Here is a 72,089-nt window from a genome sequence, read left to right on the forward strand (position 1 = left end):
GTCTTAATATTTTAGTCGACGAAATGAACACTGCATCAGGCTTTATTGTGGCGGAAGTGAGGGGTGTATTTTAAAGCAGTCAGTCTGTAACAGGACAATGTGGATGTTAGGTCTAGGTTACCACACGTAAAGGTAAATAATAAATGAATACTTAAAAGTGATTATCTGTACAATGCTAATACCCTGAAAGGATGATGATAAGGTACTAAATAATAACACATAAAACAGTTCTCAATGACAGTAAAACACTCACAGTGGGGGCAAAATAATACATGGAGTAATGGTGCCATCTAGAGGCGAAAAGAGATACAGCTCCAACGGCAACTGAAGTTCCATAAACACTGGCTGGCCCATATAAAGTTCATAGTCTATAGCGCACAAATATTAAAAAGACACATTAATATCCAGTTGGATCACAGCAGGGACAACATTAACCAGAGGAAGCTGCTGCTGCTGCTGCTGGGTTATCAGGATCTGACCTACGGTAAGATTTGTAACAGAAACAAACACAGATCTCACAAATCATCTGTTCATCAGTGACTCATAAATATCATCAGCGGCTGGAATCGTCTTAAAAGGTTGTTGGACTCAACAAAGAAATGAGACTTGGCAGCACAAAACGATAACTTGCTTCCCTCGTTGCTATAGTAACCACAGCAGCACAGGCCAGAAAGTAACGCAGCAGCGAGTAGCAACTCATGGGCTTCACAGTGATCGTGGTAGTTCTCTTTCTGCCACAGCTGCCCTGGGCAGGCTGCTGAACTGTGTAATGTGAGTGAAGTGTCTTGCTCAAGGACACACCGACGTCAGGCACTTGACTGAGGAGGGACTGGAACCGGCTTTACTCTGGGCCACTGGCTTAGGAAAATACCACAAGTTACACCACACAAACTATATTTCATGTGTTTGTTTTTGAAATAAACTATTATGAAGTTATTCCATTATTGTCTGTAGTGGCAGGAAACACCACGCACACTGACACTGTGGCTGCTAAACTGAAAGGTTCAGACACGTGTTCCACTTTTATAAACGTATTTATTTGGCTCATAAAAGCAGCACCTGGTTACATCAGACCACACCTTATACAGGCCCAGGGAGGAAAAAGAGACACAGTGCCATTTAGAGGCAGGGGGTAAAATAACAGCGACAAATCATAAATGACTCCTACAATGTCTGAATTTATTACATTTGTGAACGATTTTCATCTTGTCAGAACAATAGCGTAATAATTATGACATTATTGATCAGTAAATCATTCACTGAATCCTACAAGGCTTTGGCTCAGGCCTGTGATCTGCAGAGACTGTTTATCTCCAGAGCTCAGGAGACTCTGTTCCACCTGATGATGTCATGAGGGGGTGAAAAATAAAATACTTCATCATTGTTGACTGACTAAATTAAAAGTTGTTTATGAAAGTAAAACTGTGACTAAAATGTCCTTTTGTGGACAAAAATGTGAGCAAATAAAAATGAAAAGATGAAACTGAACAGGTCGACAGAGCTGCCAAAGGAACTCCCTCTCCTTCTGGGAATTTCCAACAGACCAGACAGAGGCAAAACCAGCAAAAACCAACAGCAGAATGTGAGACTTATTGTTTGCTACTTCTAAGTCTTGTATCTCAGTTAGGATCTGATCATTTCTTTGAAATGTAGAGTATTTTAGTTGCATAAGCTTGTTTTCTACATTCATTCCCAGGGTTAAGTGGCCTGGCTAAAGCCTGACTAAATATCAGGGAACCACTAACCACATTTTCTCATAGGGTGTGGTTTATAATGTCTGGTCCATAATGTCTATCATATCACATAGTCCATAGCCGATCGTATCAATTATACCTGATGACGTATGTCAGCCTAACACAAATAAATGATTGAGAACACCGTCTAAAGCTTGATGGAAAGATGGCATCGTCTGGCCGTCCCTCCCCGTTCTGTGATTGGTCCCAAATCCATACGAAGATTTGGGCCATGAGCTGTTGAAAATGATTCAGCATCATGGCAGCAGCATGGGGATTCCCAGGTTAGCACTCACTGTATCACTGTCCCATGTTCAATAAATATCGGTCATGTGGTGTTAAAAAGTACAGAAACACTGTTTTAAAGGAGGAAACAAATGTTATATTTGATATAAACAAAAGTAAATGATGTGAATTGTTTGACAGAGGAAAATCCATGAACAAATGGAGCTAAAGTCTGAGCCTCCAATAAAACTGGAATAACATGAGACAAAACAGATCTAGCATAAGATCAGTCACAATTATCAAAGAGTCATGAAATGACTAAAATAGATCAAAAACAGTATCAAGGAAATAAGTGATGACTTCACACCGGAGGGCCAGTCACAATATGGCCGCCAGAAATCCCATTTGTTCCAAGGTATTACTATGGGCACATCTGATCTAGAGTTTTATTCAGCATCTTTGGTCAGAGTGAAAACCTGACCAGAGTGACGCTTCATTTGAAAGCTAAGACCTAGAAAAATGATCTCAACTGATCTTTTTCCTTTGCATTGTGGCCGTGTTGCGTTTTCTTCTCACTTTTGTCACTCTTTTGATGCTTTTTTTCAAGGCGCTTCTAGATTTGGGTAAAGCCAAACTGGAGAAAATGTGCTCAGTTCAGGAAAATAAAGAGCCATTTGGAAGCCAAAAGAGAAGGCTGATCCAAATGATCTGGTTCAAATTAAAATTTCATCACTATGAGAAACATAATCACAAAGACAAATCCTCCTTAAACAGTTCGGCGCAAAGAGAGAGAGTGAGTGAGACAGAAGGAGAGAGAGAGAGAGAGAGAGAGAGAGAGGGAGAGAGAGAGACAGAGGGAGAGAGAGAGAGAGAGAGAGAGAGAGGGAGAGAGAGAGACAGAGGGAGAGAGAGAGAGGAGAGAGCGAGACAGAGGGAGAGAGGGAGAGAGAGAGAGAGAGAGAGAGAGAGAGAGAGAGAGGGAGAGAGGGAGAGAGAGAGAGGAGAGAGAGAGAGGAAGGAGAAAGAAAGGAAAGAGAGAACTCAATTCCCCTGTCAGGAAGTTTAAAGACTTTTTCACTTCCTCCATAGCCTCTGCCAACTTCTCTCTGTTTTCTTTCTGTTGCTGGGTATGTAGACTTTGTCGGCTCTAAAGTACATCATACAACATAAGTACACACAGTAGACTCACCATTTTCAAGAAATAGTCCCCAAAATGGAAACAAAACTTCACCTTAACTTGCTCAGTTAAGGACTTGGATGGCAGTTTGACTGGGAGATTTTGAATGGATTGTTAGAGCTGAATGACCAGCTTCTCAGCAAATGGAAGGAAGTCTTCATCATTAAATGTACCTGTGTTCAGTTTGCACAAACTCTGGCTGGACATGAAATGCTTAAAACGATAAGAGGTCAAACGCCAAACCGGATGTGCACCAGCGTCTGCCATGGTAAGAAGCCTCCGAATAGAGCTGTCAGTTAGGAAGGACTTAGGGAAAAGGAGCCTCAATGCTAACTATCATAGCCACTGTAACATAGGGACCTCTGATGCTAACTATCATAGCCACTTTAGCATAGGGACCTCTGATGCTAACTATCCTAGCCATTGTAGCATAGGGACCTCTGATGCTAACTATCATAGCCACTTTAGCATAGGGACCTCTGATGCTAACTATCATAGCCACTGTAGCATAGGGACCTCTGATGCTAACTATCGTAGCCACTTTAGCATAGGGACCTCTGATGCTAACTATCATAGCCACTTTAGGATAGGGACCTCTGATGCTAACTATCATAGCCACTTTAGCATAGGGACCTCTGATGCTAACTATCATAGCCACTTTAGCATAGGGACCTCTGATGCTAACTATCATAGCCACTTTAGGATAGGGACCTCTGATGCTAACTATCATAGCCACTTTAGCATAGGGACCTCTGATGCTAACTATCATAGCTACTTTAGCATAGGGACCTCTGATGCTAACTATCATAGCCACTTTAGGATAGGGACCTCTGATGCTAACTATCATAGCCACTTTAGCATAGGGACCTCTGATGCTAACTATCATAGCCACTTTAGGATAGGGACCTCTGATGCTAACTATCATAGCCACTTTAGCATAGGGATCTCTGATGCTAACTATCATAGCCACTTTAGGATAGGGACCTCTGATGCTAACTATCATAGCCACTTCAGCATAGGGACCTCTGATGCTAACTATCATAGCCACTTTAGCATAGGGACCTCTGATGCTAACTATCATAGCCACTTTAGCATAGGGACCTCTGATGCTAACTATCATAGCCACTTTAGCATAGGGACCTCTGATGCTAACTATCATAGCCACTGTAGCATAGGGATCTCTGATGCTAACTATCATAGCCACTTTAGCATAGTGACCTCTGATGCTAACTATCATAGCCACTTCAGCATAGGGACCTCTGATGCTAACTATCATAGCCACTTTAGCATAGGGACCTCTGATGCTAACTATCATAGCCACTTTAGCATAGGGACCTCTGATGCTAACTATCATAGCCACTTTAGGATAGGGACCTCTGATGCTAACTATCATAGCCACTCTAGCATAGGGACCTCTGATGCTAACTATCATAGCCACTTTAGCATAGGGACCTCTGATGCTAACTATCATAGCCACTTCAGCATAGGGACCTCTGATGCTAACTATCATAGCCACTTTAGCATAGGGACCTCTGATGCTAACTATCATAGCCACTTTAGCATAGGGACCTCTGATGCTAACTATCATAGCCACTTTAGGATAGGGACCTCTGATGCTAACTATCATAGCCACTCTAGCATAGGGACCTCTGATGCTAACTATCATAGCCACTTTAGCATAGGGACCTCTGATGCTAACTATCATAGCCACTTTAGCATAGGGACCTCTGATGCTAACTATCATAGCCACTGTAGCATAGGGATCTCTGATGCTAACTATCATAGCCACTTTAGCATAGGGACCTCTGATGCTAACTATCATAGCCACTTTAGCATAGGGACCTCTGGTGCTAACTATCATAGCCACTCTAGCATAGGGACCTCTGGTGCTAACTATCATAGCCAATTTAGGATAGGGACCTCTGATGCTAACTATCATAGCCACTTTAGCATAGGGACCTCTGATGCTAACTATCATAGCCACTCTAGCATAGGGACCTCTGGTGCTAACTATCATAGCCACTCTAGCATAGGGACCTCTGGTGCTAACTATCATAGCCAATTTAGGATAGGGACCTCTGATGCTAACTATCATAGCCACTTTAGCATAGGGACCTCTGATGCTAACTATCATAGCCACTTTAGGATAGGGACCTCTGATGCTAACTATCATAGCCACTTTAGCATAGGGACCTCTGATGCTAACTATCATAGCCACTTTAGCATAGGGACCTCTGATGCTAACTATCATAGCCACTTTAGCATAGGGACCTCTGATGCTAACTATCATAGCTACTTTAGCATAGGGACCTCTGATGCTAACTATCATAGCCACTTTAGGATAGGGACCTATGATGCTAACTATCATAGCCACTTTAGCATAGGGACCTCTGATGCTAACTATCATAGCTACTTTAGGATAGGGACCTCTGATGCTAACTATCATAGCCACTTTAGGATAGGGACCTCTGATGCTAACTATCATAGCCACTTCAGCATAGGGACCTCTGATGCTAACTATCATAGCCACTTTAGCATAGGGACCTCTGATGCTAACTATCATAGCCACTTTAGGATAGGGACCTCTGATGCTAACTATCATAGCCACTTTAGCATAGGGATCTCTGATGCTAACTATCATAGCCACTTTAGCATAGGGACCTTTGATGCTAACTATCATAGCCACTTTAGCATAGGGACCTCTGATGCTAACTATCATAGCCACTTTAGGATAGGGACCTCTGATGCTAACTATCATAGCCACTTTAGCATAGGGATCTCTGATGCTAACTATCATAGCCACTTTAGGATAGGGACCTCTGATGCTAACTATCATAGCCACTTTAGCATAGGGACCTCTGATGCTAAGTATCATAGCCACTTTAGGATAGGGACCTCTGATGCTAACTATCATAGCCACTTTAGCATAGGGACCTCTGATGCTAACTATCATAGCCACTTTAGCATAGGGACCTCTGATGCTAACTATCATAGCCACTTTAGCATAGGGACCTCTGATGCTAACTATCATCGCCACTTTAGGATAGGGACCTCTGATGCTAACTATCATAGCCACTGTAGCATAGGGACCTCTGATGCTAACTATCATAGCCACTTTAGCATAGGGACCTCTGATGCTAACTATCATAGCCACTTTAGCATAGGGACCTCTGATGCTAACTATCATAGCCACTTTAGCATAGGGACCTCTGATGCTAACTATCATAGCCACTTTAGCATAGGGACCTCTGATGCTAACTATCATAGCCACTTCAGCATAGGGACCTCTGATGCTAACTATCATAGCCACTTTAGGATAGGGACCTCTGATGCTAACTATCATAGCCACTTCAGCATAGGGACCTCTGATGCTAACTATCATAGCCACTTCAGCATAGGGACCTCTGATGCTAACTATCATAGCCACTTTAGCATAGGGACCTCTGATGCTAACTATCATAGCCACTTCAGCATAGGGACCTCTGATGCTAACTATCATAGCCACTTTAGGATAGGGACCTCTGATGCTAAGTATCATAGCCACTTCAGCATAGGGACCTCTGGTGCTAACTATCATAGCCACTTTAGCATAGGGACCTCTGGTGGTCCCTCACCGGCTATTAGGAGCTGTGTGCCATCCCATAGGCCACCGTGCTGCCAATCACCCCACCCCCCTCGCCCCCACCCTCGTGTGATCATGTACTTTTGTTTGGCCTGCTGTCCGCCAACAACCTTAAAGAAGAAGAAGCAAAGAAACAGCTGTTGGTGATGTCACTTCCCCTGTGATGGACGGATTGGGCAAACAGCCCTGAAGCTTTGGTTCACCCCATGAGGATCAGGACAGAGGCTATAATTTGAGGGTTTCGAGGGAGTCGGTCGATCTGCTCCTCCCCTCAGCGTTACCATAGAGACATTACTCACACCGCATTTGACGTTTTTTTTTATCCTTTGTACTCACTTTTGAGCTCAAGTTTCCGACTTTTCATTCTTATAGAACTGGTCTCCCGACTTCTGGTACTCTTTTCAACAAGTAAAACTGCTTGTTTTTTTCTTTGTCCTCATTAGTAAACAGAATAATATGGAATATCAAAGAAACAATTTTTCCAGCACAAGTTTCCTTCTTCGGGTAAATACAAAGTAAAAATGACATCAACAATTACACACACACCTGGCACGATACACAGATGAGAAAAAAATCTATATCTTTCACAACCCAACCCAGCTGCTCTGTGATTGGCTGAACATGTCACATGTCTAACAGGAATCTGCCGTTCCCTCTTACTGTTCCAAGGCTCCAGGTAAACTCTCCTCAGAGCTGTCTGTGTTTGCGAGCCTCAGATCCAGGTGAGTCTTTAGGATTGATTTATTCACTGTGTTTTCAACATGACGACATTTTCCAAAAGCACATTCTGTATCAAAGATGATGAACATAGATTCAGTGGAAACATGAGCTGACTTCTCCTTTTGGAAATCCTGACACTTTCAGTCTGAGTGACCTGTGCGGTCATGCTTCTGTCCCAAACTTTTCCTACAGATTCCTCTAGAGGAGTGAAGCCTCTAGGATTGTGCAACGATTGTTTATGTAAAATCCGCGGAGATTTTTTAAACAAAGCAGCAGTGCAGAGCTCACCCCAGTTTCCTGTTTCTTTGACCATGTCATGGGGAAACTACTGCTCCGGTCTGCAGATTCATGAGTGAATCCAGTCACAGGAAGAAACTGCAGCGTTCACATAAATGAGCTTTAATCTGTGTTTGTGGCTCTGATTTACCCCCAGGCTGAGACTCGGAGGAAATGGACCAAAGGGAAACCAAGTCCTGTGGCTCTCAGCCTCCAGGGGGCAGCACTGAGCCACAGCTCTATGGGACAAAGTGAGTTCAGTTTCTCATTGACTTTAAATGATCTGTATCATGCTATTTTAGCCATTCCAAAGTAAACTATAGGCATTTATATGATATATTGTACCACTACCACTATGGAGTACTCATTTTTGTGATGAATATAAGTATTTTCTGGAGGTAACCCGGAAGACACAACGCTTCAATTCAGTTAACTCCGCCCCTTCTCTCCGCGCATACAACTTTACCGTAATATAAAAAAACAGCAATAAGTGAAGTTACTTCACGATGCAGTTAAAAGGAGTAACACACACGCTAACACACACGCTAACACACAAGCTAACACACACGCTAACACATAAGCTAACACACAAGCTAACACACACGCTAACACACAAGCTAACACACGTTTTGACTCACCGCTCTGGTCCATCGCTGTTTACATTATGGGACTTGCGTTGGTTATAAAAGTTAATCCACTTTGATTCTGGCGAAGGTTCACCAAACATCCATCTGAGACAGTCTCAGAAAAACACTGTTTTGGTGAAAGTTGCTGAATCCCGGAAATAAATTCCAACTCTGGCGAGTGGCCTCTTCTTTAGGAAGGTTGAATAAAGTCCCGTCCTTGTAGCCAAACATTATCGTTAAGTAAGAAAAAAGAACAGGCCTGTCCAGAATGAAAGAGCTCCATCTTCACAGCTTCCAGTGCAAACATGACATCTGTTCAGACGCTCAGGGGGTGCGTTTGTTTTGTCTGCAGGGGCAACTCTCTTTGTTTGATTTTTCCCCCTTTATTTCTTTCTTGCAACAGAAATAATGAAAAATCTGTTTTACAAATTAAAATCGGGCCGGAAGCATAGAATTAAGACATTACATTACAGACGTCGAGCACTTCCGTTCCGCTGTGACGACACAACTGAACACTCAGTCGTTCACCAGCAGAGGGCAGAGCAGCTGCTCAGAGAGCAGGATTTAGGAGGATTACTGAGAGCTGCGTGACTGAAGCCACAAACCTCTCTGGGGGTGTTTTTGATAAGGAAATAGCATTACAACATGGGTGAAACTTCTGCTGCAGATTATAGGCATCACTATGAAAATGTGTTGAAAGTTTTTTTGTAATTTCATGTTTTCATGTAAAAAAATAAAACAACAATAATTTCCCATATCTTTTTAAAGTAAAGGATTGTGCCAGGTTTGAATTAATCTGTTATTAGTGGAAAAAACTGTTAAATAGTTGTGTCTCTTCTTAACCTCCTTCAAAGATCAGTGTGTTTTTAGACAGAGCAAAACATATTATTTTCTCTCCACAGAAGCAGATCTACAGCCTCAGTGTCCACTCTGTCCATGAAGAGTGACCGGTCTAAAGACTATCCTCCAATCTTCAGTCCTGAACCTGCCCCAGACTCACGGTGAGACAGTCTTTTATGTCTCATGATCGGAAGGTCGGGGGTTCGAATCCCACCTCCTGAAAGTCTGATGCTAACTGTCATTGTCATTGTGTCCTTGGGTAAGACACTTCACCCACATTAGTGTCTGAGTACATTGGTGTATGAATGAGAGTGTGAATGGATACCTGCTTTGAGTGCCTAAAAGCGCTAAATAAAATGAGACCATTTACCACGAGACCATTTACATCACAGTGACAATGACCGTTGCAAGTTCATTTGTCTATTTTATGTGTTTCATGTTGCAGACTTGTGCTTGTAATCTCAGAACCATAAGGGGCAGGGACTGATTTTTGTCTTTCAAACGAGCTTCGTCTGAAGAACTGACTAAACATGAATGTCCTGAATAAATCAGCCCTATGTCCCTCAAACAGCGCCCCCTGCTGTCACAGTTCAACACATTTCACAGTTCAGAAGCTTCATACACAGGATTGTAACACACATCAAGCGACCTCTAAAAAATTGTCAATTTCTTCACCAGAATATTAGAGAAAATGCTAGTTTTAGCTCTGTCCTTATTATCCATCTCCGTTCTTATCCATCTCTGTTCTTATTATCCATCTCTGTCCTTATCCATCTCTGTCCTTATCCATCTCTGTCCTTATCCATCTCTGTCCTCATCCATCTCTGTCCTCATCCATCTCTGTCCTTATCCATCTCTGTCCTTATTGTCCATCTCTGTCCTTATCCATCTCTGTTCTTATTGTCCATCTCTGTCCTTATCCATCTCTGTCCTTTTCCATCTCTGTTCTTATTATCCATCTCTGTCCTTATTCATCTCTGTCCTTATCCATCTCTGTCCTTATCCAGCTCTGTTCTTAAACATCTCTGTCCTTATCATTCTCTGTCCTTATCCATCTCTGTCCTTATCCATCTCTGTTCTTATCCATCTCTGTCCTTATCCATCTCTGTTCTTTTTATCCATCTCTGTCCTTTTCCATCTCTGTCCTTTTATATCTCTGTTCTTATTATCCATCTCCGTTCTTATCCATCTCTGTTCTTATTATCCATCTCTGTCCTTATCCAGCCCTGTCCTTTTCCATCTCTGTTCTTATCCATCTCTGTCCTTATCCATCTCTGTCCTTATCCATCTCTGTCCTTTTCCATCTCTGTCCTTTTCCATCTCTGTCCTTATCCATCTCTGTCCTTTTTATCCATCTCTGTTCTTTTTATCCATCTCTGTCCTTTTCCATCTCTGTCCTTTTCCATCTCTGTCCTTATCCATCTCTGTCCTTTTCCATCTCTGTCCTTATCCATCTCTGTCCTTTTTATCCATCTCTGTTCTTTTTATCCATCTCTGTCCTTTTCCATCTCTGTCCTTATCCATCTCTGTCCTTTTCCATCTCTGTCCTTATCCATCTCTGTCCTTTTTATCCATCTCTGTTCTTTTTATCCATCTCTGTCCTTTTCCATCTCTGTCCTTATCCATCTCTGTCCTTTTCCATCTCTGTCCTTTTCCATCTCTGTTCTTTTTATCCATCTCTGTCCTTTTCCATCTCTGTCCTTATCCATCTCTGTCTTTTTCCATCTCTGTCCTTTTCCATCTCTGTTCTTATCCATCTCTGTCCTTATCCATCTCTGTTCTTATTATCCATCTCTGTCCTTATTCATCTCTGTCCTTATCCATCTCTGTCCTTTTCCATCTCTGTCCTTATCCATCTCTGTCCTTTTTATCCATCTCTGTTCTTTTTATCCATCTCTGTCCTTTTCCATCTCTGTCCTTTTCCATCTCTGTCCTTTTCCATCTCTGTCCTTATCAATCCCTGTCCTTTTTATCCATCTCTGTCCTTATCCATCTCTGTTCTTTTTATCCATCTCTGTTCTTATCCATCTCTGTCCTTATCCATCTCTGTCCTTATCGTTCTCTGTTCTTATCCATCTCTGTCCTTATCCATATCTGTTCTTATCCATCTCTGTTCTTATTATCCATCTCTGTCCTTTTCCATCTCTGTCCTTATCGTTCTCTGTTCTTATCCATCTCTGTCCTTATCCATATCTGTTCTTATCCATCTCTGTTCTTTTTATCCATCTCTGTTCTTATCCATCTCTGTCCTTATTCATCTCTGTCCTTATCCATCTCTGTCCTTATCCATATCTGTTCTTATCCATCTCTGTTCTTTTTATCCATCTCTGTTCTTATTATCCATCTCTGTCCTTATTCATCTCTGTCCTTATCCATCTCTGTCCTTTTCCATCTCTGTCCTTATCCATCTCTGTCCTTTTTATCCATCTCTGTTCTTTTTATCCATCTCTGTCCTTTTCCATCTCTGTCCTTATCCATCTCTGTCCTTTTCCATCTCTGTCCTTTTCCATCTCTGTCCTTTTCCATCTCTGTCCTTTTCCATCTCTGTCCTTATCAATCCCTGTCCTTTTTATCCATCTCTGTCCTTATCCATCTCTGTCCTTATCAATCCCTGTCCTTTTTATCCATCTCTGTCCTTATCCATCTCTGTCCTTTTTATCCATCTCTGTTCTTTTTATCCATCTCTGTCCTTTTCCATCTCTGTCCTTATCCATCTCTGTCCTTTTCCATCTCTGTCCTTTTCCATCTCTGTCCTTTTCCATCTCTGTCCTTTTCCATCTCTGTCCTTATCAATCCCTGTCCTTTTTATCCATCTCTGTCCTTATCCATCTCTGTCCTTATCAATCCCTGTCCTTTTTATCCATCTCTGTCCTTTTCCATCTCTGTCCTTATCAATCCCTGTCCTTTTTATCCATCTCTGTTCTTATCCATCTCTGTCCTTATCCATCTCTGTTCTTTTTATCCATCTCTGTCCTTATCCATCTCTGTTCTTATTATCCATCTCTGTCCTTTTCCATCTCTGTCCTTATCCATCTCTGTTCTTATCCATCTCTGTCCTTATCCATCTCTGTCCTTATCCATCTCTGTCCTTTTCCATCTCTGTCCTTATCCATCTCTGTTCTTATTATCCATCTCTGTCCTCATCCATCTCTGTCCTTATCCATCTCTGTCCTTATCCATCTCTGTCCTTATCCATCTCTGTCCTTATCCATCTCTGTTCTTATTGTCCATCTCTGTCCTTATCCATCTCTGTCCTTATCCATCTCTGTCCTTTTCCATCTCTGTTCTTATTATCCATCTCCGTTCCTATCCATCTCTGTTCTTATTATCCATCTCTGTCCTTATCCATCTCTGTCCTTATCCAGCTCTGTTCTTAAACATCTCTGTCCTTATCATTCTCTGTCCTTATCCATCTCTGTCCTTATCCATCTCTGTTCTTTTTATCCATCTCTGTCCTTTTCCATCTCTGTCCTTTTATATCTCTGTTCTTATTATCCATCTCCGTTCTTATCCATCTCTGTTCTTATTATCCATCTCTGTCCTTATCCATCTCTGTCCTTATCCAGCCCTGTCCTTTTCCATCTCTGTTCTTATCCATCTCTGTCCTTATCCATCTCTGTCCTTATCCATCTCTGTCCTTTTCCATCTCTGTCCTTTTCCATCTCTGTCCTTATCCATCTCTGTCCTTTTTATCCATCTCTGTTCTTTTTATCCATCTCTGTCCTTTTCCATCTCTGTCCTTTTCCATCTCTGTCCTTATCCATCTCTGTCCTTTTCCATCTCTGTCCTTATCCATCTCTGTCCTTTTTATCCATCTCTGTTCTTTTTATCCATCTCTGTCCTTTTCCATCTCTGTCCTTATCCATCTCTGTCCTTTTCCATCTCTGTCCTTATCCATCTCTGTCCTTTTTATCCATCTCTGTTCTTTTTATCCATCTCTGTCCTTTTCCATCTCTGTTCCTATCCATCTCTGTCCTTTTCCATCTCTGTCCTTTTCCATCTCTTTCCTTTTTATCCATCTCTGTTCTTTTTATCCATCTCTGTCCTTTTCCATCTCTGTCCTTATCCATCTCTGTCTTTTTCCATCTCTGTCCTTTTCCATCTCTGTTCTTATCCATCTCTGTTCTTATCCATCTCTGTTCTTATCCATCTCTGTCCTTATCCATATCTGTTCTTATCCATCTCTGTTCTTATCCATCTCTGTCCTTATCCATCTCTGTTCTTATTATCCATCTCTGTCCTTATTCATCTCTGTCCTTATCCATCTCTGTCCTTTTCCATCTCTGTCCTTATCCATCTCTGTCCTTTTTATCCATCTCTGTTCTTTTTATCCATCTCTGTCCTTTTCCATCTCTGTCCTTTTCCATCTCTGTCCTTTTCCATCTCTGTCCTTATCAATCCCTGTCCTTTTTATCCATCTCTGTCCTTATCCATCTCTGTTCTTTTTATCCATCTCTGTTCTTATCCATCTCTGTCCTTTTCCATCTCTGTCCTTATCGTTCTCTGTTCTTATCCATCTCTGTCCTTATCCATATCTGTTCTTATCCATCTCTGTTCTTTTTATCCATCTCTGTTCTTATCCATCTCTGTCCTTATTCATCTCTGTCCTTATCCATCTCTGTCCTTATCCATATCTGTTCTTATCCATCTCTGTTCTTTTTATCCATCTCTGTCCTTTTTATCCATCTCTGTTCTTTTTATCCATCTCTGTCCTTTTCCATCTCTGTCCTTATCCATCTCTGTCCTTTTCCATCTCTGTCCTTTTCCATCTCTGTCCTTTTCCATCTCTGTCCTTATCAATCCCTGTCCTTTTTATCCATCTCTGTCCTTATCCATCTCTGTCCTTATCAATCCCTGTCCTTTTTATCCATCTCTGTCCTTATCCATCTCTGTCCTTTTTATCCATCTCTGTTCTTTTTATCCATCTCTGTCCTTTTCCATCTCTGTCCTTATCCATCTCTGTCCTTTTCCATCTCTGTCCTTTTCCATCTCTGTCCTTTTCCATCTCTGTCCTTTTCCATCTCTGTCCTTATCAATCCCTGTCCTTTTTATCCATCTCTGTCCTTATCCATCTCTGTCCTTATCAATCCCTGTCCTTTTTATCCATCTCTGTCCTTATCAATCCCTGTCCTTTTTATCCATCTCTGTTCTTATCCATCTCTGTCCTTATCCATCTCTGTTCTTTTTATCCATCTCTGTCCTTATCCATCTCTGTTCTTATTATCCATCTCTGTCCTTTTCCATCTCTGTCCTTATCCATCTCTGTTCTTATCCATCTCTGTCCTTATCCATCTCTGTCCTTATCCATCTCTGTTCTTATCCATCTCTGTCCTTTTCCATCTCTGTCCTTTTCCATCTCTGTCCTTATCCATCTCTGTCCTTTTTATCCATCTCTGTTCTTTTTATCCATCTCTGTCCTTTTCCATCTCTGTCCTTTTCCATCTCTGTCCTTATCCATCTCTGTCCTTTTCCATCTCTGTCCTTATCCATCTCTGTCCTTATCCATATCTGTTCTTATCCATCTCTGTCCTTTTTATCCATCTCTGTTCTTTTTATCCATCTCTGTCCTTTTCCATCTCTGTCCTTATCCATCTCTGTCTTTTTCCATCTCTGTCCTTTTCCATCTCTGTTCTTATCCATCTCTGTCCTTATCCATATCTGTTCTTATCCATCTCTGTTCTTTTCCATCTCTGTTCTTATTATCCATCTCTGTCCTTATTCATCTCTGTCCATATCCATCTCTGTCCTTTTCCATCTCTGTCCTTATCCATCTCTGTCCTTTTTATCCATCTCTGTTCTTTTTATCCATCTCTGTCCTTTTCCATCTCTGTCCTTTTCCATCTCTGTCCTTATCAATCCCTGTCCTTTTTATCCATCTCTGTCCTTATCCATCTCTGTTCTTTTTATCCATCTCTGTTCTTTTTATCCATCTCTGTCCTTTTCCATCTCTGTCCTTATCCATCTCTGTCTTTTTCCATCTCTGTCCTTTTCCATCTCTGTTCTTATCCATCTCTGTCCTTATCCATATCTGTTCTTATCCATCTCTGTTCTTTTTATCCATCTCTGACCTTTTCCATCTCTGTCCTTATCCATCTCTGTCTTTTTCCATCTCTGTCCTTTTCCATCTCTGTTCTTATCCATCTCTGTCCTTATCCATATCTGTTCTTATCCATCTCTGTTCTTTTTATCCATCTCTGTTCTTATCCATCTCTGTCCTTATCCATCTCTGTCCTTATTCATCTCTGTCCTTATCCATCTCTGTCCTTTTCCATCTCTGTCCTTATCCATCTCTGTCCTTTTTATCCATCTCTGTTCTTTTTATCCATCTCTGTCCTTTTCCATCTCTGTCCTTTTCCATCTCTGTTCTTATCCATCTCTGTCCTTATCCATCTCTGTCCTTATCCATCTCTGTCCTTTTCCATCTCTGTCCTTTTTATCCATCTCTGTTCTTTTTATCCATCTCTGTCCTTTTCCATCTCTGTCCTTATCCATCTCTGTCCTTTTCCATCTCTGTCCTTTTCCATCTCTGTCCTTATCAATCCCTGTCCTTTTTATCCATCTCTGTCCTTATCCATCTCTGTTCTTATCCATCTCTGTTCTTTTTATCCATCTCTGTCCTTTTCCATCTCTGTCCTTATCCATCTCTGTCCTTTTCCATCTCTGTCCTTATTCATCTCTGTCCTTATCAATCCCTGTCCTTTTTATCCATCTCTGTCCTTATCCATCTCTGTTCTTTTTATCCATCTCTGTTCTTATTATCCATCTCTGTCCTTATTCATCTCTGTCCTTATCAATCCCTGTCCTTTTTATCCATCTCTGTCCTTATCCATCTCTGTCCTTTTCCATCTCTGTTCTTATCCATCTCTGTCCTTATCCATCTCTGTCCTTATCCATCTCTGTTCTTATCCATCTCTGTCCTTATCCATATCTTTTCTTATCCATCTCTGTTCTTTTTATCCATCTCTGTTCTTATCCATCTCTGTTCTTATTATCCATCTCTGTCCTTTTCCATCTCTGTCCTTATCCATCTCTGTCCTTTTTATCCATCTCTGTCCTTTTCCATCTCTGTCCTTATCCATCTCTGTCCTTTTCCATCTCTGTCCTTTTCCATCTCTGTCCTTATCCATCTCTGTTCTTATCCATCTCTGTCCTTATCCATCTCTGTTCTTATTATCCATCTCTGTCCTTTTCCATCTCTGTCCTTTTCCATCTCTGTTCTTTTTATCCATCTCTGTCCTTTTCCATCTCTGTCCTTATTCAATCTCTGTCTTTTTCCATCTCTTTTCTTTTTATCCATCTCTGTCCTTTTCCATCTCTGTTCTTATTATCCATCTCTGTCCTTTTCCATCTCTTTTCTTTTTATCCATCTCTGTCCTTTTCCATCTCTGTTCTTTTCCATCTCTGTTCTTTTTATCCATCTCTGTCCTTTTCCATCTCTGTCCTTATTCAATCTCTGTCTTTTTCCATCTCTGTCCTTTTCCATCTCTGTCCTTATTCAATCTCTGTCCTTTTCCATCTCTGTTCTTTTTATCAATCTCTGTCCTTTTCCATCTCTGTCCTTTTCCATCTCTGTCCTTATTCAATCTCTGTCCTTTTCCATCTCTGTTCTTTTTATCAATCTCTGTCCTTTTCCATCTTTGTCCTTATCCATCTCTGTTCTTTTTATCCATCTCTGTCCTTTTCCATCTCTGTCCTTTTCCATCTCTGGCCTTTTCCATCTCTGTCCTTTTCCATCTCTGTCCTTTTCCATCTCTGTCCTTTTCCATCTCTGTCCTCATCCAATCTCTGTCCTTTTCCATCTATGTTCTTTTTATCCATCTCTGTCCTTTTCCATCTTTGTCCTTATCCATCTCTGTCCTTTTCCATCTCTGTCCTTTTCCATCTCTGTCCTCATCCAATCTCTGTCCTTTTCCATCTATGTTCTTTTTATCCATCTCTGTCCTTTTCCATCTCTGTCCTTTTCCATCTCTGTCCTTTTCCATCTCTGTCCTTTTCCATCTCTGTCCTTTTCCATCTCTGTCCTTTTCCATCTCTGTTCTTATCCATCTCTGTCCTTTTCCATCTATGTTCTTTTTATCCATCTGTCCTTTTCCATCTCTGTTCTTTTTATCCATCTCTGTCCTTTTCCATATCTGTTCTTTTTATCCATCTCTGTCCTTTTCCATATCTGTTCTTTGAACCATCTCTGTCCTTTTCCATCTCTGTTCTTTTTATCCATCTCTGTCCTTTTCCATATCTGTTCTTTGAACCATCTCTGTCCTTTTCCATCTCTGTTCTTTTCCATCTCTGTCCTTATCAATCCCTGTTCTTTTTATCCATCTCTGTTCTTATCCATCTCTGTCCTTTTCCATCTCTGTCCTTATCAATCCCTGTTCTTTTTATCCATCTCTGTTCTTATCCATCTCTGTTCTTTTTATCCATCTCCGTTCTTATCCATCTCTGTTCTTATTATCCATCTCTGTCCTTTTCCATCTCTGTCCTTATCCATCTCTGTCCTTATCCAGCCCTGTCCTTTTCCATCTCTGTTCTTATCCATCTCTGTCCTTTTTATCCATCTCTGTTCTTTTTATCCATCTCTGTCCTTTTCCATCTCTGTCCTTTTCCATCTCTGTCCTTTTCCATCTCTGTCCTTTTCCATCTCTGTCTTTTTCCATCTCTGTCCTTATCCATCTCTGTCCTTTTCCATCTCTGTCCTTATCCATCTCTGTCCTTTTCCATCTCTGTCCTTATCCATCTCTGTCCTTTTTATCCATCTCTGTTCTTTTTATCCATCTCTGTCCTTTTCCATCTCTGTCTTTTTCCATCTCTGTCCTTTTCCATCTCTGTCCTTTTCCATCTCTGTCTTTTTCCATCTCTGTCCTTTTCCATCTCTGTCTTTTTCCATCTCTGTCCTTTTCCATCTCTGTTCTTTTCCATCTCTGTTCTTTTTATCCATCTCTGTCCTTTTCCATCTCTGTCCTTTTCCATCTCTGTCCTTATCCATCTCTGTTCTTATCCATCTCTGTCCTTATCCATCTCTGTTCTTATCCATCTCTGTCCTTATCCATCTCTGTTGTCATCCAGCTCTGTCCTTATCCAGCTCTGTTCTTATCCATCTCTGTCCTTATCCATCTCTGTTGTCATCCATCTCTGTCCTTATCCATCTCTGTCCTTATCCATCTCTGTTGTCATCCATCTCTGTCCTTATCCATCTCTGTCCTTATCCATCTCTGTCCTTATCCATATCTGTCCTTATTCATCTCTGTCCTTATCCATCTCTGTCCTTATCCATATCTGTCCTTATCCATCTCTGTCCTTATCCATCTCTGTCCTTATCCATATCTGTCCTTATCCATATCTGTCCTTATCCATATCTGTCCTTATCCAGCTCTGTTCTTATCCATCTCTGTCCTTATCCATCTCTGTCCTTATCCATCTCTGTCCTTATCCATCTCTGTCCTTATCCATCTCTGTTGTCATCCATCTCTGTCCTTATCCATCTCTGTCCTTATCCATCTCTGTCCTTATCCATCTCTGTTGTCATCCATCTCTGTCCTTATCCATCTCTGTCCTTATCCATATCTGTCCTTATCCATCTCTGTCCTTATTATCCATATCTGTCCTTATCCATCTCCGTTCTTATTATCCATCTCTGTCCTTATTATCCTTCTCTGTCCTTATCCATCTCCGTTCTTATTATCCATCTCTGTTCTTATTATCCATCTCTGTCCTTATCCATCTCTGTTCTTATTATCCATCTCTGTCCTTATTCATCTCTGTCCTTATCCATCTCTGTCCTCATCCAGCTCTGTCCTCATCCATCTCTGTCCTTTTCCATCTCTGTTCTTATCCATCACTGTCCTTATCCATCTCTGTCCTTTTCCATCTCTGTCCTTATCAATCCCTGTTCTTTTTATCCATCTCTGTTCTTTTTATCCATCTCTGTTCTTATCCATCTCTGTTCTTTTTATCCATCTCTGTCGTTTTCCATCTCTGTCCTTTTCCATCTCTGTCCTTATCAATCCCTGTTCTTTTTATCCATCTCTGTTCTTATCCATCTCTGTTCTTTTCATCCATCTCTGTTCTTATCCATTTCTGTTCTTTTTATCCATCTCTGTTCTTTTTATCCATCTCTGTCGTTTTCCATCTCTGTCCTTTTCCATCTCTGTCCTCATCCATCTCTGTCCTTTTCCATCTCTGTTCTTATCCATCACTGTCCTTATCCATCTCTGTCCTTTTCCATCTCTGTCCTTTTCCATCTCTGTCCTTATCAATCCCTGTTCTTTTTATCCATCTCTGTTCTTATCCATCTCTGTTCTTTTTATCCATCTCTGTTCTTTTTATCCATCTCTGTTCTTTTTATCCATCTCTGTCCTTTTCCATCTCTGTCCTTTTCCATCTCTGTCCTTATCAATCCCTGTTCTTTTTATCCATCTCTGTTCTTATCCATCTCTGTTCTTTTTATCCATCTCTGTTCTTATCCATCTCTGTTCTTATCCATCTCTGTTCTTTTGAACCACCTCTTTCCTTTTCCATCTCTGTCGTTTTCCATCTCTGTCCTTATTCAATCTCTGTCCTTTTCGATCAATGTCCTTTTCCATCTCTGTTCTTTTTACCCATCTCTGTCCTTATCCATCTCTGTCCTTTTCCATCTCTGTCCTTTTCCATCTCTGTTCTTTTTATCCATCTCTGTCCTTTTCCATCTCTGTCCTTTTCCATCTCTGTTCTTTTTATCCATCTCTGTTCTTTTGAACCACCTCTTTCCTTTTCCATCTCTGTCATTTTCCATCTCTGTCCTTATTCAATCTCTGTCCTTTTCGATCAATGTCCTTTTCCATCTCTGTTCTTTTTACCCATCTCTGTCCTTATCCATCTCTGTCCTTTTCCATCTCTGTCCTTTTCCATCTCTGTCCTTTTCCATCTCTGTCCTTTTCCATCTCTGTTCTTTTTATCCATCTCTATTCTTATCCATCTCTGTCTTTTTCCATCTCTGTCTTTTTCCATCTCTGTCCTTTTCCATCTCTGTCCTTATCCATCTCTGTCCTTTTCCATCTCTGTCCTTTTCCAATCTCTGTCCTTTTCCATCTCTGTCCTTTTCCATCTCTTTCCTTTTCCATCTCTGTCCTTTTCCATCTCTGTCCTTATCCATCTCTGTTCTCTTTATCCATCTCTGTCCTTTTCCATCTCTGTTCTTTTTATCCATCTCTGTCCTGATCCATCTCTGTTCTTTTTATCCATCTCTGTCCTTTTCCATCTCTGTCCTTATCCATCTCTGTTCTTTTGAACCATCTCTGTCCTTATCCATCTCTGGCCTTTTCCATCTCTGTCCTTTTCCATCTTTGTCCTTATCCATCTCTGTCCTTTTCCATCTCTGTCCTTTTCCATCTCTGTCCTCATCCAATCTCTGTCCTTTTCCATCTATGTTCTTTTTATCCATCTCTGTCCTTTTCCATATCTGTCCTTTTCCATCTCTGTCCTTTTCCATCTCTGTCCTTATTCATCTCTGTCCTTTTCCATCTCTGTCCTTTTCCATCTCTGTCCTTTTCCATCTCTGTCCTTTTCCATCTCTGTCCTTTTCCATCTCTGTCCTTTTCCATCTCTGTCCTTTTCCATCTCTGTTCTTTTTATCCATCTGTCCGTTTCCATCTCTGTCCTTTTCCATCTCTGTCCTTTTCCATATTTGTTCTTTGAACCATCTCTGTCCTTTTCCATCTCTGTCCTTATCAATCCCTGTTCTTTTTATCCATCTCTATTCTTTTGAACCACCTCTTTCCTTTTCCATCTCTGTCGTTTTCCATCTCTGTCCTTATCCATCTCTGTCCTTTTCCATCTCTGTCCTTTTCCATCTCTGTTCTTTTTACCCATCTCTGTCCTTTTCCATCTCTGTCCTGATACATCTCTGTTCTTTTTATCCATCTCTGTCCTTTTCCATCTCTGTTCTTTTTATCCATCTCTGTCTTTTTCCATCTCTGTCCTTTTCCATCTCTGTTCTTTTTATCCATCTCTGTCCTTTTCCATCTCTGTCCTTTTCCATCTCTGTCCTTTTCCATCTCTGTTTTTTTTTATCCATCTCTGTCCTTTTCCATCTCTGTTCTTTTTATCCATCTCTGTCCTTTTCCATCTCTGTTCTTTTTATCCATCTCTGTCCTTTTCCATCTCTGTCCTTTTCCATCTCAGTCCTTATCCATCTCTGTTCTTTTTATCCATCTCTGTCCTTATCCATCTCTGTTCTTTTTATCCATCTCTGTCCTTTTCCATCTCTGTCCTTATCCATCTCTGTTCTTTTTATCCATCTCTGTCCTTTTCCATCTCTGTTCTTTTTATCCATCTCTGTCCTTTTCCATCTCTGTTCTTTTTATCCATCTCTGTCCTTTTCCATCTCTGTCCTTTTCCATCTCTGTCCTTTTCCATCTCTGTCCTTATTCAATCTCTGTCCTTTTCCATCTCTGTTCTTTTTATCCATCTCCGTTCTTTTTATCCATCTCTGTCCTTTTCCATCTCTGTTCTTTTTATCCATCTCTGTCCTTTTCCATCTCTGTCCTTTTCCATCTCTGTCCTTTCCATCTCTGTCCGTTTCCATCTCTGTCCTTTTCCATCTCTGTCCTTTTCCATCTCTCTTCTTTTTATCCATCTGTCCTTTTCCATCTCTGTCCTAATCCATCTCTGTCCTTTTCCATCGCTCTTCTTTTTATCCATCTGTCCTTTTCCATCTCTGTCCTTTTCCATCTCTGTGTTTTTCCATCTCTGTCCTTTTCCATCTCTGTCCTTTTCCATCTCTGTTCTTTTTATCCATCTCTGTCCTTTTCCATCTCTGTCCTTTTCCATCTCTGTTTTTTTATCCATCTCTGTCTTTATCCATCTCTGTTCTTTTTATCCATCCCTGTTCTTATCCATCTCTGTCGTTTTCCATCTCTGTTCTTATTCAATCTCTGTCCTTTTCGATCAATGTCCTTTTCCATCTCTGTCCTTTTCCATCTCTGTTCTTTTTATCCATCTCCGTCCTTTTCCATCTCTGTCCTTTTCCATCTCTGTTCTTTTTATCCATCTCCGTCCTTTTCCATCTCTGTCCTTTTCCATCTCTGTTCTTTTAACCATCTCTGTTCTTTTTATCCATCTCTGTTCTTATCCATCTCTGTCGTTTTCCATCTCTGTTCTTATTCAATCTCTGTCCTTTTCGATCAATGTCCTTTTCCATCTCTGTTCTTATTCATCTCTGTCCTTTTCCATCTCTGTTCTTTTTATCCATCTCTGTCCTTTTCCATCTCTGTCCTTTTCCATCTCTGTCCTTTTCCATCTCTGTCCTTTTCCATCTCTGTTCTTATTCATCTCTGTCCTTATCCATCTCTGTTCTTTTTATCCATCTCTGTCCTTTTCCATCTCTGTCCTTTTCCATCTCTGTCCTTTTCCATCTCTGTTCTTATTCATCTCTGTCCTTTTCCAATCTCTGTCCTTATCCAGCTCTGTCCTTATCCAATCTCTGTTCTTTTCCATCAATGTCCTTTTCCATCTCTGTTCTTATTCATCTCTGTCCTTTTCCAGCTCTGTTCTTATTATCCAGATCTGTCCTGGATAGTCATTTTATTGAGGGACAGAGAGAAGTGTCGTTTCAGCTCTTTACAAGTCAGCCTCGAACAACTGACCCAGCTCTGCCACATGATGATCAGCTCCATTCACTGATAAACTCTCCAATCTCTGCAGACCTGGCCACTTTCCCATGTGAGGCGTCGCGTCAGTCGGACAAAACGTGCGAGTTTAGCGAATAATCAAATCTATTCATTAGCTCTTTGGTTCGTAACACACTTTATAAAAGTACCTTTCGGCGCCGTTCTCCTGGAAAATGTGATGATGCGCAAAGAGACGAGCCTTTCATTTCCAGCGTGATGGCGCTTCACCTGCCGATCGATCCTGGCCGGACGGGGTCCTTGTGTGGGGTTTGCATGTTCTCCCCATGTCTTTTAGGTTTCATCCGGTTTCCCCTAAAAACATGTACAATCGGCCAGTGTGTTAGTGACTGGTTGGTGGTGGGAGGGGCCAGACTGGTAGCCTTGGTTCCGTCAGTCTTGGCAGATGGGAGTCGCCGCCACCACCAGAGTATGAATGATTAAGCGCTTTGAGAAACACAGACTTGTAAAGCGAAATCCAAGTGTAAGCCGCTAATATTATTTCAGATGTCAGTAAAAGAATGTTGTTGGTGCTCCTCTCCTCTCACTTTTCCTGCTCTTTGATCAGCCTCAGACCTCTATCACAGCCATAAGCTCACGAACACTTGTGCGTGCTGCTGCTGTTATGTTGTTCCGACACTCAGTCAAATGTCACGTACAACGGGCACCTGCTGTTTCACCGCTGAAGCTCAGTATAGATCACACTTCAACTTCATGTGCCTTCTCTCCTCCACAGAAGCAGAGCTACAGCCTCAGTGTCCACTCTGTCCATGAGGAGTGACCGGTCTAAAGACTACCCTCCGATCTTCAGTCCTGAACCTGCCCCAGACTCACGGTGAGAAAAGCAGAATGTGGTGTAAATTGATCTCCATAAATAATGGGACAGTGACTTTTTACTTTGAGTATATACAAATCAAAGTCAGGGAAGAGTTCAGGAATTACAGTTCCTCATAATCCCTCTCTATTTCAGAAGCTTCAAAGTCATGTTTTAAATGTGTCATGGAGATGAGCTTGGAAACACAGAGCTGCAGTTAAGACCTGGTCCAGCAACTCTGAGGAGCAGACCACGGGCTCCAGACGTCACTGCCACTTAAGATTTTACAGCACAGACTTTAAAGTGCAACTAAACGGGCGTGGCAGAGCCTTTCCCCACCCACAAACTAAAGTCAAAAATTGCTGAGAAAGGGGTGGTCTCGGAGGCTTTGGGGTAGGCGAGGGGGGTGAGTGTGCGGGCGGGGTCTGCTCTGTTGACAGTCTCAGACCAAGCCCCTAGATCTGACAGGACTGACAGACGGCTGTTACCGGTGTCACGATTGTGCGCAAGGTTTATTTTTTCGTAGGAGAGTTGGTGCACTCTCATGACTTGTGATTGCTTGATGTAGCAACTAGTGATGTGCGGGTCAGGGTTTTTTTCAACCCGCGGGTCCCGCATTTGGAGCAGGTTCTAACCCGACCCAGCCCGCCCGCAACGTTGTTCTGTTTTTACAACCCGCCCCGCCCCGCACCCGCAACCATTAAATATTACGCGTTACAAATATGATCAGTATGAACAGTACCGGCGTGTCATCGCGCGCTCTCTCTCTCTCTCCCTCTGAAGAGCGCTGGGCAAGAGGGAGAGAGGAAGAGAGCAGAGGTCGGCCTAACGCGAAGTCACACAGTCGCACATACGGTGGAAAACAGGAGACATGAGCTCCACAAAAGCGTTCTCTGGATCACAAGCTGCAAAACGCTGCTTGTTTTTTGAAAATCCGACGTATATTTACGCCAAAAACCTGCTGTAAAGATGACGGTGGAACCCGCAACCCGCGCATCACTAGTAGCAACTATCCTACAAAAAAAAAAAAAAAGATCGCCACTGGTAGACGACTCGCTCGCTGTCAGGTACTGCGAACAGAGAGAGCATCGCACAGGAGCTTTTCTAAGGGATTTATTCCTCTGCACCACCTCAGCCGAAGTGTGAGCATCGCAGGGGCGCCATCTACTGGTTTGACTGCGCGACGCGTGTCCTGGTTGCTACGTGACGAAGGCGGAGGCGTGTGTGGGCGGGGCCACAGAGGCACAGAGGCAGAACCAGGGCAGAACTGATGACGTTTTGTGGACGCCGTGGACACACTCTCCTCCAACCGCAAAATATCAAATGTAGTTGCTGCGTGAAACCAGTAGGGGGCGCGAACCATGCGGTTTTAGACACTAAAGTGAGATTTTGAACAAGTTTGCCCCAAATGTCAACATATTGACTGGGACATGTAGCTAACTCTATTCAACAACCATTTAGACCGTTTATCAGCAAAAAAAAGTGGATTTGGTGTTTAGTTACTCTTTAAAGACGGTGTTGTATAATGTGATACGAGGACAGTGACAGATTTTCTGATTTAGGCTCCGATGGCCCGACCCTGGATCTGAACTGGAAAACACCGAGCTGCAAAGTAAGGACTGACTTTAAGGTTTAATTCAAGAGTTTGTACAAAGAAATCCTATGTGTGAGAGACATACTTTTAAATGTAAATCCAATTTCAGCCCAAACTCATTTTGGGCTGAAATTGAGTTTCAGCCCAAAATGGCCCCTTTTATGAAAAAGGGGCCATGTGTAAATGTGTATAATAATGCAATGTGATTTGGGTAGCTCCAACAGCTGCCCCCACGACCCGGAAACGGACAAGTGGAAGAAAATGGATGGATGGATGGATGGATGGATGGATGGATGGATGGATAATAATAATAATAATGGCTTTTAGGCCATTATTAGGCCACCTTTTTTACATACTGAGATATGTTCTTACCTAACCTTAGCCGAGTTAATATATACCCGTATGGTACTCCTAAAGGTTATTGACGGAAGTGAGCGGGAAAGTCTTTAGGAGTTACTGCGCGGACGTTGTGCTCCTCGTATCATTACGCCTCACAATATAGTCCCCCTTTTTATCTGCTTATAAAATCGACATGTTACATTTCTGTGTAAATATACTTCGCTTGAAAACACTTCACGTAACTTTATTTAAATAGGGAACACGTGGAAGAGCTTGGTGAGTTTTTTCGGAGCTATGTGACATGTGGGAGAGGCTGCGTATGTGCTCCGTTTGCGTGACAGAGCGCACGGACAAAGACCAGACGGGGATATATTAACTCGGCTAAGGTTAGGTAAGAACATATCTTAGTATGTAAAAACGGTGGCCTATTCCTTTAACATAGTTATGTCAAAAGAGTTTGAACATTTTCTTATGTCTCCTGTCTGTATTATGCAAATATTCTTAGTTATTCATAATGCAAATTAACTTTTTCTCATATTTTTTACATTTTCAACTCAAATGACAGTCAGCAATATTTTCAAATCACTGCAGGTGTCATAGAATGTTACATTTTTTTATTCCTTAAAGGGGCTAAATGCAAGTTAGCCATTTTATACTCACTACTGCCACCTCAGGTCATACATGTAACTGCAGCTTATATTAAACTCGTGCATGGCGGCAATTCGGACAACTTTTTGAGTGACGGTGCAGGATTTTAGAGGCAGTTGTGGTGAACAGGTCTGAGCTCATTCTGCACATTAGGGGGAGGAAATTAGATAATTTTACAATTTATATAGTCCGTGAGAGTAAATACTACGCTGACAGAAAAGACAAGGGACAGAGGGATATTGTACATCCAATTGCACAATGGAGAGCATTTTTAGCTGTTAGCTTCTTCTTCGTGATTCCATTAGTGTGTATTGGTGTTCTGGGTCGGAGCAGGAAAATCTGTAATTGTGGTTTTCTGACCAAAGACACCAGGGGGAGATGAAAGACCCCCCAATATCCATTTACACTTGCATTACCCCCAGAGGGACTATGGAAAGGATTTATTAAGGTACACAAGTTACTTAGTACTGCTTTAACTGTTAGAGGATCATTTGAATGGGACTGAATAAATCTCCCAGTGATAACAGTATTTTTTCTTTTCAAAAATAAATATAATAAACAACTCAAAATCTACTGTTCCAAATTATTTTGCACAACAGCGTTTCAATACATTTCATAAGTTGTAAAGAACTTTTTTTTGTAAAGATTTTGTTGCATTAACTGAACACTGCACATTTACTGAAATCAAAAGCTATTTCAATCAAAATCATCTAAACAGGTCAAGATACATTTTAACAAAGGACCTCTTAATTTAAAAGAAGTTTCAAAATTCTTAAATCCATTAAACTTGTGAGTTTTTAGAGAGTTTCTGCTTGGATTTGTTTGCAGGATGTCAGAATAACCTCCCAGAGCTGCTGTTTGGATGAAAACTGCCTCCCACCCTCATAGATGTGTTTTTGTTGATGCTCTAAAGGTTCTCAATAGGGTTGAGGTCAGGGGAGGAGGGGGTCCACATCATGAGTTTCTCTCCTTTCATGCCCATAGCAGCCAGTGATGCAGAGGTATTCTCTCATGCATGAAGATGATTTTGTTCGGGAAAGCACGGCTCTTCTTTTTGTAGCATAGAAGTCAGTCAGAAACTCACATATTTTTCAGACGTCATTTTCACACCTTCAGTGAGCCTAAAGAGACTGACCAGCTCTCTCCTCATGATTCTGGCCCAAAACATGACTCCGCCCCCTCCTTACTGACGTCACTGCCTTGTTGGGACATTGTGGCCATTCACCAACTATCCACTACTCCATCCATCTGACCATCCAGGGTTACACGGCCTCATCAGTGAACAAGACTGTTTGAAAATGAGTCCCCATGTATTTCTGAGCCACTGCAGCCGTTTCTGTTCATGAGCTTCAATTAACAGTTTAGGGGAGGCCCGGATAGAAGGTTTATGCACAACTGCAGCCTCTGGAGGGTCCTACACCTTGATGTTTGGAGACTCCAGAGGCTCCAGCAGCTTCAGATACCTGCATGCTGCTTTGTTGCAGCTGTTCTTTCAATCTGATGCATTTGTCTGTCAGAAACCGTCCATATTGTGCCTTTATCTGCACAAACCTGCGTGGGCTCTGAATCATCCACAAATCTCTTAACAGTACAATGATTATGCTTAATCTTTCATGAAATATCAAAGATTTTCATGCCTAGACCAAGGCATTCAACTATGTCACGCTTTTCATCAGCAGAGAGATCCTTTTTCTTTCCCATTTTGCTTGAAAATGATGGTCTGCTTAATAATGCCTTTTTCAGTAGTTTTTACCTTAACTGGGCTTAACCTGAAAACTAATCATCCCAGGTCTCTGAGATTAATGTCAGTGATTCAAAGAGCCTGAGACACAATACCATCCATGAGTTTCATTGAATATTTATTTCTTTACTTTTGTGACACTGAAATACAATTTGCATAATAATTTGTAACATACATTATGTAATATTTGTACAGCTCTGTATCCAGGTGAAGGTCTCCAGAAGGTTCTGGAGGACCATAAGCAGAGCCTGAGCAGCAGATGTGAGAGTGTGACAGAGGGAACTGAAGGAGCAGGAGATAGAACTCTTCTGAACAGCATCTTCACTGAGCTGTACATCACAGAGGGCCTCAGTGAGCAACCTGAGGAGAGGAGTTTGGAGACACAGTCAAAGAAGAAGGAGGTCCAGGAGATCACCATCAGGTGCCAGGACATCTTTAAAGCTCTGCCCCCTGAGCAGCAGCAGGGGGCGCTGCAGCAGGGCTCCATCAGAGCCGTGCTGAGTGTAGGCGTGGCTGGAGTGGGGAAGACTTTCTCAGTCCTGAAGTTCTGTCTGGACTGGGCCCAGGGCTCAGAGAACCAGGAGCTGCAGCTGGTGGTGCCACTGTCCTTCAGAGAGATGAACCTGGTCAGAAGGGGGCGCTACAGTCTGATGGAGCTGATCCAAGTGTTCCATCCAGCGCTGCATCCACAGGTCACGCTCATTTATCGAAAGCTTTTCACAGTCACAGTTTATGAAATATGAACTCAATCATTTCCTGTTAGTCTTCTCACCTGCACCACCTGCACCATTTCCCACTCTTCTAAAACTGTGTCAGAGTTAATGCAGAGCAGTAACAAATAAACAAGGCACTTGAGTTCACTGGAATAATGGCAAAAGTCTAAAGCGAGATAAAGCACAACCTTCAGTAGCACTGAGCACAAATCAATGTGGAGGTCAAAAGTTAGTGACCAGTTAAATATACATACAGTGGGTATCCGTAGAACTTTAGCTTTTCGACAATTTGCCAAGCTATGGTCCACAAACAAAAATATATTTAGTTGACATTTTAAGGGAAAGACGCACAGTAAGTGACACACAATCGTAAAGTGGAATTAAATTCATACAAAATTTATACATGATTTTGAACTTTTTTATGAAAAAATCAGAAAAGTGTGATGTGCAAAAGTATCCATACCCCTTTCCTTTTAGTGAAACCACTTGCCTTCAGAAGTTGCCTGATGATTTCTGAATGATCACATGTTGACCCAATGACTAAATAGAGTCTACCTGTGTGTAATCTAATGTCAGTTCAAATACAGCTGCTCTGTGATGGTCTCAGAGGTCTGTTAGAGGCTATTGTGGAGCAGAAGCATCATGAAGTCCAAGAACACACCAGACAGGCCTGGGATAGTTATTGAGAAGTATAAAGCTGGGTTAGGTTATTAAAAGATTTCCAAAGCTTCGAACATCTCTCAAAGTACAGTTAAATACACCATCCAGGAATGGAAAGACACCGCAGTCCTCCTAAACTTACAGACTGAACAAGGGCAGCACTGACCAGAGCTGTTACCAAGAAGCCTATGATGACCCTGGATGAACTGCAGAGAACAGTTCAGGTTGGGGAAACTGTCCACAGAACAACTATTTGTCATACACTGCACAAATCTGGCCTATATGGAACGGTAGAAGAAGCCATTTATAAAAGAAAACCATAAGAAGTCCCGTTTTCTGTTTGCCAGAAGCCACATGGAGGCCACATGAGGGCCACATGGTGGCTTCTGGCAAACAGAAAATGGGAAAATGGTTTTCTTTTTAAAAATGCCACTCTGCCATAAAGGCCAGATTTGTGCAGTGTAGAGAGAGTGATGCCAAATCTGTGCCTGTGACAGATTCAAGTTTGACTAACACGATAGGCCTACGACAGCACCAAAGCAAGACACTCTCTCCTGCATTGGGCCAATCGTGCATTTGTGTGTCGTGTGGCCGTAAACACGTATCATGTGCAGTGTATTACTAGCTTCTGCATGGCTCATTTCATCCCTGTAAAATGTCCCTCGTTCATATCACTTCAATCGCGGGACTATCGCCTGGAGCCGCAGATTCAATGCAATTTGATTTGATTTGATTTGATCATTTTCAGCCCAAATTGTTTTTAGAGCTGATCATTGCAGATAATTAGCGACAGCCGATATTACCATGCATCCCTAAGTTACTCATGTGCATACCACTGTCCTCTTCACAACTTCACCATTGAAGTAATAGTTCTTGTCATGTCTTCGCTGTCTCGTACAGCCGTCTTGTCTCCGTACTAAACATGCTGCTCGCTCAGGTGGTTGATTCGATGATATTATTTCATACTAAAATGAATCTATGCAGATACATATCTTTTATACAAACTTCAGCTCAAACAAAAACAAATGTTTTCCTCCTGTTTTATTTCACACAAAAACCTTTCTTTGTCTCGTCCAAACTCCAAAACAAGGTTCTCTTTCTGCCAAAGAAACGTCTGTAAACCTTACTATTATATCGTCCATGATGATTATTGAGATAGACCAAAGCAGACATTGTGATTTCTATTCAATTTTGATAAATTACCTAGCCCTACGTGTCAGCACCGCCCCGGCCGAGACGGACATTCTGTTTTCCAGAGGTTTGGTTCATTTAGCCTTTAGTGCCGAGAAAGTGAACTGTTTACTCAAAATACTAGGATTCTTTTGAACTTTTATTATTGTGTAATTGAGAGTGTCCTAACCGGTTGTATTACCATGTGGTTTGGTAGTCTCACTCTGAAAGAGAGGCTTTGAACAAAGTGGTTCGCTCAGCCAGCAGGACCATTGGCTGCACTCCTTTAGGCCACATATAAAGCTGATGCTTCCTTCAGGGAGAAGGTATCGCTCCATCATATGTTCTACTGATCGCCATATTAACAGTTTCTTTCCTCAAGCTGTGATCACTTTAAACAAGGCACTTTAAACGAGGCACTTCTATTATATTTATCTGTGGACTTTTATTGTGGACTTTTATTGTACAGTATTTTGCCCTTAGGCTTTTAATGTGGCATTGTTTGTTTGTTCTGTTTTTACATTGTGTCTTTTTACGTGGTTTACATATCGCACTTTGAGCTCTTTGCACATTTTTTTCCAATGTAGTTTTTTAAACTGCAAATGGCCAATAAAATGAATCTGAATCTGTTCGGTCCCAAAACAACCAAGTTTAGTCCGCGTTGGAAAGAGCTCCAAACAGGTGTGAATCAGCCTTAAATGTTGAGTTGACGCTGGTCTGTTTCTCTGACCCACAGACGCTCACAGCCCACACTCTGTCCGTCTGTAAACTCCTGTTGATCTTCGACGGCCTCGACGAGAGCAGACTGTCTCTGGACTTCAGCTGTGAGCTCATCTCTGAGGTCACACAGAGGTCAGAGGTCGGCGTCCTGTTGGTGAACCTCATGAGAGGTGCTCTGCTTCCTCACGCCCTTATATGGATCACCTCCCGCCCAACAGCGGCCAATCAGATCCCAGCACGGTTCGTGCACAGGTTCACGGAGGTCAGGGGCTTCATCACTGACCGACAGAAGGAGCAGTACTTCAGGAAGAGGTTCTCCGATGAAGAGCAGTTTCAAACGGTGCTGTCCCACCTCAGAACCTCCCGCAGCCTCCACAACATGAGCCAGATCCCAGTCTTCTGCTGGATCACCTCCACAGTCCTGGACCACATGTTGAGAACCCATCAGAGCGGACCACTGCCCCAGACCCTCACAGACATGTACGCACACTTCCTGTTGGTGCAGACGCACAGGAAGAGGAAGTACAAACAGACAAAAAAAGAGGTCAGGTCTGAGACAGCGGGGCTGACAGAGGCCGACACAGAGCTGCTCCTGAAGCTGGGGAGACTGGCCTTTGAGCATCTGCAGACAGGAAACATCATGTTCTACCAAGAAGACCTGGAGAGGGTGGGTCTGGACCTGAGCGAGGCCTCGGTCTACTCCGGACTCTGCACTGAGATCTTCAAACAAGAGAGTGTCTTCAACCAGTCAGTCTACTCCTTCATCCACTTGAGCGTGCAGGAGTTTCTGGCAGCCGTTTACCTGCACCACTGCTTCAGCCACAATGAGGAGGTGGTCAGGGAGTTTCTTTATGGAAAGGAAGGAACAGTCTCAGGGTTAAGTCCAAATGAGTTCCTAAGAAAAGCTCTTGAAAAGTCCCTGCAGAGTCCAAACGGCCACCTGGACCTGTTTATGCGTTTCCTTCATGGCCTCAGTCTGGAGTCTAACCAGAGACTTTTAGGAGCTCTGCTAAGTCCAATTGACCAATCAGAAGTCACAGAAGTCATTCAAAACCTTAAAAAGATTAACTCAGAGAAAGCCTCTCCTGACAGAAGCATCAACATCTTCCACTGTCTGATGGAGCTGAAGGACCAGTCTGTGCAGCAGAAGATCCAGGACTTCCTGAAGTCTGGAGGTGAATCTGAGGAGGAACTGTCTGAGATCCAGTGCTCGGCTCTGGCCTACATGCTGCAGGTGTCAGAGCAGGTCCTGGAGGAGCTGGACCTCGAAAAGTACAAAACGTCTTACTGGGGTACACAGAGACTGGTCCCAGCAGTGAGGAACTGCAGGAAGGCCGTGTGAGTCCTCAGTCACAGACAGCAGCTTCACAGACCTATTATAATCACTCATATATCACTCTAACATCTGTTACAGGCTTAAGGCCTGTGGACTCTCAGAGGTTCACTGTGAAGTGGTGGCGTCAGCGCTGAGCTCCAGCCCCTCCCATCTCAGAGAGTTAGATCTGAGTTCTAATCTCCTGAGTGACTCCTCAATGTCCGTGCTGTGGGCTGCTCTGAAGAGTCCTCACTGTCAGCTCTCCGTTCTCAGGTCAGTGCTGTGTCTGAGGACATCAGTGTCAGGTCTTTAATCACTGAAACTGAGTGATGGGATGTAACCGTTCTCTGAGGGTGAAGTAAAGTGTAGGAGCTTATGTTTGAAAAACAACAGCATTCACCTCTTTTTATTATTTAACTATTTGCACATTTCCTGTTTATTGCACACCCCGAGTGATCTTATTGAGAGCCAAAGGTAACAAGTGAATTTCTCCATTGTGAGCTCAATAAAGGATTATCTTATCTCATCTTATTTACCCCTAACCTCTGAGTCCTGCTCCAAACCAGAGTCTCAGATGTTCAGCTGTAGCTGTAGAAACCTCCTCTGACTTTACTCTGGACTTAAATCACTTCATTTATCCCTTATTTAGATTGCGGTGCTGTAGTTTGTCAGAGATCACTTGTTCCTCTCTGGCCTCAGCTCTGAAGTCCAACCCCTCACATCTCCTAGAACTGGACTTGTGTGAGAGCTACGGTCTGTCTGACTCAGGAGTGTCTCATGTGTGTGGTTTTCTCCAAATGTCTGACTGTCGCCTGCAGACTCTCAGGTCAGTTCACGGTCTCTGAGTGAGGTATTTTGGTCAAATTTTCATACAAACTATCAACAAGTTCGTTTTGCTTGATTTTATCTCATCCTACAGATATTTTGAACATTGTACATATTATTAGAGAATAGAGAAAAAGAATTAGAGATTAGAGAAAGAAAAAAATTAGAGAAAGAGATTATTAGAGAATAAAGAGTTGTACTCATTTATATTTGCCTTTTATTCATTTATATTTGTATATCATACTTACTATTTTTAAAACGAATCATGTTTTTATTTGAACAGTTACTGAAGGCTGTCATTCATCCAGTGCTAATCCAACAAACCCATTCATGTATTTACAAATTAGTTGGATTCTTGAAATGACGTTTCTTATTCTAAATATACATTGTGTTTTTGTTTATCTCTGGACTTTAATCTCATCATTTATTCTTTATGTTCAGATTGGACAGCTGTGGTTTGTCAGAGATCAGCTGTTCCTCTCTGGCCTCAGCTCTGAAGTCCAACCCCTCACATCTCACTGTCCTGGACCTGAGGGATAACGACATATCTGACTCTGGAGTGTCTCATCTGTGTGGTTTTCTACAACGGCCAGACTGTCGCCTGCAGACTCTCAGGTCAGTTCACTGTCTCTGGGTCAGGTCTTAAAGGAATAGGCCACCGTTTTTACCTACTAAAATATGTTCTTACCTCACTTTAGACGTGTTAATATATCCCCGTCTGGTCTTTGTCCGTGCGCTCTGTCACGCAAACGGAGCACATACGCAGCCTCTCCCACATGTCACATAGTTCCGAAAAAGCTCACGATAGAAGCTACCAAGCTCTTCCACGTGTTCCCTATTTAAATAAAGTTACGTGAAGTGTTTTCATGCGAAGTATATTTACACAGAAATGTAACATGTCGATTTTATAAGCAAATAAAGAGGGGGACTATATTGTGAGGCGTAATGATACGAGGAGTAAAACATCCGCGCAGTAACTCCTAAAGGTTATTGACGGAAGTGAGCGGGGGAAGTCTTTAGGAGTTACTGCGCGGACGTTTTACTCCTCGTATCATTACGCCTCACAATATAGTCCCCCTTTTTATTTGCTTATAAAATCGACACGTTACATTTCTGTGTAAATATACTTCGCATGAAAACACTTCACGTAACTTTATTTAAATAGGGAACACGTGGAAGAGCTTGGTAGCTTCTATCGTGAGCTTTTTCGGAGCTATGTGACATGTGGGAGAGGCTGCGTATGTGCTCCGTTTGCGTGACAGAGCGCACGGACAAAGACCAGACGGGGATATATTAACACGTCTAAAGTGAGGTAAGAACATATCTTAGTATGTAAAAACGGTGGCCTATTCCTTTAAATATTCCCACAAGCTATGAACATGTTTGTTTTTGCTTGGTTTGTGACAAAATGATGTATTTACAGAGGAATGAAGCCTAGAAGTCTTATCCTACAGATATTTGAACATTATTGTTTAAGATTCTTTCGACAAACTGCAACGAGCATGAAGTGTTGTACTCATTTATATTTAGACTTTAGACTTCATGGTCTCTGGGGGGAAATTCTTTTTGACGTGCATGTTTAACGCAAGGACAGACAGAACAGAGAACAAACAAAAATTATAGGATGCACTGAATGGGGCCTGTTAAGAAATGCGATAACTGTGGGGCTTGATCCGGCCAGCGCTGACGGAGCTGAAAATAAGGCGTAGCCGTATCTTGGAATCGTATCATGCCTGAAAAACAGCTGCTGTTTTGGGGCAAACTCCTCCCTCTTTGCCTCTGCCATGTCCTATGGACCCCCCCATGGTCTCCCCAGTATTTAAGCCAGCCCATACGCTTGATAAAAGGGGATGCCGGTGGACAATGGCTAGTCTAGGTTAGCCTGGTTAGCATGTGCAATCGGCCTCATTGTTGACAAAGAGTCTGCAATAAACCACAAATGCGTCACTCCCGACTCAGTGTGTGATCATCTTCAAGGCTGCTTTATGTAGTTAAAGGCTTTATAGACGTTATTAGTGTATGATATGATCCATAATTGGAGCCATCTGCTAACACGCTAGCTAGCTCTGGATGCTAAACAATCAGTTACAGCCAATTGTACATGAAACGGGAGTAATAAACTGCAAAATCAAGCAGTGTGTGATTATTGTCAAAGGGATGCTTTATGCATATGTGATTTTATTGACTTTATTCATGCATATTTCTCATTTTCACATGATCATCAGAACTTAAGCGCGTAGCATTAGCTTTGGGAATGCTCGTGCATCATCAAGGCCTAAACACATTCCTATCGCGGATACAGCCATTGGATAACTTTTCTTCATGCCCCTGGCTATGATAGAATAAGTGCTTCTATTAACAAAGATGTTGCATCTACTATTTCTGAACCACTTTCTTATATTTTTGTCTGTGAAAACTGGCATTGTACCTTCTGAATTAAAAAATAGTTGTACCTTTGTATAAAAATGGTGAAAATGCATCCTTTTCAAATTATGGTCATATTTCCATATTGCCGTGTTTCTCAAAAAAATTGGAAAAGCTTGTTTATCGAAGACTTCATCAACACTTAATTAAGAACAAAATATTATATATTACATTATATTACCAGTTCGGATTTTACAAATATCATTCATCACACATGGCCCTTATTGAACTAGTGAATAGAATTTATTCAGCTTTGGATAAAAAGGAGTTTGCTGTCGGTGTATTTTTAGATCTATCTAAAGCTTTTAACAAACCACGATATTCTGCTTCAAAAATTGCATAAATACAGATTCAGGGACAATGTCTATGTCTGGCTCTGTAATTATTTAACTAACAAAGAACAGCATGTCAGTAAGGCAAGGCAAGGCAACTTTATTTATACCACAAGGCAACTCAATGCGCCAAACATTATGAATCTAAAAGGAATTCTGTGGAGTATGGTGTACCACAAGGTTCAGTTTTGGGACCATTATTATTTATTTATAAGAAATGAAGAACACGATGAAGGTGGTTCCGCTGCCCCCCCCCCCCCCCCCATACCGATTTATATGATCATTTATTTATTTATTTATTTATTTATTTCAGTCATGTTAGTTACATGTTTTCACATTTCAACAACTATACATGCTTTTTTTTTTATACATGATTGAAAAGGAGCACGATGAAGACAACGCTTATGCTAAGTGCCCCTTTCTTCAAATACAAAAAGTAGACAAAAAGAACAAAACATAAATGGTCTGATTCGCAGGTATTGTACAAAAGCTAGAATAAACAACACAGGTACTACTGTTTTTAAAATTAGAATCTAATATTTACAGTAGTGTGTAAGAGTTGATATTTGTTAATTTGAACTGTTTTTTAAATTGGTGCACTGTGGAGGAGTTCTTTAAATTCAAGGGCAGGGTGTTCCACAGTTTGACTCCGGCCACGGAGATGCTCATCCGCTTCTGGGTTGTTCTGGCAAAAGGGACAGTAAAGTTAAGTTTTCTACGACTGGATGCATCGGCGTTGAATACAAACATCAATTGTACAGATTGAGGCAATCGAAAAAATCTTGCTTTATACATTATTATCAATGTTTGTAATTTAATGAGATCTTGTAATTTTAATAGTTTTGATTTTATAAACAGTGGATTTGTATGTTCTCTACTATGCGTTTTATTTATTATTCTTATAGCTTTTTTTTGTATTTTTATCAGCGGTTGAATTGTTGTTTTGTATGTGTTTCCCCAAACTTCTGAGCAATAAAGTAAGTGAGGCAGTATTAAAGCGCAGTATAAGACCCTTAAAGATTCACGATTTAAAAAATATTTTACTTTGTGAAGAACAGCAATGTTTCTACATAATTTATTTCTAATACTGTGGACATGAGATTTCCAATTAAATTTTTCATCCAGTGTCACACCCAAAAACTTGAGTTCAGATACTCTTTCAATATTTCTTCCATTTAAAGACAGCTGGATATCCACGTTTAATTCACAATTTGAAAACACCATGAATTTTGTTTTAGCCACATTTAGTGACAATTTATTTGCATCAAACCAATCCTTTATTTTCATCATTTCTTTTTCAATTATTTTACTCATGTTCTTTAAATTATTTCCAGAGAAGAGGAAATGTGTGTCATCAGCAAATAACAGACTGTAATATTTCTGATGCTTCACATAGATCATTTATGTATAAAATAAATAGTTTGGGCCCAACAATGGAACCTTGGGGTATTCCACATTCAATTTTTAATGTTTCCGAAGTATTACCAGCAAACTGTACAAATTGTTGTCTGTTTTCTAAATAATTTTTGATCCAATTTAACACCCCTCCCCTAATTCCATAATGCGGCAGTTTTTGAAATAGAATGTTGTGGTCTATGGTGTCAAAAGCTTTTTTTAGATCAATAAATACGCCAATGGTGCTTTCTTTATTTTCTATTGCTGTGGTGATATGCTCTGTGAATTTCATTAACGCTAAGGCTGTGGACCTGTTTTTTCGGAATCCGAACTGCCTGTCATTTAACAAATCATTTTTTTCCATGAAAGAATCTAATCTGTAAACAAAAAGTTTTTCAAGAATTTTTGCAAACTGTGAAATTAGAGATATTGGTCTATAATTGGTTAGGCAGTGTTTGTCACCTGATTTAAAGAGTGGGATTACTTTTGAGATTTTCATTTTGTTTGGAAAAACCCCTGAGGTGAAGGACAAATTGAAGATGTGGCATAAAGGGTTGCTTATACAATCAATAGTTTGTTTTATAATCATCATGTCAAACCCATTGCTGTCGGTCGATGTCTTGTTTTTTAACTGAGCTACAGCAGATATAATTTCTGCTTCAGTAACTCCCTCCAGGAACATGGAGTTCATAACTTTACTTCCCCCTTTCATAACATCCAGACAACCATTTGAAGTAATTTTTTTTGCTAGATTAGGACCAATATTATCATGGATCCTAAAAACTCATAATTTCGAGATTTAAACTCATAGTAAGAGTTTAAAAGACGTAATTTTGAGCTTTAAACTCGTAATTTTGAGATTTAAGTTCGTAATTTTGAGATTTAAACGCATAGTAAGAGTTTAACAGATGTTAATTTTGAGATTGAAACTCGTAATTTCATGTTTTAAACACAGAATTATGACTTTAAATCTCGTAATTTAGACTTTCTGGTGGGCTTTTATTTTTTAACATGGCGGAAACGGGCTTCCATATCATCCAGTTGTTTTCTCTGAAAGCTTTCTTTTTCTTCAAGCTCTTATGTAATTGGGGAGTGATCAACGGTTTGTGTAAGGAAATGTTCTTATTGTTTAACGGGTATGCAGGTACCAGTACAGAATGTATGCAGTTTATATATATGATCACAGTGGCCCTTTCATCTATTTAACTTCCCTGAAATCCAATCCGTGCAAGCCGGCGAGCCCTGAAAGCATGCAATGGCCTCCCCAGGCCACTGTGGGGTGCTGTAACACTCTGTTGTCTGTACAGCGGAAGTAAGGAAATGATGTTATGGTCAGCATTCCCGAGCAGTGCATATGTCCAGCAGGCAGTTGTTAGAATCCATTTGCTTTTTATTCATTTATTTTTCATACTTACTATTTTTTAAACAGTATACATTTTTATTTGACCAGTTTTTGAAGGCTTTCATTAAGTGAGAACTAATCCAACAAACCCATTTATTCATAACTAATCAGTTTCGATTATTTAATGTCGTTTCTTAGTCTAAATGTCCATTGTGTATTGGTTTATCTCTGGACTTTAATCACTTCATTTATTCCTTATTCAGATTGTATCAATGTGGTTTGTCAGAGATCAGCTGTTCCTCTCTGGCCTCAGCTCTGAAGTCCAACCCCTCACATCTCATTGAACTGGACCTTGGTTCTAACGAAGACCTGTCTGACTCAGGAGTGTCTCATCTGTGTGGTTTTCTTGAACGGTCAGACTGTCGCCTGCAGACTCTCAGGTTAGTTCACTGTCTCTGGGTAAGGTCTTACCTATATGGCAACGCATTGCATTCATTAAAAAAAAAAAAAAAGAGTTTCTGTTTTAACGAGAAAGTTTCTTTTTTGACGTGCAAAATAAATCTTGGTTTTACGAGAAAAGTTCTGTTTTTACGAGCAAAATACATCCTGTTTTTACGAGAAATTTAACAACTAAAATACATCCTGTTTTTACAAGTAAAGTTTCTGTTCTAATGACTAAAGTAACTCCTGTTAGTTTTTAGTTCATTTTTGCTGATGTCCATTACTTCTTTGGATAAATCTCATGACCGTTTTTGATCCAAAATGTCCTTCCCCGGGTGTGTTTATCTCTGGACTTTCATCACTTCATGTATTGTCTCAATGTAAAGCACTTTGTGACCATGTCTGTGAAAGGCACTATATAAATAAAGCTCTTCTTCTTCTTCTTTATTCAGATTTGGTTGGTGTGCTTTGTCAGAGATCAGCTGCTCCTCTCTGGCCTCAGCTCTGAAGTCCAACCCCTCACATCTCTTTCACCTGGACCTGGTTGGTAACACAGACCTGTCTGACTCAGGAGTGTCTCATCTGTGTGGTTTTCTACAAATGTTTGACTGTCGCCTGCAGTATCTCAGGTCAGTTCACTGTCTCTGGGTCAGGTCTTAACTACAGTATGAACGTAACAGTTTTAATGTTTAGTTTTTGCTAATGACAATGACAGAGGAGTTAAAGCCTTAGAAGTCTTATTTTAGTTTGTAAAAACTCTCATTGAAAAAATTAATTATGCTTACTTACAACTCAGTTTGGATAACACTCCTTTTTTTTCTGGACTTAATCATTTTATTTATTATTCCTTCAGATTGAGAGGCTGTGGTTTGTCAGAGATCGGTTGTTCCTCTTTGACCTCAGCTCTGAAGTCCAACCCCTCACATCTCAATGACCTGAACCTGAGTAAGAACAGTCTGTCTGACTCAGGAGTGTCTCATCTGTGTGTCTTTCTACAGAGGGCAGACTGTCGGCTGCGGACTCTCAGGTCAGTTCACTGTCTCTATGTCAGGTCTTAACTATGAAAGAGTTTTAATGTTTAGTTTTTGCTCATAACAATGATCATTTTCTCAAAAATGTTATCAATTAAAACCTTGAAGTTCTGTCTGTTTCAGTTTGTGAAAACTCTCAGTTAAAAAAAAATCCAATATGTGTATTTACAATTCAGCTTGGATAACTCTCATGCCCAAAATGTCCGTGCCTGGGTGTGTTTATCTGTTAATCACTTACTCAGATTGTATGGCTGTGGTTTGTCAGAGATCAGCTGTTCCTCTCTGGCCTCAGCTCTGAAGTCCAACCCCTCACATCTCACTTACCTTGACCTGAGTGAGAATAGACTGTCTGACTCAGGAGTGTCTCATCTGTGTGGTTTTCTACCAATAACAGACTGTCGCCTGCACACTCTCAGGTCAGTTCACTGTCTCTGGGTCAGGTCATTTTCACACAAACTATGAACATGGCTTTGTTCAAAATACTTAATTTAGAGGAATGAAGCCTAGAAGTCTTATCCTAAAGATATTATAAAAAATGTACATGTTGTTGTAAGATTCTTTTGACAAACTGCAAAGAGAATAAAGTTTTTTTTTTCATCATGCTTTTTAATCATATTTTTTGGGATATCATACTATTTTTAAACAGAATCATTTTTTAAATTTCAACAGTTTCTGAAGGCTCTCATTCTTTCATTGCGATTCCATAAAATCCATTTATTTATTTACTAATCAGTTTTGATAGTTTCCATGATGTTTCTTAATCAAAATATCCAATGTGTATTTGTTTATCTGTAGACTTTAATAACTTAATTTATTCTTTATTCAGATTGGAGCGCTGTGGTTTGTCAGAGGTCAGCTGTTCCTCTCTGGCCTCAGCTCTGAAGTCCAACCCCTCACATCTCTATGAGCTGGACCTGGATTATAACAGTCTCAGTGAGTCAGATGTGAAGGAGCTCCTCTTCCTTAAACAGAGCCCTCACTGTCGACTGAAGACACTGCGGTGAGTCCTGACTGTGTGAGACTGTTCTGAACCTGGAGCGGGGCACACAGGACGAGGTCATTTCCTGCCTATTTTTGTCGCAATAAAACACTGAGACTGTTTGCTGCGGTTAAATCCATCCTACATTTAAAGGACTTTTACCAATGTCAATATGTCATATCCTCATCAAAAAATAAATTTGAGTAATCTGCATGTTCAGTCCATCTCCCTCCTCCTCAGTCAAAACACCAGCCCACACTCCGATATACAGGGCCTTTGAGACTCTATCCTTTTCATATGTTTCAGTGTCAATTAACATCATATTTCTTGTGAAAATACTATGGCAAGTTGTAATTAACTGGATTGGAGTCTAATCTCTGCTTCTCAACAGATGGAAACATGCATAATTTGAAGATGTTCAGCTCCAGAGCAGATGCCTCAGACTGAGCCCAGGAGAGAGAATAAACCGGCACGAAGTGGAACAGGTCTGAGCTCAAAAGTCACCTCCAAAGAAAGAACGATGAGGACGTGAGAAGAAAGTCTTTTCCGTGCGGGTCACAAACTCTCCAGGCGTCTGAGCGTGGATTTTTATCTGTAGTACTTCCATTGTACTTATTGATAGGGCAATAAACATCACCAGTTTTGTTGCAGTCCTGCATTTTGGGTTTTATTTTCTTCACACTAGTGATGGGTAGATGAGGCCTCGTGAAGCGTTTCGGCACACCCCCCAAACTGTATTGATACTGTGCTGGTACAGTGTCACTCTGTTGCTCTATACTGACACCTGGTGGATCTTATACATCATTGCATGAAACTCAGTTGAGACTCACAGGACACACTGATTCAATGAACTGGTCATACTTGCATACACAATATGAAGTTACTGTATTTCTTACTGCATTAGGTCACATATTATGTGAAAGTAAAAGTTGCGAATGTGATTTACCAATTTAAATGACATTGAGTTTGTTATCATGAATTTTTATTCAAAAAAATAAGTTTGTCCAATGTTTTGGCATTAAGCCTATTGCGTTTTTTTGACACCATTTCCCCAGCTTTGGAGAATATACGCTCACAGGGTACAGATGAAGCTGGGGTACATAAACATTGTAAAGACAGCTGGAGAAGGTTTGGATAGGTGTTCCTCTGGTTCCCCCAATAAGTCAAGGGATCCTCTGATCTCAATAGGTTTCCCTCTCCCAAGTAGCGCTGGACCTCGATGATGGAGTCAGCAGTTGCATTTGTGGTTTGTCTGCCAACTTCAGCATCAAGTTCCTGCCACAAGTTGTCTGAAATAAAATAAAAAACATACAATGTAGTGTCATTTCTGGTCATCAAGTTAGTACATATTAGCAAAAAGATAAATGCACAAATAAGATAATGACACTGAACATGCCTGAAGAGGGTGACTGCTCTGATGAAGGTCCAGGCTGTGGCTCAGATGTTGTGCGAGCAACTACTGCAGCACATTCACTTTTCAGTCGATTGATTGCCCCACTGCACTTGGAGGAACTACGAAACCCAAGGGGCCAGCACAAGAACCGCTTCCTTTAAGGTGTTAAACTCATCAGCCGTAAGTGGAGTCAAGTCTGTTTGAAGAGAAGCAAGAGACACCCACACTGGTTCTTTCTCATCATGTAGCCGTGACAGCGTCTGATATGTGCTGTTCCAGAGGGCTGGACCTCGTTGATAAGTTTCAGGGCAGGCCGTCCCATCTGTTGCTGCAAGCTTTTCTTTGGCTGTGGTGCTGTATCTGAAGAATGCTATTTGTCTAGATTTGTGTCTGATCGATGAAAGTTCAGGGATTTGATCACAGGATTTCTTGACAAGTAGATTTAGTTTGCCTGCTGCACTTCCATCTTCACCCGTTCGACTTCCTCTGCATGTTTTTGCCTAACTTTTCCTTGACAGTCTGAAAATGAAACAAAATCAAATTAATATACAGTGCTTCACAAATCTATCAGACCACCAGTCAATAAAGCAAGACAACATCCAGCATTATGAAGTTCTCTGCATTTTCACATTTTGAACAGAAGTGAGACATTTCAAACTGTATTCAGTTGTTACACCCAAATATGAGCTGAAACACTGGACAGAAATGATTCAAGCATGATATTTGAAAATTGAACCAAATTCTTTTATTAAAATATTTTGGTGATCACAAGTGCTGTTTATTTATGGTTGCTGTGATATAAATCTTTAATCAGGTGATGGTCTAATAAATGTGTTCACTGCACTTGTATAAATATTACATGAGTAATGTCAGCAACATTTTCTATACAAACCTTTCTACTTGGCAAAACGTATGATGGGTCAAGGAGCTGGATAATCTCACTCTCCACAATGCTGAGGGGAAGGCACTCATTTATGAAAACATTCAGAACGGCCTGGTCCAAAGCATTCTTTCTAGACGGTGATGTTAGATAAATAATGAAACATATATTAATACAGAAACCATGAGGAAGCCGTTCAATGTCTGTACACCCGTGTTCATTCTGGGTGTATTTGTCACCTCCTCATGTCCGTGCTTCGCTCTGTCATGCCTTAGCATTGAGGAGGTGCTTTTATTGACATATGACAGCTCTGTTGAACAAATGCGGCATTTAACCTGCATAAAATGAAATGAGTGGAGTCACATAACTATGCGTTATTAATTCTGATATAGATCAAGTGTAAAAATGAAATACAAACCTTATTTGCTGTTACAAGATCAAAATGATCCCACAGCGGAAGTTCTTCTTTTTCTCTCGGGCTCCATTTTATTGATGTAGAAGGGGATGTTTTGTATCTTTGGAAGGGTAATGATCTTTCTCTGACAGTGATTCATCCCGTGGACACTTGCAGCTGCGGGACCTTTTAAACACAGTTTGGCGCGTCGGTGACGGGCGAAACAGCAGCAGTATCGGTCACGTGACTTATTCTTACCGCGACACATGCACCCATACGGGGCTTCACTCTATGAGCTCAACACGCCAGTGCGTCGGTGTTGCTGGACCCTTCACTACTTCACACCATCTCCAACCATGGCAGACTGACGCGACCACTTCAAGACCCATTGGACTGCCCTTTGGCAGCTGAGGACCCTGACCCCTGTTCCTGCTCTGTCCCGGAGCCACCACTGGACATCTTCCTCTGTCCGGGGTGGCTGTCCCCTCCTTCCCGCCCTGAGCCACTGCCAGACCCCGACCTCCATTCGAGGTGGGCCCCTTCTGTTCCGCAGCTACCGCTGTACACTTTCTCCGTCCAGGGTGGGCTCCACTTGTTCTGGGGCCACCATCGGACTGAGACCTCCGTCTGGGGTGGGCTCTTCCTGTTCGTGCCCCTGGGCCACTGCGGGGTATTATTCTCCGTCCTGGGTGGACCCTTCCCACCCCTGTCCGTTCTCGTCAGCCATGGTTTTCTCAGCTGCCTCCAGTGCCTGCTTTTCATCTCATCTCACCCACTGACCGTCCCTGCGCCACACCTGAGCCCTGCACAGCCTCCACTAGTCCTCCACATGTTGCTCTTGTTGCTCCCCTGGTTTTGGACTCTGTTCCCTCCTCCGGACCCCCTCCACCCTCCCGGGGCTGTTTCCATCATGGGACGTCTGGGAGCCGTCCCTTAGTGTCATGATTCGTCTTTTGTTCTCCTGTTTTTGTATGTTTTCTTGTGTTTGGTTTAGTCCTGTGTTTTATTTTGACATGTACTCTGTCTGTGATTTTGTTTTGCTTCCCTCATTACCTGCCTGCCCCGCCCTGATGTGTTTCACCTGTGCCCCGTTTCCTCTTGTATTTATACCCCTGTGTTTCCTTTGTCCTTTGTCGCGTCATTGTCTACATAAGCTCCGGTCTGTTTTAGTTTTGTCTCTGGATTTTGTTATTTTGGTTTTCATCGTTCATTAAACATCACCAGTTTTGTTGCAGTTCTGTCCCCCAATGCAGTGAGAGCCACAGACCCAATCAGGACAAGACAGTGAATGCACAATAACAGTTATTAAAGTTTAAGATTAAAAAGATAAAAAACGAGCACAGAAATGTTAAAACTGATGACCATAAAATAACAATATAAAATGGTGTACAAGGGCACGAGCAAGTCCGGGCGCGGTATGGCAAAGTCCTGGGGCTCTCCCACTTCCTGGGGTTCCACCTGCACACAAAGTACAAATCAAAACCTTGTTCCTTTTGGCCTGCTCCGCCCATCTTAATGCCACCAACATCTCCACTGTATACACATCCAACCCGTCTGATGTCCGCCTGTTAATACCTATACGATTAACTGGAAGCGCCACGCCGAAGCCTGTGACACCTGTATCTGGGTCCTTGGCTCCATCGGTAAAAATCTGAACATGACCAAAATAACATCGCTCCACATGATAATGAAACGCTGCCACTAGATCAACTTTTCCTTTCTCCTTTTTCTTTCATTCCAACAGATACCAGTCTACACCCGGACATACTAGCAACCACGGGGGTACCTCAGGGAATACTGAAGCTGCACTAATCTGGAGATCATAGACACCATATTCCTGGGCCAACTGGTTCCCAACTCTCCCAAAAAATGATCTCTTTGGCGCCTACCATGCTCCCAACACTCTCTAAGTACTTGCTTGGTGGGATGAGACTCCCCATGACTTTTCAAATGCACCCAGTAATTCACCATGATTTGCTTCCTCCCCAAGTCCGGCGGCATTTCCCCCATTTCCACCTGTAATGCATTCACTGGTGATGTTTTAAAAGCTCCACAACGCACTCTCAGTGCTCGGGCCTGTATTTACATCCAGTCTTTTTAGCGAAGAAGAAGCTGCTGACCCATATGCCACACACCCATCATCAAATACTGACTTTATTAAAGCCTGATAGAGCCTTTTGAAAGCAGAGCAGCGAGCTCCCCATTCGCTCCCTGCCAAACATCTCATCACATTAACAACCGTGTCACATTTTTCTTCAATCCTGTCGATATGAGCCTTCCAAGTTAAACTTGAATCAAAAACAACTCCCAAAAATGTAAATGAGCTTACCCTCAAAACTTCCTCTCCATACATTCTCAGCTTTAGGTCCTCCCTCACTCTCTTCCTGGTGAAGAAAACTACTTTAGTCTTAGAACCTGAACCCCCAATCAAAACCCCACTCAACCACTCCATTAATAGCACCCTGAACCTTGACCCCTAGATGCTGCTTCTTACGCTGCCTTGAGGAGTTCCATTCTCCACTGTATATTGACTGGAGCAAACTGATCCTATTCTCACCTGGATTTTCCTCTCACATAAGAAATCTCGGATTAAAGCTCCTAGCCCCCACCCCCAGCCTATGCAGCTTGATCAACAATCCCTCCTTCCACAACATGTCATACGCTTTTTCAATATCAAAGAGCACTGCCAGGACGGTCTCCTTACAAGCCTGGGCCTTCCTCACCTCATTTTCAAGTCTAATAATTATGTCACATGTATTCCTTGCCTTCCTAAATCCACTCTGACAACTGGCTAAGACTCCTCTTTTTTCAAGATCAAACGCCAGCCTCTCCACAATCATTCGCTCCATGATTTTGCAAAGGTTGGAGGCAAGAGCAATCGGCTGATAACCGCTAGGCTTTGATGGATTCTTCCCTGGCTTCTTTATTGGTACCATCACAGCCTCGTTCCAAGCACCTGGGAGCTTCCCCTCAATCCAAACACGGTTATACAACTCCACAAGCTTTTTCCGGGCTTCTTTCCCCAGCCATCTTACCATTATAGAGCATACCTGATGACGTAGGTTTTGCCTTCCTGATTGCCCTGTCCATCTCCTCCAAGGTGAACAGGGCCTCCAATAGATGGCTTGTAGCAGTCTTCACTGCTAATGCTTCAGGGTTCTACGCTCTAGTTTGACCCATCCTCCTTTTAGCAGCTTCTGATAGATTATCTGAGCTATGAACCTTAGCAAAGCTTTGAGCCATGACCCTTTTCCATGTCTGATATAGCTGCCCCATTCTGAGTCTCTAATTCTGGATAATCCCACTCTCGCCGATCTCCACCCATCCTTTTCACCATCCCCCATATTTCACCCACCGGGGTAGTCCTCCCCACTCCTGAACAGAACTCCCTCTCTTTGCCCGTCTTACTGTCCTCCTAACGACCGCCTGCGCTTTCTTGTACTGAACAAGATGCTGCATACTAAGAGTTCTCTTAAATACCTTAAAAGCTTTATTCCTTCCTTTGACAGCTCGCTGACACTCCTGTGTCCACCAAGGCACGAGTACGCTGCTCTGCTTAGACTTACACTGCAAATAAGAGGTAGCTAAAAAGAAGATAAAATACCAGCATTTCAAGATAAAAATACTTAAAGGGGGGGTATTATGCATAATCGACTTTTTCAGCTTTTCAGCTTTTTCAAGCTTTACAGCCTTGGCACATTCACGTATTTCTGAGTAATCTGTAAAAACTCTGATGGCGGCCATTTTAGGGATAGGTTTGCCTGAGTCCTCCTAGGAACGCCCCCACCTCCTGGAGACGCCTCCGAGCTTTCGTCACCAGCCGAGTAACCAACCACTGCTCCTCAGCAGAACCCCCTCCCCACTGATGCCACAGACAGCGTGTGGAGGGGGCGTGTCTGAAAGGGTCAGAGGTTCTTAAAGAGACAGAGGCCTATTTCAAGACATTCGCTACAGCCATTTTGAGAGAGACATTTTATACAAGGCAGTTATTCTAATTTACTGCATTTACAGACCAACAGAAGGTTTGGTCATCATTGTAATGTGATATAGACTGGTGCTATGTGATTGAAAAAAAGCATAATACCCCCTCTTTAAAACTAGTCAAATGATCTGTCCATGCAGCGAGTTAATTTTACTTGGTAAGAAATCTTAAAATAAGATATCAAAATCTTGAAACAAGCATTACAAAATAAGCACCCCCAAAACTTATTTTAAGCTCAGAAAACTTATTTTTAGATTCAACTATGAGGAAAATATACTTATTATAAGTCTATCAACTTTTGTTTTATATAAAAAAAAAGTGGAAAGTATCCTGAAACAAGACAATATATCTTAAAATGAACCAAAATGTATCCTAAAACTAGTTCTAAAAATCTGAAACCAGTGCTTGTTTTAAGGATATACATCTTACTGAATCAAAACCAGAAAAGCAAAATGAAAACATCAGAATGTATTTGGGTGTAAATGAGTCAGATCTGTACAAATATCCCAAACATTTGCTGATTTCTGGAGATATTTTTTTTGTTCTTATATTTCGAGTTTCGGGGCGCTAGGCTAACGCAAGGCTAGCGCATTTCTATGGCATCAGCTAGCCTGCATTAAAAGCAGTCTGACCCGCTCCACAGAGCACCTGAGGCAAATCACTTATAACACCAGGCTAACCATATAAGTGTCTGTGTCCATAGAAATTAGGCCCTATATCAAAAACCCTGAAATATCCCTTTAACAATATAAAATATTTACTGGTCCATGCAGTGCCTTTTAAAACATCTACTTGCCATCAAACTATTTTTCAAAAAAAGATTTCTATTCAGCCAGTGCTTTCTTATATGAGGAAGTGGCATCTCGCTCATGGATGACATCACAGATTACCTCAGTCTGGATGACAGAGAGGACTGTTGCAAGACGTTTTGGATATGTCAGGTGTAAAGTGTAGTATATGCCATTAGCACCAACATTCCCTCAGAAAAGTCCTCTTTCGGAAGGTTGCTCATGGGGAGGTTTCCCACCGCCACAATACAAGTTGTACCGTCAAAAAGGAGCACCGGGGAGGACAGAGGCCGCTTCTCCAGGTAAAGAGCAGGGTCCTCTCGTGTGGCTGCAGCACCCCCTGGTGGATAGTTTGGGAACTGCAGGCCACATCAATAAATAAGAAAAAGCGTTTTGGGGGTAAATTTTGTCCCCCAGCACCCACTAACTAAAATATCTTCCCCCGGCTCTGAGTTGTGGACATTTCCGAGGACGACAGGATTTGCAGAATGACCATCAGCGACAGCTACACCTGGTCCCACACTGCAGACTTGAGGCGTTCCTTGGGCGGATGCAGATCTGGAGGAGAGCGTCCTTCTGCCTTGGTCCACTAGCAGTGAGCTTACGCGCCGCTCGTACGTCGGCGTGAAAAGTTTCAGCGACAGAAACCAGATAAAAACGGGATGAAAAGGCGTCAAAACTGCTACTGCAGCACTGCAACAACGTGGGGAAAAAGATCCATCCGATTGTTTCGATCTAAAGTGTTGCCCACAGCAGGCTCACATCTGATCACCTGAGCGTGAGCCGCTGACAGGTGGGTGTTTTCCCATCATGCACAGGGCCGTGAAGCTGCAGGACCTTTGGGGAGATGCAGCGGCTGATCCAGTCGGCTGGTCTCGTTGGGTCTCACGATCTGTTTTTGCCCTGCGTGTCCGTGACATCAGAGCCTCTGGACGGCTGTAAAACTGTGTCCGTCTGGCTCATGTGGAACGAGCCTGTTGTTATGGTGCAGTTCAGTGCAGTGACGTGTGCAGAAGTTATTAGTCCAAACTGATCATGGATGAAGGAGCCTCTGTTCAGTTTATATTCACTTCATAGTTTGTGACTTGGACACAGCTGTCGTCACGTCTGCTCATTTCTGATTGGTTAATTTCACTGACAATCTGTGCGCGTAAGGCCCGCCCCTTCAAACTGTGGCTGTACCACACTACCGTCACTGCGTAGACTGGACTGGGAATAGTAGTATAGCCAGGCACATTTTCTTTACCCAAATCTAAAAGCTCCTTGACCTGAGAGTTTCACAACCTATAGGCCAGAGCAACACCTCATTTGAAACTCTTTTTTTGTCTTTGTTGTCCCGTTTTTGTCACAATTTTGTCCAGGTTTTACCTTATTTTTGTCACATTATTGTTTTTTTGTGAATTTTTGTTGAATATTTATGACATGTTTTTTTTTTTTACCTTGTCATTGATGTATTTTAGTTGTATTTTTTATGTTTGTCATGTTTTAGTCACATTTTCACCTTTAGGTTTAGGTTTATTAAACATTGACATAGCAGGAAAGAACAAGTGTTTAACCTGAAATGTGTCATTGACTGGCATTCAATGGAGGGTCTGAGTTATGAAGGTGTGCAGAGGAGAGGAACTTTCCTTCAGGGTATTCTGGAGGGTCTGCAGTGTGGCCATGTCCCGCCTCTCACTCAGAGATTGGCGGGACATGGCCACACTGCAGGTGCTGCAATAATCCTGCAGCACCTTCTCTGCACCTGCTCCAGTTCCCCTGACAGGCTCTTAGAGGCCGCCCCACACAGGACTGGCACGCTCCAGAACAGGTCTGATGAAAGTCAGAGAGATCCTTTTGAGGACATCAGAGAAGTCCAGCTCTCCTGGCCACACTCAGGTAGTATGTCCTGGGCCGTGTTTTAGAGAGCATATGAGCATCCCAGGAGAGGTCAGATGATACCCTGGACACCAAGCACTTTGAAGGTGGGCTGACTTCAGGCGGGGGAGGGCAGGGGATGCTAGACTCTCTCCTGGCACTGACCAGCATGTCCTTAGTCTTTGTTCCATTGCCTGCCAGGGAAAACTCCTGACCCCACTCATCCACAGAGTCCAGAGCCCTCTGCATCAGACCCGTGAGCCCATCAGAAGCTCTGGGCTCAATGCCTGGCTTGGTCACCTTGTTTTTCTCTCATTTTTGTCATGTTTTTGTGAAGTTTTTGTCACAGTTAAACAAAACAAAAAAATGAGTCCAAAACGCTTACAAAAAGTAAAGAAAACAAGGCAGGTCATAGCTTTCAAATGAGGCCTATAAGCTGTGACCTTTTACATTTGAGTAAAGTTGAAGTGGAGAAAATGCACTGGGTTAAAGCAGGGGATGAGAGGTTAATGTTTCTATAAAAAAAAAAGAGTATTTATGAATATATATATGGTACAGGCCTTGATATTGGAGAGCCATATAGTTCCCTGTGTGTCCAGTGGGAGGCGCTGTGCTCACACTCCTGCCTGTTTCATGTACATTTATCACACTCGCTTTGTTTCATTAGGTGTGTTTAAGATGATTCCAGGCGAGACCAGGCGGAGGAAGACGCCTAACACATCACAGAGAGCAGAGAGGAGCCTCAGCTCTCTAAAGAGTTTGTGAATGAAACTATTTTAAAAGTTTGTGAACAAATTCAGAAATACACCTCATCATCACAGATAGAAGAGCCTGGACTCAGGACACAGGACCATCAGAACCAGATAGAAGAGCCTGGACTCAGGACACAGGACCATCAGAACCAGTTAGAAGAGCCTGGACTCAGGACACAGGACCATCAGAACCAGATAGAAGAGCCTGGGACTCAGGATTCAGGACACAGGACCATCAGAACCAGTTAGAAGAGCCTGGACTCAAGACACAGGACCATCAGAACCAGTTAGAAGAGCCTGGGACTCAAGACAGGACCATCAGAACCAGATAGAAGAGCCTGGGACTCAGGATTCAAGACACAGGACCATCAGAACCAGTTAGAAGAGCCTGGACTCAAGACACAGGACCATCAGAACCAGTTAGAAGAGCCTGGGACTCAAGACAGGACCATCAGAACCAGATAGAAGAGCCTGGGACTCAGGATTCAGGACACAGGACCATCAGAACCAGTTAGAAGAGCCTGGGACTCAAGACACAGGACCATCAGAACCAGTTAGAAGAGCCTGGGACTCAAGACACAGGACCATCAGAACCAGTTAGAAGAGCCTGGGACTCAAGACACAGGACCATCAGAACCAGATAGAAGAGCCTGGACTCAAGACACAGGACCATCAGAACCAGATAGAAGAGCCTGGACTCAAGACACAGGACCATCAGAACCAGATAGAAGAGCCTGGACTCAAGACACAGGACCATCAGAACCAGATAGAAGAGCCTGGACTCAAGACACAGGACCATCAGAACCAGATAGAAGAGCCTGGGACTCAAGACACAGGACCATCAGAACCAGATAGAAGAGCCTGGGACTCAAGACACAGGACCATCAGAACCAGATAGAAGAGCCTGGGACTCAAGACACAGGACCATCAGAACCAGATAGAAGAGCCTGGGACTCAAGACACAGGACCATCAGAACCAGTTAGAAGAGCCTGGGACTCAAGACACAGGACCATCAGAACCAGATAGAAGATCCTGGGACTCTGGACTCAGGACACAGGACCATCAGAACCAGATAGAAGAGCCTGGGACTCAAGACACAGGACCATCAGAACCAGATAGAAGAGCCTGGGACTCAAGGCACAGGACCATCAGAACCAGTTAGAAGAGCCTGGACTCAAGACACAGGACCATCAGAACCAGTTAGAAGAGCCTGGGACTCAAGACACAGGACCATCAGAACCAGATAGAAGAGCCTGGGACTCAAGACACAGGACCATCAGAACCAGATAGAAGATCCTGGGACTCTGGACTCAGGACACAGGACCATCAGAACCAGATAGAAGAGCCTGGGACTCAAGACACAGGACCATCAGAACCAGATAGAAGAGCCTGGGACTCAAGGCACAGGACCATCAGAACCAGTTAGAAGAGCCTGGACTCAAGACACAGGACCATCAGAACCAGTTAGAAGAGCCTGGGACTCAAGACACAGGACCATCAGAACCAGATAGAAGAGCCTGGACTCAAGACACAGGACCATCAGAACCAGATAGAAGAGCCTGGGACTCAAGACACAGGACCATCAGAACCAGTTAGAAGAGCCTGGGACTCAAGACACAGGACCATCAGAACCAGTTAGAAGAGCCTGGGACTCAAGACACAGGACCATCAGAACCAGATAGAAGAGCCTGGGACTCTGGACTCAGGACACAGGACCATCAGAACCAGATAGAAGAGCCTGGGACTCAAGACACAGGACCATCAGAACCAGATAGAAGAGCCTGGGACTCAAGACACAGGACCATCAGAACCAGATAGAAGAGCCTGGGACTCAAGACACAGGACCATCAGAACCAGATAGAAGAGCCTGGACTCAAGACACAGGACCATCAGAACCAGATAGAAGAGCCTGGACTCAGGACACAGGACCATCAGAACCAGTTAGAAGAGCCTGGACTCAGGACTCAGGACACAGGCTGGACCCACGTGGATTATTGTCTCACTTTACCCACAGCCACCATTTTAGAAAGAACATCTCTAGCAATTCAGGCTAATCTTTAACGAGCATCAAGCACATGGGTTTAACATGTTGGAAGTTCATCAACATGTGTTCTTTCCTTCTGTTCTTTTGACATTTTTTTTCTTGCATCTTTGTTGTGTTTTGTTGTGTTTTTGTCACGATTTTGTAGAGTGATGACATTACACTTCAAAAAAGCAACGCATACAAGGGACAAGCCGTGATGAGTTTTGTGGGTCTTAGCTTTCAAATGAGGTGTTACACTGGCCTAGCACTAGTCGAGGAGCTTTTAGATTTGGGTAAAGCAAAACTGTGTTAAAGCAGGGGGTTAGAGGTAAATGTTTCTATAAAAAAAAGAGTAAATAGGCCTTGTGTGAATGCGCTGTGTTCAGCCTCACTGTAGTTCCCTGTGTGACCAGTGGGAGGCACTGTGCTCACACTGGTCACACGGAGCTCCTCCTGCACGTTTCATTTACATGTTTCACACTCGGTTTTGTTTCATTCCCAGGTTTTTGGCTGGAGGCCTGTTCTGTGGGCGGGAAAAATCGATCCGCCGCGGGTCAAAGGTCGAGGAATCTGCAGCAACTTTGGCATTTCTTCACTCTCTCCTCCACGCGGCGGCTCGTCTCTGCGGCCGCGCTGGTTGCTATAGGAATGATGCTGTACGTTTAACAAAGAGTGAAGCGAGTGGGCGACGTTTAGCATCGACTCCATGGAAACGGCATCAGATATCAGCTCTTTCTCATACGACTCAAACATCAGGAGTTCATCAGGATTTAGATCTGAGCTTTAAGAACATAAAGACTCACAAACATCAGCACCAAATAACTTCATCAGGATCTAGATCTGAGCTTTAAGAACATAAAGACTCACAAACATCAGCACCAAATAACTTCATCTGGATCTAGATCTGAGCTTTAAGAACATAAAGACTCACAAACATCAGCACCAAATAACTTCATCAGGATCTAGATCTGAGCTTTAAGAACATAAAGACTCACAAACATCAGCACCAAATAACTTCATCAGGATTTAGATCTGAGCTTTAAGAACATAAAGACTCACAAACATCAGCACCAAATAACTTCATCTGGATCTAGATCTGAGCTTTAAGAACATAAAGACTCACAAACATCAGCACCGAATAACTTCATCTGGATTTAGATCTGAGCTTTAAGAACATAAAGACTCACAAACATCAGCACCAAATAACTTCATCTGGATTTAGATCTGAGCTTTAAGAACATAAAGACTCAAACATCAGCACCAAATAACTTCATCTGGATCTAGATCTGAGCTTTAAGAACATAAAGACTCACAAACATCAGCACCGAATAACTTCATCAGGATTTAGATCTGAGCTTTAAGAACATAAAGACTCACAAACATCAGCACCGAATAACTTCATCAGGATTTAGATCTGAGCTTTAAGAACATAAAGACTCACAAACATCAGCACCGAATAACTTCATCAGGATTTAGATCTGAGCTTTAAGAACATAAAGACTCACAAACATCAGCACCGAATAACTTCATCAGGATTTAGATCTGAGCTTTAAGAACATAAAGACTCACAAACATCAGCACCAAATAACTTCATCAGGATCTAGATCTGAGCTTTAAGAACATAAAGACTCACAAACATCAGCACCGAATAACTTCATCAGGATTTAGATGTGAGCTTTAAGAACATAAAGACTCACAAACATCAGCACCGAATAACTTCATCAGGATTTAGATCTGAGCTTTAAGAACATAAAGACTCAAACATCAGCACCAAATAACTTCATCAGGATTTAGATCTGAGCTTTAAGAACATAAAGACTCACAAACATCAGCACCAAATAACTTCATCTGGATCTAGATCTGAGCTTTAAGAACATAAAGACTCACAAACATCAGCACCGAATAACTTCATCAGGATTTAGATCTGAGCTTTAAGAACATAAAGACTCGAACATCAGCACCAAATAACTTCATCTGGATCTAGATCTGAGCTTTAAGAACATGAAGACTCACAAACATCAGCACCGAATAACTTCATCAGGATTTAGATCTGAGCTTTAAGAACATAAAGACTCGAACATCAGCACCAAATAACTTCATCTGGATTTAGATCTGAGCTTTAAGAACATAAAGACTCACAAACATCAGCACCGAATAACTTCATCAGGATTTAGATCTGAGCTTTAAGAACATAAAGACTCGAACATCAGCACCAAATAACTTCATCTGGATCTAGATCTGAGCTTTAAGAACATGAAGACTCACAAACATCAGCACCGAATAACTTCATCTGGATCTAGATCTGAGCTTTAAGAACATAAAGACTCACAAACATCAGCACCAAATAACTTCATCTGGATCTAGATCTGAGCTTTAAGAACATAAAGACTCAAACATCAGCAGGAAATCAATGGTAAATGGCCTTTTCACAGTAAGGATCCAGTCACCCATTCATGCACCAGTGTACGCAGACACTTAAAACATTTGGGTGAAGTGTCTTGCCCAAGGACACAACGACAGTGCGCATTTGCAGGGATTCGAACCCATGACCTTCCGATCACGAGACGACCCGCTCTACCGACTGCACCACCATCGTTTTTTTTTTCTATCGCACTTTTCTGGACACTCAAAGACACTTTACTTCATTCCTTCACTCCATACTCGGTGGTAAGCTGCTATTGTAGTCACAGCTGTCCTGGGGTAGACTGATGGAAACGAGGCGGTCATTCTGTGCCATCGGCCTCTCCCACCCCCACCACCAACAGCAATCACTCACTCTCTGCTTCCGTTCAGCCATGGTTCCTGGTGTTTCCCAAACAGTCTCCATCCAAGAACCAGCCAGGCCCTTCCTGCTCAGGGATCAGGCAGAGCAAAGGTGGGAGGGGCATAATCTCTGTAAACACTGATCACAGGATACAAAAACTGTCCCAGAGCTGCAGTACCTAGGAAGTGCAGAACAGTAGTATTTGTACTTGATTATTGAGCAGTGTTTGTACTTGATTACTGCAGTACTTGTATTTGTGTGTAAACAGGGGTTAATCGCGGAGCAGCAGATGGTCGTGACATCTGCCTCTTTATATAAGACCTATTTATTACAATGTACACAAATATGCTGCAGTACTGCAAACAAATACTGCAGTACTACAGTAAACAAATACTGCAGCACTGTAAACATGGACACAAAAATGGTAAAATGGTCTCAACTCATAAACCGCTTTACAGTGAGGAACCAGTCACCCATTCACTCTCATTCACACATCAGTGTACACAGACACTGAAGGCAAGTGAAGTGTCTTGCCCAAGGACACAATGACAATGTGCACCTTCAGGGACCTGGGATTCAAACCCCTGACCTTCTGCTCATGAGACGACCCGCTCTACCGACTGTGTCACTGTCTCTGCAGTCCTGCAAAGCAGTACATACTCAGATCTGATCAAGAGTGCTGAGGGTGCTGCAGCACTCCCTGGTGGATAGTTTACGCATTGCATGCAATAAAAACAATTAGGAAATAAGCAATAACCACCTAACCTGAACATTTTCCCATGGCTCTTCACTAACCCCAACATCAACACGAGTATTAAAGGTGCATTTTGCAAATTTTCAGTGAAAAAAAAAGAAAACGTAATATTTGTGTGTTTGACCTGGTAGTGACTCAGTGGCGTTGCAGGTGCAGCCTTTGCTTTCCCTCACAGTGGCGTCTATGATGCTACAGAATCTAATGTTTTGGGGTTTCAGGACAGTTTCTGGTACGAACCCATAAAAACAACTGATCCTGGAGCGTCATAAAGGCCACTGTGAGGGAACGCAATGGTGCTGTGTCCAACACTAACACGAACCCCAACATTAACACTAACACTAACCCAACATGAACACTAACCTCAACACTAACACGAACCCCAACATTAACACTGACACGAACCCCAACATTAACACTAACACTAACCCCAACACTAACTCTAACCCCAACACTAGCACTAACCCAACATGAGCACTAACCTCAACACTAACACTAACCCCAACATTAACACTGACACTAACCCAACACTAACTCTAACCCCAACACTAACTCTAACCCCAACCCCAACACTAACCCAACATGAACACTAACCCCAACACTAGCCCAACATGAACACTAACACTAACCCCAACACTAACTCTAACCCCAACACTAACTCTAACCCCAACACTAACTCAAACCCCAACACTAACTCTAACCCCAACATTAACACTAACACTAACCCCAACACTAACTCTAACCCCAACACTAGCACTAACCCAACATGAGCACTAACCTCAACACTAACACTAACCCCAACATTAACACTGACACTAACCCAACACTAGCCCAACATGAACACTAACACTAACCCCAACACTAACTCTAACCCCAACACTAACTCTAACCCCAACACTAACTCTAACCCCAACACTAGCACTAACCCAACATGAACACTAACCTCAACACTAACACAAACCCCAACATTAACACTAACACTAACCCCAACACTAACCCAACATGAACACTAACCCCAACACTAACCCAACATGAACACTAAACCCTAACACTAACCCAACACTAACACTAACCCCAACACTAACCCAACACTAACACTAAACCCTAACACTAACCCAAAACTAACACTAACCTCAACACTAACCCCAACATTAACACTAACACTAACCCCAACACTAACCCAACACTAACACTAACCCCAACACTAACCCAACACTAACACTAAACCCTAACACTAACCCAACACTAACACTAACCTCAACACTAACCCAACACTAACACTAAACCCTAACACTAACCCAAAACTAACACTAACCCAACATGAACACTAACCCCAACACTAACCCCAACATTAACACTAACACTAACCCCAACACTAACTCTAACCCCAACACTAGCACTAACCCAACATGAACACTAACCTCAACACTAACCCAACACTAACACTAAACCCTAACACTAACCCAAAACTAACACTAACCCAACATGAACACTAACCCCAACACTAACCCCAACATTAACACTAACACTAACCCCAACACTAACTCTAACCCCAACACTAACCCCAACATTAACACTAACACTAACCCCAACACTAACTCTAACCCCAACACTAGCACTAACCCAACATGAACACTAACCTCAACACTAACCCAACATGAACACTAACCTCAACACTAACCCAACATGAACACTAACCCCAACACTAACCCAACATGAACACTAACCCCAACACTAACCCCAACACTAACCCAACATGAACACTAACCTCAACACTAACCCAACATGAACACTAACCCCAACACTAACCCAACATGAACACTAACCCCAACACTAACCCCAACACTAACCCAACATGAACACTAACCCCAACACTAACCCAACATGAATACTAACCTCAACACTAACCCAACATGAACACTAACCCCAACACTAACCCAACACTAACCCCAACACTAACCCAACATGAACACTAACCCCAACACTAACCCAACATGAACACTAACCCCAACACTAACCCAACATGAACACTAACCCCAACACTAACCCCAACATGAACACTAACCCCAACACTAGCACTAACCCAACATGAACACTAACCTCAACACTAACCCAACACTAACACTAACCCCAAGACTAACCCAACATGAACACTAACCCCAACACTAACATGAACCCCAGCATTAACACTAACACTAACCCCAACACTAACCCCAACACTAACTCTAACCCCAACACTAGCACTAACCCAACATGAACACTAACCTCAACACTAACCCCAAAACTAACACTAACCCAACATGAACACTAACCCAACATTAAAAAACAACACTCACACTAACCCCAACACTAACCCAACACTCACACTACCCCCAACACTAACCCAACATGAACACTAACCCAACATTAAAAAACAACACAAACACTAACCCCAACACTAACCCAACACTCACACTACCCCCAACACTAACCCAACATGAACTCTAACCCCAACACTAACTCTAACCCCAACACTAGCACTAACCCCAACACTAACTCTAACCCCAACACTAGCACTAACCCAACATGAACACTAACCTCAACACTAACACAAACCCCAACATTAACACTAACACTAACCCCAACACTAACCCAACATGAACACTAACCCCAACACTAACCCAACATGAACACTAAACCCTAACACTAACCCAACACTAACACTAACCCCAACACTAACCCAACACTAACACTAAACCCTAACACTAACCCAAAACTAACACTAACCCAAAACTAACACTAACCTCAACACTAACCCCAACATTAACACCAACACTAACTCTAACCCCAACACTAACCCAACACTAACACTAACCCCAACACTAACACTAACCCCAACACTAACCCAACATGAACACTAACCCTAACACTAACCCAACATGAACACTAACCCCAACACTAACCCAACATGAACACTAACCCTAACACTAACCCCAACATGAACACTAACCCCAACACTAGCACTAACCCAACATGAACACTAACCCCAACACTAACCCAACACTAACACTAACCCCAACACTAACCCAACACTAACACTAACCCCAACACTAACCCAACATGAACACTAACCCCAACACTAACTCTAACCCCAACACTAACTCTAACCCCAACACTAACTCTAACCCCAACACTAGCACTAACCCAACATGAACACTAACCTCAACACTAACACAAACCCCAACATTAACACTAACACTAACCCCAACACTAACCCAACATGAACACTAACCCCAACACTAACCCAACATGAACACTAAACCCTAACACTAACCCAACACTAACACTAACCCCAACCCTAACCCAACACTAACACTAAACCCTAACACTAACCCAAAACTAACACTAACCCCAACCCTAACCCAACACTAACCCAACATGAACACTAACCCCAACCCTAACCCAACACTAACACTAAACCCTAACACTAACCCAAAACTAACACTAACCCCAACATTAACACTAACACTAACCCCAACACTAACTCTAACCCCAACACTAGCACTAACCCAACATGAACACTAACCCCAACGCTAACCCAACACTAACACTAACCCCAACACTAACCCAACATGAACACTAACCCTAACACTAACCCAACATGAACACTAACCCCAACACTAACCCAACATGAACACTAACCCCAACATGAACACTAACCCCAACATGAACACTAACCCCAACACTAACACTAACCCCAACACTAACCCAACATGAACACTAACCCTAACACTAACCCAACATGAACACTAACCCCAACACTAACCCAACATGAACACTAACCCCAACATGAACACTAACCCCAACATGAACACTAACCCCAACACTAACACTAACCCTAACACTAACCCAACATGAACACTAACCTCAACACTAACCCAACATTAACACTAACCCTAACACTAACATGAACCCCAGCATTAACACTAACACTAACCCCAACACTAACCCCAACACTAACCCCAACACTAGCACTAACCCAACATGAACACTAACCTCAACACTAACCCCAAAACTAACACTAACCCAACATTAAAAAACAACACTCACACTAACCCCAACACTAACCCAACACAAACACTAACCCCAACACTAACCCAACATTAACACTAACCCCAACACTAACCCAACACTCACACTACCCCCAACACTAACCCAACATGAACACTAACCCCAACACTAACCCAACATGAACACTAACCCCAACACTAACCCAACATGAACACTAACCCCAACACTAACCCAACATGAACACTAACCCCAACACTAACACTAACCCCAATATTAACCCAACACTAACACTAACCGCAACATGAACACTAACCCAACATTAACACTAACCCCAACACAAAAACAAAACAAAACAAATAAATAAAGGGGGAAATGCTGAAAAATGTGGAGGAAAATATGTTTAGAATTAAGAAAAATGCAGAAAATAATTGACAGAGAGAGAAGACCCTGGACTTTGGGACAGTATTTGTTTCCAGCTGAGAGATCAACATGAATCCGGTCCTGTTACCATGGTTACCACATTAGGAAACGTCTCCTTTACATCTTTTGGTTGATGTGATGTATTCGAGATCAGAACACAAAACTCTCACTAAACACCATTAGATATTCCAAATCTTTGCAGGATCCTCCAAAATAGTTCCCGGATCCCTCACCCTGAAAACTCAAAGATGGATCAAATGAAGCTCTGGTAGTATGTAGTATGTATGTATATGTATGTCACATGTATGTCGTATGTATGTCGTTAGCATGATGTGGCGTCAGTTGTTTGTGTCTTCAGCCCAGTGTCGAATGTGGGCCACATCTGTCTCATCAGCACGTTGAGAACCACTGACCCGTGAGCACAGCTGGACCCCGTAACGAGCCTCACGCCAAACACACGCCAAGCACACGCCAAGCACACGCCAAACACACGCCAAACACACGCCAAACACACGCCAAACACACGCCTTTGAAATGTACATGAGTCTGTAGGAGCGACAGAAGGGTTTGGAATAAAAAACCTCATTTTAACTTCTTAACCCCCACATGAACCGAGCAACAATTCAGCTTTACACAAATCTAAAAGCTTCTTGAAAAAAGGAAAATGAATAGAAAGAACAGGTAAAGATGAGATATTGATGAAAACGAGGACAGAAAAGCAGCAAAAAGTGGGGAAAGAAGTGATGAAAGTGCAGCAAAAAAGTATGGAAGCCATTTCCGCCATGTTAAAAAATCAAAGCCCGACAGTAAGTCGAAATTAACAGATCAAGTCATAATTCTGTGTTTAAAACTCAAAATGTTGTGTTTAAATCTCAAAATGACGACTTTTAAACGTCGGTACAGCGGGGTTAATCACCGGCGCAGATGTAAACAGTCATGGAGGATTAGCTTCATGTGTTGTGAACCGGAGCTACAGCAGCTCTGGGACTTGTGTTTATTTTACCTCAACACCCAGGATTAAAACTGGCGACAAGAAAACTTATCCAATGGCTGTATCCACGATAGATTTGTTTAGGCCTTGATAATGCACGAGCATTCTCAAAGCTAATGCTACGAGCTGAAGGTCCGATGATCATGTGAAATGAGAAACATGCATGAATAAAGTCAATAAAACCACATCTAAAGCATCCCTTTAACAACGATCACTTTGCAGTTTGTTACACGTTTCATGTACAATTGGTCTTAGCCGAATGTTTAGCACCCGAAGCTAACTAGCGTCTTAGCAGCTAGCTCCAATTATGGATCGTATCATGCACTAATAACGAACGAGGGAAAATATTCTCCGCTCAAATCTGATGTTCAGTCGATTGATTTGTGTAAAATGTCCAATGTTCATTTGCACCGACATGTCAACACTGCACCGATTCTCAGCGCGGCCAAAAAACAGATTTTTTTTTCATGTAGTGACTGATTTTATGTGGACTTCTCCAGTCCCATGCACAATTCATGGCGGTACTTCCGGAATAAGGTGAATACTATTATATAGAGGAAAAAACATGTCTTTGAGGACATTTTTGGTCTTGTACAGAGAGATCATGGGCCCAGTGACTGATATTAATGATCATTTTTCTAATCCATACATTTTCTTTTTAGCTACGACTTGTGGAAGTGTAATGCAGTTAATAGGAAAAACTGGACCCTGCCCCCCACTGGGTCCAGTAACTTCATCTCATTTTAGAACCTGCAACCCAGCAATTGCAGACTTTATTTATTCTTTTAATGCTTTATTTTCAGCTCCGTCAGCGCTGGCCGGATCAAGCTCCACAGTTCAAATTATCAGACAGGAAAGAGAACGGCAACAACATCCGGATTTTCAAATTAAAATAGAGCTGACGTCTATGATCACGGATCTTAAAAACTCGTATTTCTGAGTTTTAAAAGTCGAGTTTTCCAGATTTAAACTCGTAGTTTCAAGATTTAAACTCATAATTTCTAGTTTAAACTCGTAGTAGGATTTTAAAAGTCATCATTTTGAAATTTAAACTAGAACTTTTGTGTTTTAAACACAGAATTATGATTTGAAATCTCGTAATTTCGACTTCTTGTTGGGCTTTTATTTTTTAACAATGGCGGAAACGGGCTTCCATAAAAAATTACAAGGCCTATAGGCTGCAAGCTCCATTTGAGAAGCTTTTAAATTTGGGTCAAGCCGGACTGGAGAAAATGCAGGCTAAAAGCTTAAAGTTAACTCTAGCATGTATTATGGCTCAGGAGGTCCCAGATTCGATTCCCACCTGGACAAGGCCTGTGTGGAGTCTGCGTAGGTTTCCTCAAAGCGGCGCATGTCGTCATTCATTCCCTTTGAATACACTCACTGTTGTTCTGTGTCAAATTGTTGTTGCCTTTTGTCATATTTTGTTTTAATCTACACAGCTATAAGGGCATGCATAAAGTAAAGTTTATATAGTTTATTGTTTATATAAGTTTTATAGTACATGTTTCATGTTGCCCAATTGTACTTGTTTTTGAACCTTCATCATTCACTCCATACTCTGTGGTGGTAAGCTACTATTGTAGCCACAGCTGCCCTGGGGTAGAATGATGGAAGCGAGGCTACCAGTCTGTTCCACCAGCCCCTCCCACCACCAACCACTCACTCACACTACATTCATCCTGGCCTATTGTACATGTTTTAGTGGAACAACATGTGAACTCCTCTGAAAGGCCCGTCTGGGGATCAAATGCGGGACCGTTCCATAGACCAGGGGTTTCCAAACTTTTCAGGCTGTGACCCCCAAAATCACTCGACTATTGTCTCAGAATCATCCTGTGAGCCCCACTTTGGAAAATCATTTCCGTAGAAGGTCTACACTGGAATAGGCACAATGAGCTTTAGCTTCTCTTCCATTTCAGACTTTATGAACACATTGATTCTCTCTCTCTTTAAATGTCTGAATAAATGAAACCTGAATATATATATTTTTTAAAGAAAAGAAGACCACACTGTGCCACCGTGCTGCCATTTTAAACCATGCACATTCAGAGAACTTAGGGGCAGTTACTGAAAGTAACCAGGCTGCTGTTATCAGAGTCACAGGATCAAGGAAGCACCTTTTTCCGGTGGAGAACCAAGGCCTCATATTTGAAGGTGCTGATCCTCATCCCAGCTCCCAAACCGGACACCCTCCGGCCCCTGGCTGCGCCTAGAAATTCTGTCCATAAAGGTTATGAACAGAACCGGTGACAAAGGGCAGCCCTGGCGGAGACCAACACGCACCGGGAACAGGTCTGACTTACTGCCGGCAATGCAAACCAAGCTCCTGCTGCGTCATACAGGGAACGGACAGCCCTTAGCAGAGGGCCCCGGACCCCATACTCCCGGAGCACCCCCCACAGGGCACCACGAGGGACACGATCAAACGATTTCTCCAGATCCACAAAACACATGTGGACTGGTTGGGTGAACTCCCATGAACCCTCGAGCACTCGATGAAGGGTATAGAGCTGGTCCAGTGTGCCACGACCAGGACGAAAACCGCATTGTTCCTTCTGGATCCAAGGTTCGACTGATCCTCCTCTCCAGCACCCTGGAGTAGACCTTACCAGGGAGGCTGAGGAGTGTGATCCCTCTGTAACTGGAGCAGACCCTCCGATCCCCCTTCTTAGAGAGAGGGACCACCACCCCGGTCTGCCAATCCAGGGGCACTGTCCCCGACCACCACGTGATGTTGCAGAGACGTGTCAGCCACGACAGTCCTACAACATCCAGAGACTTAAGGTACTCAGGACGAATCTCATCCACCCCCGGAGCCTTGCCACCGAGGAGCTTTCTCACCACCACGGTGACTTCAGCCTGGGTGATGAACGAGCCCACCTCCGAGTCCCGAGCCTCTCCTTCCTCATTGGAAAATGTGACGGTGGGATTGAGGAGGGCCTCGAAGTACTCCTTCCACTGCCCGACAACATCCTCAGTCGAGGTCAGCAGCCCCCCACCCGCACTGTAAACAGTGCTGGTGGAGCACTGCTTCCCCCTCCTGAGCCGCCAGATGGTTTGCCAGAATGTCTTCGATGCCGCCCGATAGTCTTCCTCCATGGCTTCTCCGAACTCCTCCCAGACCCGAGTTTTAGCCTCCACGACCGCACGAGCTGCAGCACGCTTAGCCTGCCGGTACCTTTCAACTGCCTCCGGAGTCCCACAAGCCAACAAGGCCAGGTAGGACTCCTTCTTCAGCTTGACGGCATCCCTTACTTCCGGGCGCCACCATCGGGTTTGGGGATTGCCGCCACGACAGGCACCAGAGACTTTACGGCCACAACTACGAGCACCCGCATCGACAATGGAGGAGGCCCCACTGACAGAGGGATCAGCCAGACGTTCCCAACAGACCCTCACCACACGCTTGGGCCTGCCAGGTCTGACCGGCTTCTTCCCCTGCCAGCGGATCCAGCTCATCACCAGGTGGTGATCGGTTGACAGCTCAGCCCCTCTCTTCACCCGAGTGTCCGAGACACGCGGCCGGAGATCTGACGACAGTAGATCATCGACCTCCTGCCTAGGGGGTCCTGGTGCCACGTGGACACCCTTGTGCTCGAACATGGTGTTCGTTATGGATAAACCGTGACGAACACACTAGCACATTTCAATGATGAGAGCCATGGTGCATTATGGGTAATTTTGGCTGGAGCAAGGCAGCGAAGGCTACACTGATGTATTCTTGGTATATTAGCCACATGCTAACCAAAGGGAGGACACATGCCTCCAGACCACGTGAACAATAGGTGTGTTTAAGATGATTAAGTGCGCCTCGATTCCAGACCAGATCACGCAGTGTCAGCGTTTGTTAGAAAGAGTTTGTGAATAAAACTATTTTTAAAGTTTGTGAACGCAATTCTGCTTCTCTCACACACCAGACAGACCCATCACTACAGCAAAAACAACACTCTCCTCTTACAGTCTAGGATTACAATAATAAACTCATGCTTATTTAAATGTAGGTCATATGTTGAACACTCTGGCACTTTCTGTCAAATATGACGCCTGTGAAGCATTTCTGCAGATCAAAGTCGATCCGTGATGAGAAAAGAGGAGGCAGGATGCTTCGGAACGTTTCTGATCTAAACCCAACTCCGATCCAGTCCGCTGTCACCGCACGTGTTGACAGCACGTAATTTCCCATGATCCTTTTGGCTTTTGTAGTTCAGGCAGCCGAGTGAGGCGGAGAAAAGCTTGCCTGGCCTGCAAGACACGCCTCCTTTCTGTTCAAAAGAAGAACCGTCTGGACAGCTCCTCGCAGTCTATCATTTCACGATTTTACCCTCCTCGGTCCAATCACGCAGAGGCAGGACTTCATTCCCCCAGGTCGCGGAAGCCGTCACCACACTGACAGAGATGGCGTGCGCGGCGAGTGACGATGTTTTCTTCTCCTCCTTCGTCTGTTTTAAACGTAATCCCTAAAACAAGCACAGAAGCAGCAAGAAACAGCGTTCGAAGTGTTCCTCCTAAATAAGGACGTTTTTGGAAAGGCTTCCTGACACTTGTTGCTGCGACGTATAGCGTTGCTCTGATTGGTTGATGCCGTCTGTCAATCACGCCCACCGGGAAATCGTTGAGATCATGCTGCTCCCAGACTATATGTCTTTGAAATGTCTATGAAAAAGCATGTAGCTTGGCAGGCCAGGCAAGAGAAAAGCAACTTCCCTCGCCTGCCCAAGGCGCTCCAGCCGCCTCGGTCTCACAAGAATACAGGCACCGTCGCACAGGTCAGAGCAAGGCGGTGCCATCTTGGACACGAATCTGACCTGCAGCTGCCGTCGCCTGCGCCTCGCTCATCTTAAACACACCTATTGGAAAAGCACTTGGGCGGCGAGTGATGATGTGGCTGCCTGACCACGCCCACTTCAGGGCAAGGCAAGGTACTGTGGCTCCGTCCGAAAGCGGTAAATTGGTAAGAGGTCTTACGCCAAACCGGATGTGCGTCAGCGTCCACCATGATAGGAAGCGTCCGAATTGGGCTGTCAGTTAGGAAGTAGTTAGGAAAAGGAGCCTCATTGCTAACTATCATAGCCACTTTAGCATAGGGACCTCTGGTGCTAAGTAACCGGTGATTAGGAGCTGTGTGCCATCCCATAAGCCACTGTGCCAATCCCCCCACCCCCCTCGCCCCCACCCTCGAGTGATTCATGCGCAACCACTGTTGATTGACAGGAGCACATTTAATAATAAAAATAATGAAAAAAATAAGATTCTGCACAAGCCAAACTTTATAAAAGTGACAAAATCCATGTTGTCGTCCCCACAGCTCAGTCACATGTCAGGTGAACAGTAAATGGACTAAATGAAGCAGTTTGTGCTTTTGTTTTCATTTAGTAGAAACTTGAGCCACATGGATCATTTGCTACTGTAGCTTTATGAAACAGCTAGGAAATGTGAAGGATCATTAGAATGTTTCTTTGTTTGGACACTGTTTGGCCTGTACTCCACCAATAACTTTAAAGAAGAAGAAAAACAGCTGTTGGTGATGTCACTTCCCTTTCCTCTGGGCAAGGACGGTCGAATTGTGCAAAATAGCGCTGAAGATCTAGTTCACTAACTGTATAGATCTAACAGTCGACCCCATGAAAGGTTGAGGTTAGTTGCTAGTGTTAGAACTTAGAGGCTACAATTTGATGGTTTCGGACGCAACCTTAGGTTTTGGGAAACCACCTGCTGTTCATACAGTCTGCTTTAGGCTTTGGGAGCCTTTAGAGAAAAGTATATATATATGTAGATGTTGTCGTCCTTCATCGTCCTATGGTCCGATAACCTGGGTAGGCTAGAGAAAGGTTTAGGTTTGTTTTTTGAAAAAAGTGTGAAAAGTTAAAAATTTTAAAACCATGGCAATAAAAGTGAGTAAAAAAAAGGGATTTATTTTCAATGATGCCATAAATTGTGTGGAAAAAAACATAAGATCATGTGGAATTTGTGAATATTTGCTCACAGTGGAAAATGTCACTGTTATTTTTACTCACGTAAGAGTACAGATACTCCATTATATGTTTTATGAAGTACGACTTTTTGTTTTGTTTTTACTTTACATTATATTTGAAGTAAAAAGTACTGTATGGATAAACTACTCCAAGAAGAAGGGAAAAGTACCAAGTACTGCAGTAAAGTACAGATTCTCTCTGGACTGCAGTAGATTTACTCATTTATGAAAGTGAGCGATGATGATCCTCTCAGATAACGATCGGTGAAAACATGATCACCGCGAGGGGGGGAGGGGTCTGGGTGTGTGGGCGGGGTCACGCGGGTCAGTGATGATGCGATTGCAGCAGAGGATTGTGGGAGACGCAGTGTAAAGGCCACATGACGCCTACGCAGCGCTCTGCATTAAACATCAGGAATAAACCCTTTTAGTCCAACATTTCTGCGACTGGAACTGTGGCTGGATCTGCAGATGTTTGGCTCCTCGCGGCGCCCCCTTCAGGTCCCATCACATTGGTACAAAAGTTTGTGTCAGACTCGAGTAAAACAACAGTCCAAACCTTCTCTTTACCATGTTTATTCTCTGACGTTCTGTTGCAGATTTATCCAGGAAGTAACTCCAACTTTTCTCACGCTTATTCATTCACAAATACTGACATGTTTGGTATCCACGTGTAGCACGAAAGGCTGTGACCGAGATGACGCTGTAATCCAAATATGGTCATTTCCTGTGTGGGAGACAGCAGTGGGCTCCAGAAGACTCCACACTTTACAGACTCAACTACATTTGGAAGATTTTTACACACAAGGATTTTAAGCTTATTAAGCTTTCAACTAAAACAAACAAGGAGGATGTTTAATAGAGTTTAACTAGTGTATTCCAAAACTAAGGAGACAAGGAGCTGAGACTCAGTTAAAGCAGGTGTACACGGCACCATTTTGACCATCTGCGACTGGTCGGTCATAGCACAAAATCTTAGGTCATAGGTCATGCAGTGAGACGGGGATTTAAAATAGAACTAGAGCGGGTCTGACTCCGTATTTACAGGACTTTCCCTGCACTTTTCCACTTAAACAAACAGCTCTCGCGTGGGCAACAGAACATGTGTAACGGAACATGTGTAACAGAACTACTTAACAGAACATGTGTAACAGGGACATGTGAACAGAACATGTGTAACAGGGACATGTGTAACAGAACATGCTTAACAGAACATGTGTAACAGGGACATGTGTAACAGAACATGCTTAACAGAACATGTGTAACAGGGACATGTGTAACAGGAAAATGTGAACAGAACATGTGTAAGAAAACATGTGTAACAGGATATGTGTAACAGACCCAGGTTTTGGGCCTGTTGGGCCAGATTTTAAAGGTCCTATATCATGCTATTTTAGCCATTCCAAAGTTAAGTATAGGCATTTATATGATATATTGTACCTCTACCATTATGGAGCACTCATTTTTGTGATAAATATAAGTGTTTTCTGGAGGTATTTTTCAAACCCGGAAGACACAACGCTTCGATTCAGTTAACTCCGCCCCCTCTCTCCGCACATACTTTACCGTAATATAAATAAACAACAATAAGTGAAATTGCTTCACGATGCAGTTATACGGAGTTGACATCTGCAACACAGCTTCATAAATGGCTAACACACAAGCTAATATGCTAACACACACGCTAACCCGCGTTTGGACTGACTCACCCTCTGGTCCATCGCTGTTTACATTATGGGACTTGCGTTGGTTATAAAATTTAATCCACTTTGATTAAGGCGAAGTTTCACCAAACATCCATCAGAGACAGTCACAGAGAAACACCATTTTGGTGATAGTTGCTGAATCCCGGAGAGAAAAAAAACTTCGATTGGCCTCTTTTTGAAAAAAGTTGAATAAACTCCTCGTCCTCGTAGCCAAACGCGCTTCTTTTTCTCCGTGACATTATCGTTAAGTAAGAATAAAGAACAGGTGTGTCCAGAGGAGGTTATAACAAGCTCCATCTTCAGCGCAGCGCAAACATGACTGATCTGTTCAGACGCTCAGGGTTTGTTTGTTTTGGCCACAGCTGACCTGGAAGCACCTCGGGCACATCCTTTTTTTCCCTTTTTTTCCCCATTACTTTCGTATCCGCCGCCATTGCCGAACTACAACCAGCAAATGTGGCACAAATGCTTGACGTCACCTACAAGCCCCGCCTCCCCCGCTCGCTGAATGGAAGGTCGAAAGTCAACCGATGTAACGCAGCCACTGAGATCAGACCCAGACTTACATGCAGGGAAATGATAACTGACCGGAGTTTACGGATGGCAAAGGCCAGACTATCTTTCTCCTAAAACCAAACAAATTGTCATGTGAACGCACATTAGTGTCACACATGCGGCCCTCGCCTCAGCTGAACACACGCCGTCTGCAGCCTGATGCTTGTGATATAAAGTCGTGGTGTTTGGCCTGGTCTGTGTGGGGCTGTTTGTGCCGCAGAGAAATGAAAAGGAAAGAGCTCCAGCGTTTTTCTGCGTGTAACTTTTGGGACGGTAAAATATGTGCTGAGCTTAAGGTAAAGCAGACTTTCCTAGTCCAGATTTAAAACACAAAATGAAAACCTCTGCCTTCCCTCCTGTTAAACATATTTCACACATTCCTGACTAATCTTCACCTTTATGTGTGTGTTTGACTGTAACTGTTATTTCTGATTTATTTCCGTGAGGGGGGGGGTGAGCAGTGGGAGGGGGCGGACCCCTGTGGAGGCCGGATGATTGACAGCTGTCTGTCACCAGCAGGGGGCGGGATAATGGCTCCCGAGGGACGAGCTCGGCCAATCAGAGCACAGGACCGGGCCTGACCTTTAACCTGTTTATGTCACAGAAGAAGCCGACCCAAATAAGATCATTAAAGTATTTATACTGCACATTATGAGGTACTGCTTACAAATACTCCCCAGACTCCGTTAACTGGAGCTGCTCCCTGAAGATAATCCAAACTACAGCCTTGAACACTCCTTCTTAAGTGTTTTCCAGGAAACATAAATATGAGGAACAAATGGATTACACGTTTTTGTTGCCGAAATAATGTTCAATTCCAGGTTTAAATATGTGGTTTTATTTTGTGACATATTAGTTCCAAAGATTTGCTCAGAGTGATTTTGGATCTGGTATAGTTTTAAATAAACTAGTTATATCGCCGAGTTTTGGGGTTTAAAGCTCAACAAATGTGTCAGGATGTAAATCTGTGAGTAACTTATGTTTTTGTGAACATTAGGGCTTTGTGTTTCCAGGTGGAAGTTTATCTATTAAATCAGGGGTGTGGCATGTTGAAGTATATACAGTATGGAGGGCCACAGAGGAACCTTAAAGCTGCACTAACCGATGTCTTTCTGATTTTTTTTGTGTCAGTAGGTGTCAGTCGTGAACCTTGCCATTTTCAGAACTAAGTTCACGGTGCAGAGCTTTTTTTCCCAGCCACCCTTGAACACCTCAGCCTCCAGTGCTGCTTTGCTTTGTGATCATGAGGAGGACAAAGAGCTGGCGGCTCCTGCAGATGTTGCATTATTAAACAAAGGGACATTTCCTGAGGGTTTCAGCTGCATCAGAGCAGGTCGCTCAGATGTTTGTCAGCTCACCATCTTTTTCTAAACTTCTATGATAATGCTAAACTCTGTGTTAGCCACTCACTGTTGCGACTTCTGCTGCTTCAAACACTTGCGATCTCGGTCTGCACGTGTTTGTGT

The 72,089-nt window shown here is 42.7% G+C and overlaps 1 protein-coding gene across 1 annotated transcript; it reads left to right on the forward strand.

The window, feature by feature from the left end:
- The first annotated feature begins 7,426 nt into the window (after nt 1–7,426).
- On the forward strand, nt 7,427–41,814 carry LOC306962729 (NACHT, LRR and PYD domains-containing protein 12-like). The gene is made up of 15 exons (XM_079555981.1): nt 7,427–7,479; nt 7,911–8,004; nt 9,282–9,380; nt 25,236–25,285; nt 28,191–28,687; nt 31,275–32,596; nt 32,673–32,846; nt 33,223–33,399; nt 33,840–34,013; nt 39,155–39,331; nt 39,785–39,961; nt 40,186–40,359; nt 40,606–40,779; nt 41,190–41,363; nt 41,734–41,814. The coding sequence occupies exons 2-15, from the start codon at nt 7,928–7,930 to the stop codon at nt 41,747–41,749; spliced, it is 3,462 nt and encodes a 1,153-aa protein (XP_079412107.1). The 5' UTR covers nt 7,427–7,479; nt 7,911–7,927; the 3' UTR covers nt 41,750–41,814.
- Nucleotides 41,815–72,089: the final 30,275 nt, after the last annotated feature.

This window comes from Gobius niger (genome assembly GCF_951799975.1).
Source record: "Gobius niger genome assembly, chromosome: 5".
Lineage (NCBI taxonomy): Eukaryota > Metazoa > Chordata > Actinopteri > Gobiiformes > Gobiidae > Gobius > Gobius niger.

Bases quoted from the DNA above. Each gene is read 5' to 3' on its own strand.
- LOC306962729 (XM_079555981.1), top strand. From the start codon at position 7,928: ATGGACCAAAGGGAAACCAAGTCCTGTGGCTCTCAGCCTCCAGGGGGC. The intron at 25,286-28,190 runs GTAAGGACTGAC...ATATTTGTACAG, and splicing joins GGAAAACACCGAGCTGCAAA to CTCTGTATCCAGGTGAAGGT. The intron at 40,780-41,189 runs GTCAGTTCACTG...TTCTTTATTCAG, and splicing joins TGTCGCCTGCACACTCTCAG to ATTGGAGCGCTGTGGTTTGT.